Source organism: Pteropus vampyrus, unplaced genomic scaffold (genome assembly GCF_000151845.1).
Source record: "Pteropus vampyrus isolate Shadow unplaced genomic scaffold, Pvam_2.0 Scaffold436, whole genome shotgun sequence".
Taxonomy (NCBI): Eukaryota; Metazoa; Chordata; class Mammalia; order Chiroptera; family Pteropodidae; genus Pteropus; species Pteropus vampyrus.
The window spans coordinates 1612343-1678534 of NW_011889217.1; the positions used below are offsets into that span (position 1 = coordinate 1612343).

The 66192-nt window shown below is 42.7% G+C and overlaps 3 protein-coding genes, 1 long non-coding RNA gene and 2 pseudogenes across 12 annotated transcripts; 2 read left to right on the forward strand and 4 right to left on the reverse strand.

Moving 5' to 3' along the window:
* Positions 1-1783: 1783 nt before the first annotated feature.
* On the reverse strand, positions 1784-9419 carry PIGO (phosphatidylinositol glycan anchor biosynthesis class O). Of its 2 annotated transcripts, none has more exons than XM_011381456.2 (11): positions 9313-9419; positions 8047-8666; positions 7307-7450; positions 6993-7116; positions 6515-6674; positions 6127-6306; positions 4341-5865; positions 3436-3642; positions 3006-3220; positions 2332-2402; positions 1784-2171 (listed from the first exon to the last, which is right to left on the reverse strand). In XM_011381456.2, the coding sequence occupies exons 2-11, from the start codon at positions 8555-8557 to the stop codon at positions 2042-2044; spliced, it is 3267 nt and encodes a 1088-aa protein (XP_011379758.1). In that variant the 5' UTR covers positions 8558-8666; positions 9313-9419; the 3' UTR covers positions 1784-2041. The 2 variants fall into 2 exon arrangements, with proteins under 2 accessions (XP_011379758.1, XP_011379759.1); XM_011381457.2 differs by lacking the exon at positions 9313-9419 and adding an exon at positions 8766-9306.
* Positions 9420-13768: 4349 nt separating this feature from the next.
* STOML2 (stomatin like 2) lies at positions 13769-17096 on the reverse strand. Of its 2 annotated transcripts, none has more exons than XM_011381459.2 (10): positions 16936-17096; positions 16562-16699; positions 15996-16095; positions 15807-15865; positions 15613-15714; positions 15326-15460; positions 15045-15189; positions 14866-14945; positions 14497-14625; positions 13769-14069 (listed from the first exon to the last, which is right to left on the reverse strand). In XM_011381459.2, the coding sequence occupies exons 1-10, from the start codon at positions 16978-16980 to the stop codon at positions 13932-13934; spliced, it is 1071 nt and encodes a 356-aa protein (XP_011379761.1). In that variant the 5' UTR covers positions 16981-17096; the 3' UTR covers positions 13769-13931. The 2 variants fall into 2 exon arrangements, with proteins under 2 accessions (XP_011379761.1, XP_011379762.1); XM_011381460.2 differs by having other exon boundaries at positions 16822-16963.
* Positions 17097-18158: 1062 nt separating this feature from the next.
* On the reverse strand, positions 18159-30030 carry FAM214B (family with sequence similarity 214 member B). 7 transcript variants are annotated; one of them, XM_023524037.1, is made up of 10 exons: positions 29467-29575; positions 22310-22453; positions 21401-22068; positions 21099-21286; positions 20607-20665; positions 20308-20413; positions 20032-20190; positions 19766-19834; positions 19507-19682; positions 18159-19374 (listed from the first exon to the last, which is right to left on the reverse strand). In XM_023524037.1, exons 3-10 carry the CDS (start codon positions 21990-21992, stop codon positions 19221-19223), a joined length of 1503 nt encoding a protein of 500 aa, XP_023379805.1. In that variant the 5' UTR covers positions 21993-22068; positions 22310-22453; positions 29467-29575; the 3' UTR covers positions 18159-19220. The 7 variants fall into 7 exon arrangements, with proteins under 7 accessions (XP_023379805.1, XP_023379803.1, XP_011379764.1 ...); XM_023524035.1 differs by lacking the exon at positions 29467-29575 and adding an exon at positions 29925-30030 and having other exon boundaries at positions 21099-22068; XM_011381462.1 differs by having other exon boundaries at positions 21099-22068.
* Positions 30031-30040: 10 nt separating this feature from the next.
* On the forward strand, positions 30041-40105 carry LOC111732240. Its single transcript, XR_002777466.1, has 2 exons — positions 30041-30188; positions 39366-40105. It is a non-coding gene; the product is annotated as an uncharacterized LOC111732240 (long non-coding RNA).
* Positions 40106-42785: 2680 nt separating this feature from the next.
* LOC111732279 lies at positions 42786-42903 on the reverse strand (annotated as a pseudogene).
* A 1261-nt stretch (positions 42904-44164) lies between these two features.
* LOC111732272 lies at positions 44165-44283 on the forward strand (annotated as a pseudogene).
* The last annotated feature ends 21909 nt before the right edge of the window (positions 44284-66192 follow it).

Consider the following 66192-nt stretch of genomic DNA (forward strand, 5'->3'; position numbering starts at 1 on the left):
GTGAATTTTATGGTAAGTTGTAACTCAATAAAGCTGTTTTTTTAGAAAGGAAACCACAAGTTAGCGTGGAATGGGCTCTGTGATGTCAAGTTAAAGGCAGGAATAAAATTTTTTAATAGTATAAATCAATGTGCTAACATATCTTTCTCTAAAAGAACCTTGTAGATCAGTAGTCCCCAATCTTTTTGGCACTAGGGACTGGTGCTCCTGTAAGAATCTGATGCCTCATGATCTAAGGTAAAACTGAGGCAATGATGCTAGTGCTGGGGAATAGCTGCAAATAAAGATGAAGCTTCGCTAACTCTTCTGCTACTCACCTGCTATGTGGCCTGATTCCTAAAAGACCACGGACCAGTACCGGTCCTCATCCCGTGGGTCGGGGACCCCTGTTGTAGATCAGGAGAAAAGGAAACAGTGGTTGGCAGATCAGATTATCCCTAGGCTCCAGGGAAGAGGGTTCCCTGAAAAGAAAAAGGGGGGAAGGCTGAACACAGGGTGAGGGACCGGGGTCTGAAATCCTTCCTATGGGTGATAAGGATAGAGAAGGGGTCTTTATTTCTTCTCACAAAGGCACTGGCTACTCACTAAATGATGCTTGGGAATTGTGTCCACTAGTTTGAGGGAGAGGAAGGGGTTTTTTCCTAATTCATCTTACAGGCTAGCTGGGCCTTGCATTATTAAACCTATTCCTTCCAAGTAACCAATGTCCTATCCTCTAATTGCCTGAAACAGTACACACTTTCACCACTGTAGCACTAGGGACTGTTGGCCATTAATAATTAGAACTCTTCCTTTACAGCAGTGAATGCCTTTACCTTACAATCGCTGCTACTCAGCCTCTCTTCTTCCTCCTGCCAAGTAAAGGTAGGTGCTGTCCTGCAATTTTAACATCTGTTCTCTTTCAGTAGTCTCATGTCCTCTTGTCCTGGGTATGCTCAAACCCTAGTCCTGATCCTTCTTCTCAGAGCCTCTTCCCCACTCCTTTGATGGACATTTCCACAAGGATTTCATGCCAGCACTTCCACATGAAATAGCGAGGTGCATGGAGGGAACAGGAGACATGCATGAGGAGCATTAGATTCATAGTTTTGGCCTCAAGTCAGGAATCATCAATGGGACAAGGTGGAATGCTTTACGTTGTGGAAGTAGGTCTCATAAAAGACAACATGGAGTGGGAAACTAGTGAGGGCTCCATAGAAGTGAAGGGCAAAGGGTGTTCTGGAGTGAAAGGACACAGTACAGGAGAGATAGCACTATAGAGGCTTTAGACAGTGAAAGTCTGTGTGCTCCAAGATGTCTGGGCTTGTCTTTTCATGCATCTGTTAACAGTCAAAGTGCAAAAATAAAATAAAATATGCTGCATGGAAAAGGAAAATGGCAGGTGGGATAATAGCAGTGCTTTGGGAAGAGCTGGGGTAAGTAAATTCACACAATTCTCATCATTTCCCAAAGGTTTTCAGGTGTAGCCAGGTCTGCAGAAGATAGCTGATCCCATCTGTGCCTGGTGGGAAGGGAGAATGACCCTCCTCAAGCCCCTATACCAGTGGTCCCCAACCTTTTTGGCACCTGGGACCAGTGCTCCTATAAGAATCTAATGTCCAATGATCTGAGGTGGAGCTGAGGCAGTGATGCTACCACTAGGGAGCAGCAGCACATACAGATGAAGCTTACCTGCTGTGTGGTCTGGTTCCTAACAGGCCACAGACCAGAACCAGTCCACGGCCCAGGGTTTGGGGACCCGTCTTATACGACAGTGGGGGCTCTCCCACATCTCAAACACACATATTTACATCATTACTTTATTCCATTTGGGAGACCACCCCCAGTCATTCAGATGCATCCAAAGCAGGAGTTAGGGATCAGGCCACACTATGATTTTTAATTATAAAATAATGAAGTCCCAGATGCCAGTAGCTCCTGGCTGCATAGTGGTAAGAGGTGTGGCTGAACCTCTCTTGAAGATGATCCAGCACCCATGTAGTCCAGACTAGACTGTTCTCCAGTTCTCCCTGTGGCCAAGAGCCAGCATCCACAGCCTAGGCTACCTCTGCTGGGCCAGAACTAGCTGCCGGAACCAGGAGCTCACTGCACCATCCACTCGCATCACCAAAGCTAGGCCCAGGCAAAGTCCCACGCTGCTCACAATGAAGCCCATGGCTTCAAAAATGAACCTGCAAAGAATGGTGGAGAACATCAGGGGACCCTAGACCCCTTTTCCCTGCTGAGGTAAAACCCTGTCCACCCTGGATGTTCATTTTTTTTCTCCACACTTCACCACCGCCGCCCTCCCCCCCACCCCAACACCTCTAGTTCTCAAGCATATTCACTCACTTAGGGGCAAACACCTTCCAGACCATGAGATGCCTGCGGAGGATGGAGGCTGACAAGGCACAGGCCAGAATCTAAGGGAGGAAAGGAGGAGTTAAGTTACTTGGAAAGGTAAAGAGAAAGCAGGTCAAAGAGAGTTGCTGTAAGACCTTGTGAAGAATGGGGAGTAGGAATGTAGTGCATACCAGAGGAAAAAACCCTGGGCTGGGGCAACCACTTAGGAGTCCTAATTCTTTTTCTGGCCTCCCCATGACCCACTGTGTGACCTTGGGCAAACACTATTCATCTGGGCTGCTAACACTTAGGCTCTGCCTCCCAGGGTGAAGGAAGATGTCATAGTCACACCTTCTGCCTCCACAGGAAAGGAGGAGGATTCATGACCACAGCTCGGGAAAGAATCCTGACCATCACCTCAGTTTTTCCAGTCTGAACACGAATGGAATAATTCCTAAATGCAACCAGCAGGTTCCAGACCTAGCTTGTAGGGAGGAAACAATCTAAGACAAGGATTAAAGAGACCAAGGTTCAAGTTTCAATACTGCCATTTGAGGCCACAGTCTTTGGGCAACCACTTCACTTATCTGTAGCTCAGTCAAGGCTCGCTCCCAGGGTTTTGGCTCAGTATGAAAGAATGTGATGTATGCACATGAGAATGCATGCACTTCCTCTGCACCCACCTGAATACCAAGGACAAAGAGGTACTTGAGGCCCAGCTGCAGCAGTGCTACATTGAAGTGGTGAGGCGAATGTCGGAGCCTCATCTCCATCAGTGGCTCCTCCTCCTCCTCAGGCCTGACTCTGGCCTCAGCTTCATTCCCTGCAGGTTGCCGCCTCTTCCCAGACCCTTGACTCTCACACAGGAAGGGCCAGAGCAGGAGCAATGGGCAACCTACTGCCTCAGAGGAAGGAAAGGCTATAATTAATGAAGGACCTAGGGACCAGGCCACCTTGGCCCCCAACCACCCTAGTTGGCTCAGCCTCCAATTAGCACACACCAAGGGATGCCAAAGATCCAAGAAAATCATATCTCCCCACTCAAATCCAGGGGGTTCCTTTCCTTCTACAAAGTGAGTAAACAATGGAAGCAAAGGAGGAATGAGAAGGTACCTGCAAAGAGGAGGTGGGAAGCAAATGTGTTGGCTCCCACCAGCAAAGCAGGCAGCCAGGTGGAGGAGCCATGACCCTCTGGGAATCCCACAAAGGCTGCATTCCAATGGATGGCTGGAAAGACAGGCTGGTGACCCGTGGCATAGAAGGTCTGTGTGGCCATGAGGGCCCAAGCAGAGACTGCTTGCCATGGCACAGTAAAAGGACCTGGGAGAAGAGATATACCTCTTTACAGTCATATTCCATTCCCTAATCCATGGCCTACTGCCCCATGATCATATACTACTACTTCAATGATTATTCTCATACACACACACACACATGGCCTACTGCCCTATGATCATATACTACTACTTCAATGATTAGTCTCTCTCTCTCTCTCTCTCTCTCTCTCTCTCTCTCTCTCACACACACACACACACACACACACACACACACACACACACACACACCCATCACTCGTCTCCTATAGTCAGCACTCTGTTATTCTAATTCCCTCTCTGGCACGAAGTCCCATTACTCTAATCTGAACCCCACTGCTGTCACTCTCTTTCTCATATGTACACAGCTCACTATGACATTATATATTCATAATTCAACACTCCCATGACTGGAAAATCAGAATATGCACTCATGAAGATGCAGCATTTCTTTAAGAAATGAGTCTTGGAGTACTCGTCTCCCTCCTTCATGAACCTTGTTGGTCTTGGGAGCCAAGAAGAGGGTTCAATTACCTTGGCTACAAGCTAAATGAAGAGAGAGGACATCAGAAAGATCCTCCCAACTGTGTGGGGAATGAGACCCTGGGTCAAAGTGAAGAACCTGAAGAGCAACACTCCCTGAAAACAGAAGGGGCCAAACTCATATCCCTACTGTCCTTGGATGAATCAGGGCTAAGTATTTACCAGGGATGGTGATGGGTATCCCAGCAGCAAGCAGATGCAGGAGAAGGAAGCTCTGCAGAAACAGAAGCAGGAACACAAGGCTAATGCGCTCTGCATGCAATAGCAGAAGTGGGAAGGCCAAGAAGGTGAGGGCTGTGACCATAGCAGCTGAGTAGACACTCCCCAACTTATAGGCGGCCACAGTCAGGGGGCCCTGAGATTTGCTTCTCTCCAGCCGATCCCGGAACTCCTCCTGCATATGTCGGTAGATTTGAGGAACTACATAATCCAGGTCAGCCTGAGAAGTGGGAGGGCCTGAGAAGGGGGTGAGGACAGTCCTGGTCCTTGGAGCACCCATCGTAGCTTTCACCAGCACTGTTACAGGCCTCCAGAGCAACAGCATGAGCCCTGAAGCGGCCAACCCTGCCACAGCCCTAGGCAGCACAACTGACGCACCAGCAACCAAGGCCCGGAGACGTGGGGGTGCTTCATCAGCCCCTGATGCCAATGCCCAGTAGGCAGCAGTGCCCAGCACCATTAGTGGCAGCCCCCACCGCACAAAGAGCACAGGGGGCTCAGGGCTTTTGAGATTACCATAGCGGCGAAGCCACAGGCGCACAACAACTAACAGGGCCACCAGCGCTCCCACACAAGCTCCATACCACAAATTCTTGGCTCGACCACCCACAGTGGATGCCAGGGGGCTCAGCCAGGGAGAGGAGTGGCAAACAGGTGTCTCTTCAGGGCAGCGATGAAAAAACTCAGCTAGCCTTATACACAAAAGCAATGTAACTCCAAGCCCCAGGGCTTGCATGCTATTGTGCCGTGGCGGGGCTGTTGGGGTTGAAAAGCCAAGGCGGGGTATTGTGAGTAGCTTAGGCGGTAGCAGTTTGCCCTCCCAGTGAAGCTGGGCAACCAGGAGCAAGATGAATGAGCCCAAAAGGAAGCGGGTGGCCCTGGCCTCAGCTACAACAAAGCTATCAGAGAATAAAGCAGCAAAGCGAATGAGTAGGAATAATAGGACAGGCCCAGGGATGGGAAGCAAGGCTACCAAGGGCCTCTTTGACCCCCAACCAGCCCAAGCTTTCCACAGAAACGGCACAAGGGAGCCCACTGCAGCCATAGCCCCTAGAACTACTGGATCTAGCTTCAGCCCAGTAATTGCTAGGAGTCCAGCACACAATATGACCCCAGCCAGACCCCAGGCCACAAGTACTAGGAGAGGGCAAAGGTAGAAGCCAGGGGATGTTGCCCACTGGGATACAAGTAGGCAGAGAAAGCAGGCAGCAGCCAAGAGAGCAGCACCCCCTGCCATGCGGACCAGAGAGAAACGAGCCCAAGACTCAATGCACAAGGCCCGAACTCCTCGCAGGAATTGCTGCAGCTCAGTAATCACAGTCTGTAGTGCTGCCTCGGCCCCCTGGGGGCTCTGCAAAAGTCGCTGATAGTCAGCAGAGGCCTTGGAGAAGAGATTATGTAGCCGACGAAGTTCCGTAACTTGGAGGTCTTGAGTAGCAGCTGAATAGGTGTGAAGAAATCGGGACACCTGGCAGAAAAAGTCAGAGGCCAAGGGGAACAGGTCAGATATAAATTGGAACAGAGTCAAGGATAGGTATTACCAAAGGGAATACTTAGAATCTGTCCAGAAGATCCAAACTTTCCAGGACAGGGGAGAAGGAAGGGATAATGGAAGGACATGGCTACGGAGGGTGGGATTAAGACTGAACAAAGGACAATACAGTATGTCACTATGCTTCTCCCATGCCCACCCCAGCTCTGTTCCCTGGAAGCCCAGACCATTATCTACCTGCTGGGCATTGAGATGAAGAGCTGAGGCTTGGGCCAGAGCAGAGGAGTGAGGCTGGGAGTCTTCGACCTCTGCAAACAGCTCAACTATCACTTCCCCGATGTTCCCAAATGGGATGGGCAGGCCCAGCAGCAGGGCCAGTGTAGGCACAAGGCTGACTTGAGGAATTACCTCTGGCTCCTATAAAACAAGGACAGGGATTAATAGGTTAACCAAAGAGCTGAAGTCAGTGTTTGGGATAGAAGACATAAGGGCGTAGGTAGGAAATGAGAGTGGGGGATGACGAGGGGGTCATGAATTTGGGGGCGTAAAACAGAGGCATCCACAAAGATGCTGTCATCATGATGCAAGCTGAATACCTGGAGGCAAAGCACACCTCAGGCCTCACCTCTGGAGGTGCCCTGTGGAAGAGGGCTGTGGGACTGTACAGAAAAAGTGCAGCCGAGATCTCCAGTTCACTGTCTCCTCCATGGTCCCCATTCTTGGTCATCCCATGGTCCCCAATCACCACTAGCAATGTGTCATTCTCTAGACGCTCCACGACTCCCCTGGGGGCCAAAGAATGTGTCAGGGGGTAGGGACAAATAAAGGTTTTTCTCAGGTGCCCATTCACTCCCAGCTATAACTTCCATTAGTAGGGCCTAGACCACTGGCAGAGAGATATCTCTTCAGTAACAACCCTACTACCCAAAGCCACACACTGAGCTACTCAAGATGGATTAGGCCCCTAGCTTCAGAAAAAGCCCTAGAGACGACAGACTTCAGCCAGGAAAGAGGCTCCAAGGTAAGGAGTTTTTCTCTTGGGACCATGTAACCTGAGATTCTCAGACACAAACCAGATCTCCCAGCCAATATCCCACACTCACTGGATCACTTGGTCCATTTGGCTAAGTTTCTTGGCCATTTCAGGGTGGTGAGGGCCATGCTTGTGGCCACAGTGATCCACACCCAGGAAGTGAGCAATCAGCACGTCCCATCCACCACTGTCCACTGTGAAGGGGAGAACACTGAGCACGGGGGACTAAGGCCCACTCCTCAAACCCAGCCAGGCTCTGATGCTCCTAGGTCTAGGGACACAAGCCCAGGCCATCGCACCCATGGGAAGCTTAGAATTTGTGGACTAAAATAGCCCTCCCCAGCTCCCAGTCTTAGTCAGGTCTGCCTCTGGTCCTGTGCTCACTGGTTGGGTAGAGGTGTTCCAGAATGCCATTGTCCACTGTGTGTAGGTCTCTGACATTGAAGGATGGGAAGAAGAAAGCTTGTGAGAAAGCTCCAGGAAAAAGATCTTTCCAGGTATCATCTCCCATGAAGACCACACGCCTTCCTGCAGGGACATGAGAGTGGGTCAGAGACTGAGCACGAGTCAGGACAGGAGAAAAGGAGAGGAGGCCCTTTAAACACTCATCGGAAATCTCAACTATGCACCCTAAGGCACAGAAATCCCATCCAGCAATTCTTTATCCTTCAAGGTCTAAAATTTTCTGCCAGGAAGCTTTCCTTTATAACCATACTCTACTCCTTGTTTCTACAAATGACTCTGCTAGTTCTGTCTCTGGCTATCTCTGCTGCTCAGTATTTCCTGGGTGTATATTGTGTTTTCCAAGTCAGTGAAAGAACAGGGCCTGACCCTCTGCTCTCTCCTCCACACTTTTGAGGGTATCCAGGCCCACATTGTCTCTTCTCTCCTGCCCCTTTACTGAGAGTGCCTCAAAAGGAAAACCAACACCCCATGCAGATTAGAAACTCCAGAAGGACAAAGCCTGGACCTGTGTTTCCTGCATGCAGGGGCCTGGTCTCTTTCTCCTCCCCTGTCCTCTCACAGCGTAGTCAAGCATGCAGCTGGACACCCTAAGTTCTGGCTCTCTGACTTCTAAAGAATTTGCCAAAGTACTTCTGGCCTCCAAGGAGGCCCAGACTGACCTGCACTGATGAGTTGCTTAATGAGATTGTCTTCCACTATGGCGTAGCTGGCAAAGTTACTGCCGGCATCAATAAAGGTAGGCAGTGAGCCAGTGGTGAGGGCCTTGAGGCGCTGCATGGTGGTGGTTGGGGGATCAGCCTTAGATTGGTAGAGCCTGGCGTGGTGGGGCTGAATCTCAAGGATTCTCTGCAAGGAGCCCAGTTTGCCCAAGAAGGGCAGGGAGACAGAAGTCTCCCCAGGAACGTTTGAGCGCTGTGGCTGGACGAAGTCAAATCTCAGAGCATCTATCAGCACCAACACAAGCCGGGAGAATCGGGAATCCATCCAGCAGGCCCTGGGCTCCCTTTGGCTCCCCCATGGCAGGGACCCAGGGCCTGGGGGCTCTTGGCAGCTGCTATGGTTGGTGAGCTCCAAACGGGTGAGTAGGAAGCCACTGGTGAAGAGGGCAATGCCGGCGTAGAAGAGGAAGCAGATCCAGACCAGGAAGAGCAGCACTGAGATTTTCTGCATCCTGGTGGTGGCAGGGGAGTGAATTCATCACTGTGGGGCAAAGAACCAGTGGATATTCTGGTGCTTCAACACAAAGCCCAGCTAGAATCACTTCCTTTTGGAAGCCTTCCTGAAAATAAACAGTTCCATGCTCAACCCAATGCAATGTTCCTCTCCACCAGTTTTACCATTTTTCTGAAGGAGAGATCCGTAGACTATGGACACCAACCTGGAGTGGCTTTTTAAAATGCTGATTTCCAAGCCCCACCCCAGATCTACTGAATCAGGATTTCTGAACTGGAGCATAGACATTTACAAGTGGACTCCAGGAGATCCCAATGATGAAAAATACAGTCCGTGAGGGAAACTTATTCCAAGTCGTAGACTGCTCTCTGACAGCCTGTTTCTCCTCCTCTCTCTTTCCCAGTCTCAACACCCCTGCGGTGGCCAAGGCTCGCGGCTACTGGAGAACCCTGCGGACCAGACTGACGGTGCCGCCAGACGGAGACGGAGAGGAGGAGTCACACTCCGCTTCCGGACAGCTGGGATCGCCAGGAGACCAGAGGCACGACTTCCCCAGCGTAGCACGTCAGAGGCGCGGGGTCTAAAGTCGGTTTGGCCTCGATGGGACCTAGTCGTACAGATAGCTCTGCCTCCTCCCGGGGCTTCCTGCCCCCGCCTGGGCACCCTGACCCCGGTACTGGACACGCTAAGCTGTGAACTGGCGGGGGAGGTGGGGGACAGGAATCCCTTACTTCGGGGAGACCCTGGCTCACCTTGAACAGCGGCCCGGAAGTGCAGCCGAGGCGCTCGCTGCCTGGCACCACAGACGCGCGCGCTCTGGACAGAGCGGCCTGTTGGGGCCCCATCGCCATCTGCCGGCACCTCCGAGGAAGTTCGGCAAGGAGCGCAGTGCAGGCAAGAGGTAGAGTTTAATGGAAGATAATAATAATTTAGAATTCGGGTCAAGAGACTAAGCTAGAAGATGAGTTCAGGGAACCACTGTCCGTTCATGGTTAAGACTAAGAACTAGGCCTCTGGAATAAAAGTGTTTAAACCTAGCTCCTCCACACACTGTCATTATTGGGCAATATCTCTTCTGTAAATTAGGGATAATATTTATTTCCCCCTTTTCGCTTAGCTGACTCCAACTGATAGATTTTATTATTCTTCCTCTCCAAATCTCTCACTGAATCTTACAACTCAATAATAAAAAAAGCAAAAACTCCAATTTAAAAATGGGCAAAGGATTTGAATAGACGTTTCTCCAAAGAAGCTATGTGAATAACAATAAACACATGAAAAGATGCGCAACATTAGAAATACTAGAGATACCATTTTAAACCCACTAGGATGGTTATAATCAAGAAGACAAATAACAAGTATTGGCACGGATGTGGAGAAATTTTAACCCTCGTACACTGCTGTTGGGATTGTAAAATGGTGCAGCAGCTTTGGAAAACGGTCTGGCAGTTCTGCAAAAGGTTAAACATAGAGTTATTATATGATCCAGCAGTTCCACTCCCAGGTATATACCTAAGAGAATTGAAAACATATCCACACAAAAACTCAAATGTTCATAGTAGCATCATCCATAATAATCAAAAGGTGGAACCAGTGATGAATGGATAAACAAATGGTTTGTCTATAAAATGGAATATTGTTCAGCCATAAAAAGTGATGCTACTACATGGATGAACTTTAAAAACATGCTGAATGAAAGAAGCCAATCACAAAATGGCACATATTATATTATTCCATTTATATGAATATGTAAATCTACAGAGACAAAGTAAATTAGTAGTTGCCTACAGCTGGGAGTGACTAATAGATACAGGGTTTTTGTGATGGGTTGGAGATGGGGGAGTGGTGATGAAAATGTTCTAAAATTGTGATGGCTGTAATATAAGAGAACTAAAATGTTAAATCAAGCTATATTTAGAGAATGTAATATGCTAATCAGCCCTGCAGCCAGACCAGGAGGAAACCTGCAGTACAAAGGAAGATTTCTGCTGGGATTGCTAACAAACCATTTCCCCACACTGTGAAGGGAAAACAGAAAAAGTCTTTAAGTGGGGCTCTTCACAAAATAAAATCATTCATTCCCTATGGCTAAAAACATGGGGAACCTATGGATCAAAGGCTCGGAATTGCCAGCAGCTACATATTCTTACCTTTTCTTGCTATATAATCTTAATCTTTTCTCACTGTATGTATATCAAAGAAAAATGGGTAAACAAAGCTTTTAAACTATAATTCACAGAAACTGAAGAAAGATATATAATCTGAATTCCCCAAACACACTCAGGTTCTCTCTGTGCCTTTGCTCTTGTCTCTGTCCCTGTCTCTATTGTCTCTGTCCCTCTAAGTCTCTCTTACTTTTTGCCTCTGAGAGGAGACCATGCTCTGTCTACGGAGTGTTATCCCTTCTCTAATAAACTTTCCTTTTGACTCTAACTTGGGCATGTGTTTGAATTCTTATGCTCAGCCAAAGACGCTTTCTCAGTTCAGGGCTTGAGTTCCCCCAGTTGGGGTAATTTGCCCTGTCCTGCATCAGTTGCACAACTCTGAACATACTACAAATTAAGTTACACTTTAAATGGGTGAATTGTATGTGAACTACATCTCAGCAAAGCTACTATTAAAAACAAAGAAAAAACCTCTCCAGTGGTTTCTCATCTCAGAGTAAAGCCTAAGTTCTTATAGTGGTACTATATATATAACCCTGTAAGTCTACACACCAGCTCCCCACCTCCATCTGATTCATCTAGCTGCCACTTACTTCCTTAACTGTTCCATCCACTCAGCTTCTTTGTTCTTCCAGTTATGAAAGGCTTGCTCTGCCTCAGGGCCTTTACATTTGCCATTTCCTCTATCAGCTTTACTCCCAGATGTCCAAATTTACTCCCAGATTCCCCCGATCTCCATATCTAAGCTCAAATGTAACATCAGTGAGGCTTCCTGAAATCCTCTAATTAATATTACCCCACCTCCAAATTCCCCACCTTCCTTCCTTTCTTTAATTTCTTCTTAGCACAACTCATCAGCATCTTAAATACTATACATCTTATTAATGGTTTGTCCCTTCCAAATAGAATGGAAGCTCATTGAGGGCAGGGAATTTTGTTTTCTTCATTACTGTATCTTTGGTGTCTGGCACATAGTTGGGGTTCAATAAATAGTTATTGAATGGACAAATGAATAAGTTCTAATTCAGAAATATGTTGAATCATTCCTCTACCTCCATCCCGATGGCTCCTTACCTCTTAGTTCGGGCCTCCTCTCCCTCTCTGGGATCAATGAGGCAGCTTTGTCCTTCCAGCCTCTCATCTTTCCTTCAAATACCTTGTCTACATTGTAACAGAACAGCTCTATCTTAAGTAATGTGATTACCTTAATCTTAAAATTCTTCAATAGAAGGGGGTAAAAACCCTTATGAATCACCCCCTACCTTAAGGATAAAGTCCAAATTCTTCAAGACTCTTATCTCCCTGTGACTTGCCCCTTGCCATATAGTCACAACCCTTTAACACCCCCTACTCCATCCAGCCCCAGCATATAACTCTGAATGTTCCAACTTCTCCTGAGCTATGGGCTTTTGCATATTCTAGCCTCAAACCCTAGTTTGGTGAATGCATTAATTTTTCCAGCCTGACAACCATTTAAATAGGAAAATATATTTGCAAGCAATGCCTCCAATAAGGGGCTAATATCCAAAATATACAAAGAATGCATACAATTCAATAACAAAAAAACAAATAATCTAATTAAAAAATGGGCAGAGGACCTGAACAGACAATTCTCCCAAGAAGACATAAATATGGCCAACAAACATATGAAAGGATGCTCAACCTCACTAGCTACTAGGGAAATGCAAATCGAAACCACAATGAAATACCATCTCACACCTGTTAGAATGGCTGTTATCAACAGGGCAAGTGATGGAGAGGATGTGGAGAAAAAGGAACCTTCATACACTGCTGGTGGGACTGCAAATTGATACAGCCACTATGGAAAACAGTATGGAGGTTCCTCAAAAAACTAAGACTTGATCTACCATATGATCCAGCAATCCCTCTACTGGGTATTTACCCCAAAGACTTGAAAATATTTATCTGAAAAAGATAACATGCACACCAATGTTCATAGCAGCATTATTCACAGTGGCCAGGACATGGAAACAATCGAAGTGTCCCACAATAGATAATTGGATTAAGAAGATGTGGTACATATGTACAATGGAATATTACTCAACTATAAGAAGAGATGAAATACTGCCATTTTCAACAACATGTATAGATCTTGAGATAATCATGCTAAGTGAAATAAGTCAGATAGAAAAAGCTGAAAACCACCTATCACTTATATATATGTGGGATATAAATCTAACAGCAATAAACATGACAAAGATTCATGGACATGAACAGTAGACTAGTGTTACTGGAGTGTGGAGCGGGGAGGGAGAGTGGATGGGGTAAAATGGATCAAATATGTGGTGACAAAAATAAATCTAACTATAGGCAGTGAACATACAATGCATTATATGACTTATTATTTTGTTGTACACTTGGAACTTATTGGATTTTGTTAACCAATGTTACCATAATAAAAAAAAAAAAAATTTTAATAAAAAAAGAAAAAAAATTTTTCCAGCCTGAGCTCAATGGCAGAGTTGGCAACTTTGCTGCCTTCAGGCTGACATGCTTCTGCCCCAAGAATCCCTAGCCAGAATTTTCCTCTATCACAGCCCTTATCACTTTGTATCTGTCTGCTTCCTTGTTTGTCTTCCCTCCTTGACCTGGTATTCTGTGAAAGCAGAGACTGCTGCATCTCAGTTGCTTTTGTAACCCATGTCTAACACTGAGGTTGGCATACTGTAGACATCATTAAATATTTTTGAATAAACGAATGAGTATCAGTCCCTGAAGACCCTTTAAGGATTCAGCAGCACTACCCTGCCAGGACAGTCTTTTTCATGAAAAATCCCCAAACGCCTGCTCAAATTTACAGCCCCACACTTAGCAGGAAGAGGACTATACTCCCCAGCTGGCAGTTCAGTAGATATATGCCTTAATCCTTCTACCCTAACCCATAGCTTTTCCTGAAGACAGAAAAGATTATTTCACATTATATCAGGTTCATTCTTGCTCACAGAGAAACTGATTCCCAAGACCTGACAGGACTAGAGGGTGGGAGTGGACACCCAAGGAAAACACTGGAGACTTACTCAACTTCGTTCAGGGAGGACAGTTTCTGGTTTTCCACTGGTGAGTTTATTACATGATTAAATTCAAATAAAAAAATAATAACCAAAATCTCTCAACAGAGAGGCTAGAGTCAGAGTTTGGGAGTGCTGCTTCCCTGTCCCCAGCCTCTCCAGCCAAGCCCAGCTCCATTAACTCAGCTTGACTCGATCAAGTTCCTCATCAAGACTTCCATTTGTGCCCTGGACATCTCTGCTGTTCCTGCTGGAGACTGAGTCCTGGGCCCCTGGTACTGGGGCTTTGGTGAGGGCCCCATACACACCCATCGCCTAAAGAGAGGAACAGAGAGAGCCATGAGGACATACAGCAGAAGGTATAACACAATCTATCAATAGCTAAAAAGAAGATGGGGCTGTAGTCAGTCAGCTTGTTTTTAATTTCTCTCTCTCTCAAACATCAGTCTTATAAGTTTTGGAGTTGGTTTTAGGAATCGTACAAACTACTAGAGTAGGGCCACTCTCAGAATACTAGCATAGATATCTTTAAAAAAAAAAAAAAAAAAAGATGTTTCAAGAGCTTCCTTATCTTCAGGGATGTGTGGGATATCTCATTCTCAGAGATTTGTTCTCTACAAGGAATGAAAAGAGGTCTAGGTCTCAAGGCGCTCTGAAGACCTCTCTGGTATATAAATGGTGGTGGTGGTAGTGGTCGTAGGGTGGGGTCTCAGTCTCTGCCAGGTTCTCAGGGCACTCTAACCTGAGCCACCATACTGGTGACATCACCGGCGTTGGAAGGCAGCAGGATAGTATTGGAGTCCTTGGCGAGTTTGGAGAACGCGCTGACGTACTGCTCAGCCACGGTCAGTGAGGCTGCTGCATCTCCATTCTGTGGCCACAGTAGGGATAAAATCAGAGATTACAGACTTAAGAGAAGGGGGTATGGTAGAGTGGGAGAGTACAGATGAAAAGTCAAGTTTCTGAAAAGATGATATGCAGATCATAATAAAAGCTATCATGTAATCCTGCTCAAGGGAACCCACAAAGGCAGGAACTTCTCCCGAGGGTAGATAAAAGAACCTCTTCCACTGTCAATTCCTGCCTCCCATTCCCACCAGGGGCCTCTCACATGTTGTGTCAGAGCTGCAGCCAGGATCCGAATAGCTTCGGCTTTAGCCTTGGCCTTGGCCAGAACTGCACTAGCTTCTCCTGGAAAAGAAGAGACAGAGATTGACCCCTGAGGTCAAAGTACCCCAAAGTTCCTGTCCCAGTACCAATCTCCTCTCTTAGGCTCTACCCTCTGCTGACCTGCAGCCTGATTTATTTGTTCAGCCTTTTCTGCCTCAGAGGCCAGGATCTGTGCCTGCTTCTTCCCTTCGGCCACGTTGATGGCCGACTCTCGAGTCCCCTCTGACTCCAGAACTGTGGCCCGTTTCCGCCGTTCTGCCTCCACCTGGAAGCCCCCAGCAACCCCAATCGACAAGTCAGAGTAAACTCTCATAGACATTGGCAACTGTACCTATCACAAGAGGGAAGGGAGTCTAGGTCCCCATGCAACTAGAGCAACCAGAAGTCTTCCCTGGCCCCACCTGCATCTGCATGGACTCTTTCACCCGGGGTGGTACATGGATATCCTTGATTTCATAACGGAGGCAGCGGATGCCCCAGCAGTCAGCAGCCTGGTTGATGGCATCCACAATATTAGCATTCAGGGACTCCCGCTCCTGGAGGAAGAGAGATGTAAGAGCGGTGTAAGCTTCAACACACTCATGAGTCTAAGCTGAGAAGAGCCTCAGACTGATCTTAACCCCCAGAAAGGACTGACGCATGGCAAGCATGAATCTTCAAACCCTAACTCTGGCTCAGATCCCCTTACCCGGAAGACTTTGTCCAGAGAGAGTTTGCCAAGCTCTGATCTCATGGTTGTCTGAGCTAGCTGGGTGACAGCATACTCAGGGTCCTCCACACCATAGCTTGCCTGAAAGGAGCATAGATAGTGTAAGATGCTTAGATGTAAGATTTTAGTGAAGAGAGTTAACTCAGGAGCTGAATAAAGCAGAAGGCAGGTACCTTGTAAGGATCCATGATGCGCAAGTAAAGGACTCCATCAATTTGCAGAGTTACGTTGTCTGCAGATGCAGGAGAGAAAAGGAGGAAAGTGAGGCCTCAGGTCCCAATCAGCTCTTTCTCCTAAGCTCTGGATTTCCAGCAACTACATTCTAATGGCCTCAGAGCTCCCATGTCACCCGCACCCCTCACCAAGAGTCACAGCCGATTGCTCAGGCACGTTGATGACAATTTCCTTGAGACTCTGCACATATCGGATCCGGTCTAACACAGGAATGAGGATGTTCAAGCCCTAAGAAGAAGAGTCATAGGTCTTCAGAAGGATGGGGGTTGGGATCCAAGCTAGGCCTCAAGTGAGCAGGGAATCAACATATAACACGTCCAGAAAAGTAAAGGTTGAGGGTGTCAATGGTAGGGAAACCTGAAAAAATAGGAATGTTAGGCTGGGCGCCTGAATGGATGGGAGAGTCAAGGGAATGGGAGCCAGCAGAGTAGCTTTCTCCATGCAGAGAAGTGGAGCTGAGAGGATAGGTAGGAGAGATTCCCAAGAATGGGACTTGTGGGATGCTAGGGCAATAGGAAAAGGCAGGAACATGGCTATGACAGTCAGAAGCCTAGGCCCTGCCTGGTTTGGCCTCGCCTGGGGACTTGCAAGCCAATGGTGAGGGCAAGCCCCAAGGAGGTCCCACTCCCATCCCCCAATGTCGTGAGGGAACTGGGCATCAGGCTGCCTAGGGGTGGGCAGTAGAGGTTCTTACAGGCTCCAGGATCCGATGGAATCTGCCCATTCGCTCCACCACCCAGGCTTCCTGCTGTGGCACAAACAGTACTACGGTGTTTCGGGGCAGTCCGGAGGAGGCGCGGCGCGAAGCACGGCCAGAAGTCTGCACGGAGCCCTAACGGGTAGACGAAGGTTGACAGAGATCCCAGCCAGCTGGGTACCCCACCCCTCTAGGAGCCTGTTCCAAAGGAATCTCCCTAAACCGCCACCCCAAAGGATCCTCTGAGAGGAACTCACGTGAGAACCATGACCTCTGACCTCAGTTCTCCAAATTTAGAATCCCTCTCCTTCTTAGCTGAGCACCAAGGTGATCTCTGGCCCAACCTTTGAAGAAGGTTGCCTCGTTCTTACCCTGAGCAAAAGGGCCCCAGTTCCCCGCGCTGCGCGTGCCAGCATTTCCCACAGCCGCAGCGACCTCCGGAACCAACGAGACGCGGAGCAGAGCGGTCATTCGAGAAGCCCGGATCTGAACTTTCTACCTCCTGTTTTCACTCCGCCGGATGTACTTCCGGCCGTCTTTTCTCTTTCTCTCTCCCTCCACCCCCATTCCACACTCAGCCAATCAGCGTTACTTGGCGAAACGGTGCATCAAGTTGTTCCTTGGGAAACTCAGACCTAGAGAGTGCTGAAGGCTGGAGTTCTTTCTTGTTCTTGCTGATCAAGGCCAAGATCCCGGACATGGTGTCTTAAATGAAAGCTATTTTCCATATGCAGATGGCCCCATACCACCACCTACTGAGTTGTTTACCCCCTCTCGAGACTCAGTTTACTCTTCTGAGCGTATAACCGCCCCATTCTGTCACCATAGCGACCAGGGGATTGGAGCTGACTCTTAGCCATGGTTGCCATAGTGACATTCTCTGGAAGTCCTTCTGTGTTATAAGCAGCCCTCCCACAGGGGACTGACCCCATTCCTGTTGCCATAGTGACTGGACCTAACATTACCCGGTCATTGGACTGAGATTTTCCCCTTCCCTCATTTCCCAGGGCATCATAGCTTTTTCTACCTCTTCCCAGGGCCTGATAGTCCCTGGTCCCCTTGCATAAAGTGTCCAGCACAAGCCCCAACATTAAGCCTTGTTCGGCGCATGCTACACTACAGACATCCCGGGTCCTGTGGCATATCCTTTAACAGACTTGCATGGTCAACTTGCATTTTACATACCAGGGCACTGAAGCTCAGAGGAGCTAAAATCATTAACAACAGAACCAGTATAAGAATCCATATCCACATTCAGAGAGTTCAGCTTTTATGGCTGAATTTTCCCTACCACACAACTCCATTATCTGAAAAGAGCAAGACTAGGTCCTAAGAATCAGCAGAGTCTTACAGAAAACCTCATGGCCTCAGGCCCCTTATCTGGGAGAAAGGGCAGAGTCCCAGCTCCAGTTAAGATCCCCATTCCCATTCTCATTCCCATGCTCTCCCCAACAGAAAAAGTAGGGCTTAGCTCAAGTTTCCAAAAAAGAATTTATTCTTTTCTTTCTTTTCTTTTTCTTCTTTCTTTCTCTTTCTTTTCTTTCTTTCTTTCCTCTTTTTTTTCTTAAAAAAAAAAAAAGTACCAGGTACAATATTTTTCTTTTTCTTTTTTCAAGTTTCAACAAATGCTTGTTCCCCTCAGCCCAGCCCCAGGAGTCAGGGCTAAGGCTGGGTCAGAGTCTGGAGTGGGGAATAGAGTAATCGGGAACCACATGACTGAGTCTGAGGGGTGTCCCTCACCCCAGCTGAGGTAGGTGGGTCAGAGTCTGGCCAGGTGAGAGGAGGCACCCCAATCCTTGGCCCTGACTCTGCCCCTTAAACACCTTCCTCAGTCAGGACCCCAAGCAAGGAGACACAAGCAGGAAAGGGGCAACTGCAGTCTGGAGCCCTAGATGAGGGGCAGTTAACCCCCATGTGTGTGTGTATGGATGCACACTCTCTTTCTCACACACATACCACACACACACAAGCATGTGCGTGCGCACACACACACACACACACACACACACACACACACACACACACACACATATAAGTTGTCTTTCAGAGAGGGGTCAGAGGGTAGGGGAAGTGAAGAAAATAGGAAAGGGCAGGAGAAGCTGAGTCTTTGGCTAGTGACTCAGTCCTTCTGGGATAACCTCTCTGCCCTTAGCTGAGGAGAGCAGTTCTCCCTCAGCCCCTACATCAGCCTCTTCAACTCTTGAAGCTAGAGCAGTATCTGAGAGTGGGAAAAAAGGAGGGGCAATGCCAATTGTCAGGTTTGGGAGGTTACCAAGGCAATCCAATTTGAATAAATTATAAATTAAAAATAAATAAAATAATAAGTGGCCCCTGCCCAGGACAGGGAGGCAACGCTGGCATGACTTGCCTGGGAACTTGGGACAACCTCCAGGTAGCTCTGGTTCCTCCCCACTACCTAAGCTGAACTGGGAATTCCAAAGGGGGGGCGGGCAGGCACGTGGAGAACCCAGAGTAGGGCAAATTGTGGTAATGATCAGAAGCTTTAAACACCCAAATAATCAATTTGGGCATGAGTATGGTGAGGGCTTTAATTCAAGCCTGAAAGTTCTCTTGCCACCTCTCCACATGTTTGCTCTGTCGAGGATGGAGCAGGATGGGCTGGTATGTGGCCCACGTGGGTGCAGGGCACTGGCAATCAGGGCAAAGGTGAATAACGTGGATTGTGAGGGGCCTCAGTCACAGCCTGCAATTCATAGGGGAGCCCTGTGTCCAGTTCCAGGCTCCGACGGGAAAAAAGCAGACGGATGTCTCCATGCAGGCTTAAGCGGCCTGAGCGGGAGCTCCGGAACCTAGAGAACAGGGTGATCAAAGTAAGGAGCCAGACAGTAGAGAAGCAAGATGAGATCCTATTCAGGGAAGGGATACCTGAATTGGGGAAAGATACCTGGGCCTTCCCAGCTGTCCCTAGGCCCTGTTCTCACCTGAGGTGCAGCAAGTAGCAGAGGAGGCGGCGGGTGGGACTAGCATTTCCCTCCTCACCCACAGGCACCAAAAAGAGGCGATGGCGCAAGAAGGTCATGTGGGCAGCAGGCATGTCCGAGAAGTCAAAGGTCACAAGGAACATCTTCACCACAGTCTGGTTGGGGTTAAATAAGGTCTGGGGACAGGATAGGCAAGGTTGGTAAGGTTTAGGTGCTGTTTTCCTTTCCCCACTCCCATTCTCCCTCGGGGAAAACTCACCACTTGGATGGTGCCCACCTTGGGCACGCTGTAACCCTTCCTCCCCAGGGTGTTCAGGTCCACGACGCCCTGGGAAGGCCATGGAGCCATCAGCCAAGGTGGGCACGGAGAGAGCCCTACTCATCCATCTCCACAATCTCACTCTGGGAGCTGGCCCCTGCCCCACACTAGAGTTCTCCCTACCGCCCTGACTCTCTCCTAGGTGAGGAACACCTAAAGAATACTTCCTCTTCAAGAGCTGATTTTGGGTTGAAATTAGATCATACCAGGAAGGGAGCCGGGGCATTTTGCTCAGAAACATCGAAGAAGGTGACAGTGACAGGCAGCGTGACATGCTGGGGGCAGTAGGATCCACTAGCTCCAATCTCTGCTGTGAAGCCCTCTATGTGGCCAGATGGTGCAAAGCGTCCTCGCAGCAATGATTCCTGGGGTGGGAAGACAATATGAGAGAGACGCCAACTCTTTTCATTATCCATCCAAGCCACACTCCACCATCCCACTTCCCCCAACGTCCCCCAATCACAGAATCCAAGGGAAACTACCTCAAAGTTGCCCAACAGGGTACGGCTGACGGTGGGGGTAGGAACAGGGGAGGCACTGGGGGGGCTCAGCAGGCCTGGCCCCTTCCGGAGGCTTCGAAGGGAGCTCCTGGTAGGGGAGGGGACACACAGCAGGTTGGCTTGAGGTTTTCTGGGATGCCTGTTCATGTCCTTAGGCCCCACACTTTACCATTACCTAGGGTTCTTGCCCTGGGGTCCCTTACCCAGGGATAAGAAAGAGAATTACAGACCTCTGTCCCCATTTTCCAGAGACAGGGCAGAGGTAGAAGCTGTTCACTTACAGCTTCAGGCGACGGGCACCTTTTAGCCTCCGCCCCATGGGACTGCAGTCTGTTGGGTCCTGTGGAGAGGAAAGATTAGGTAAAGAGATTGGGTGAAGGCCAGATGTGTTTGGGAGCAGGGGCTCATCACAAGCTCTCATAGGAACATCTACTCAGGCCTTCACTTTTTCTCACACTTAAGAGTAGAACAACCCCAAAGGTAGAGGGTTGGGGTTAGGCAGAAAACGGGAAGGGATTTAAGAAGTCCAAACTTCCAGTTATAAAATAAGTCACAGGGATGTAGAGTACAGACAGCATAGGGAATAGAGTCAATAATCTAATAACTATGTACAGTGACAGACGGTTACTACTAGACTTACTGTGGTGATCACTTTATAAAGTACATAAATGTCGAATCACTATATTGTATATCTGAAGCTAATATAATATTGTATGTCAACTATAATTATAAATAAATTTTAAAAAAGTAGACTACCTCCTCTCCTGGCTTACCAGCACAGGCTCCTTGGGCCCAGGCAGCAGGTGGCTCCAGAAGGGTGTGGCTTTGGCATCAGAACTGTTGGCAGCAGGAGGGTGACCCAGGGTTCCCCGGCGCCTCCGAGGGGCTGGCCCCTCATCCTCAGAGCTGACATCCAGGGCTTCTCCAGCAGGAAGCAGCCTTCGCTTGGTGGCGCAGGGGCCTGGAGGTCCAGGGCCAGGGGGTGTGTGCTCGGGACTGTGCCCATTGGCAGTGCCAGGGGACTCCCTAGGCCAGGGGCTGCCCCCATTGCCCACCCCAGCCACTGGGCTCTTACCCCTTATTTGTGCAAGACTGTGCAAATCAGTGTCAAGTGTGTGCAGCTGGCCTGGAGGGGCTTGCCCTGGGGACTCCCCCAGGGACCTCTGTCCCCCTAGATCTGGGGAAGCCCAGTCTCTGGTGTGCAAAGTATTGCAGGAAGCATTTGATGGGGACCAGGGGGGACTCTGGGCCACTGAAGTCCAAGGTGAGGTGGAGCTACCTTCTTGTTCTACAACACAGAGGCCATGATGGCAGAAATGCTGGCTGGCCACACCCAGTCCCAGCCCCAGCCCCTCTGGGCCCAAAAGCCCCACTGTAGATGGTTCTTCAGGAGGCAGTCCCTCTCTGGCCCCCAGCCCAGGGCCTCTCTTCAGCTCCCTGGGACCCTCAATGGGCGGGGCTGGCCGTTTCAGGGCCCTATGCAGCTCAGAGGTACCAGCTGGAGTGGAAAAGATGGATACCTGGTAGACCCCGGGGGATGTTGCCCCCCCTGCTGGGCTATAGCCCATGAGCAGGCCACCCTGGAGGGCCCCCTGCCTGACTGCAGGCTGCGAGGGGCCAGCCTCTGTCTCTGAGGATGGAGATGGCTCCGCCTGCACGTGGCGCATGAAGCCCCCACTTGGGTCAGGGGGGCCCCCCCCCACAGCCTTTATGCTGGGCCTGGGCTGGGGGGCCTGGGAACATCTGTGCAAGAGAAGAGAAGAAAAGGTGGTCAGAGGAATCAGTGAATCTTCTTCCCCCAGCTGAGTTTCAGATCCTCCCCTGGCCTGAAGAGGTGATCTTGCAGAGTCCTAAGGGTAAAGGTGTCCAAATCTCCAGATGGATTAATGGAATACAGAGGCCACCTCAGAACTTCTGAAAGGGTGACATGTTTAGCTTAGGTTTCTTACTGGACCTGCTCCCCCTCCCTCTCCCTGGCACTCACCCCGATGAAGAGGTCTTAAGCCTAGTTGTGTGTTCCCTCTTCCTGACTGATGCCTTGCTCTCCTAGCTTGCAGTCTGGTCCATGCCCGCTGCACTGGCAAGGTGACTGCCACCATTCCGTGCAGCTCCTGGGCTCAGCCGGACCCTAAGGAGTGAAAAACAGACATAAGCCAGGATCCCTGCAGTCAGTGGTAAGTCTCCTCTCCTATTGTGGACCAATAGGATACACCACAGGACATTTTCCTCCCATATGAGGAGCTCTTCAGAAACAGAAGGGGCAGTTTTGAGATCCAGGGCCCAGAGGGTAAAGCTGGGCTACCTAAGGAGTCATAGAGAGGCAGGTCTTGGCTCAATGTAGTAAGGATCTGATAAGTTGAGGCAGGATGACTACTTGCCATCTTGGGGACTCCTGTCCTGAATGGGAGGGGGAATAAGATACCCCAAGAACCAAGAGAACATGCCAGCTGAGAGATGGCCAGGGCAAGAATTCAGCCCTCTAGTCAAGGCCACCAAATTGCACAACTCTTCCCATATGTCTCTTTCCAAAGGGACAAGTACCACCCCAGAGCCCTAAGGGCAGAGATCTTGCAGAAACTCATCCCCCCCCACCCCAGCACTCCTTAGAGGTACAAACCTTAAGTCACCTCAAAGTAGGCCATTCAGCCTTAAACTCCCAATAGCCGCAGGCAGGCAGTCTGTCCCTTTAACTAGAGGCAACAAATCTAACCAAAAACAACTCTGAAGTGTTGGGGGGAGGCACTGCCAGAAGGCACTTTTCAGGGTCTACCCCTCCCCCTAGGCCCTGCAAACTATAGATAAGGCAGTGGCAGTCAGACAGCTGGAAGCAACTAGGGGTACCTTTCTACTCCTCCCAACATGACCAACACATATCCAACACCCAAAACCCCAAACCACTGTTTTTTTTGCCAGGGCACAAGAGGTCTTCACCGACTAGTCCACCTTCAGTAGCCCATGCTGGGTGAGGGGAATGTCAAGTTAAAGACTATTTTCCTTCATGGGAGGAAATACTGCTCCCAGAATCAAGTTTCTCCTCTGGGCAGGAGCCTGTGCTGCCTGACATCCACAATGCCCTTTCCCCTTCGAGAAATGCCCTCTGTTTGCCTCCCCAAGCCCTACCCTTCCTCCTTGGCTAGACCAAATGCCATCCCCTTCAGAAAGCCTACTCTGGCCACCCCAGACCACAAATCTCTCTCTCCTCTGAGACCTCACCTATGGCAGTATCACTATCTCTTGTAACCCAGTGACAGTTCTGCCTGCTCTGTAAGACATTTTATAAACTGACCGTAGGTTTCTTGAGGATAGGTCTGTGTCACACTCCACCCAACTTTAAGCACAGGAATAAGCACATACCAGCACTCAAAAAAGTAGAATGCAAGTCCCAGAGATCTGGGCAGCAGTCCTGACAATGCAGAGAAAAACTCCCAGAATGAGAGAAACAGAGATTAATTAATACAGGGAGAATCAGCAATAACAGAGGCAGGAGAGGAGGGCAGGGAGGGAAAGAAGATTTGCACCCAGGGATTGAAAAGCTCTTCTACACTAAGTTCCCATTATTGTGTCCCACACTAACCTAGTTCACCAAGTTCTCATTAGAACTGGGATCCCTAAGAAAATTCTGGTTCCCTGTGGGTGGGGTGGCTGGAAAGGGCAGAATGCCAATGGCAGTGTTGTCAGAGGGTACAAACTGTACTCTCTCTACCCCTCCTTTCCTCTACCCAAGCCATACAGATTCAGGAAGGGCCTTTTCCTTAGTATTCCCACCTCCAGGTCATTCCAGTTGGCCTCTTGAGTCCTTACCCTGGGGAAGCCAGGTGATGACATGATGCCCTACTTGACCCCAGCATGCCTGGCATCTGCTCATTACCCCAAAGCTCTCTCAGTTCCTGCCCTGTCAATGAAAAGCTCTAAGACTCACTTCCTTGCCACCTAGCCAGTCTGGCTCTAGACCATGGCTTCAAGCTGACTCATGGGGCAGGACTTTGGGGGAAGGGTAGGCCAAACCGCCTCTCTGTGCAAGGGGTAGGCAGTAGCTAGCGTCAGACAGTTGTGCCAGGCTTTGACTGGCAGACTACAGCTCCCAACATGCCAAAGGAGCAAAGCCAGCAAAAACAACAAGTCCCAGAATACCATGGGGTCTGTACCCTCAGACACCTGCTAGGCCTGGGAGGTGGGGTGGGTACTGGTATAGTTACAAGTTCCCAGGCTCACTCTCCCCTTCCCTTCAATATTAAAGATATCTATTTCTACACTGATTAAGGAGGATGGAAGGAAAACTCCTCTCCATGTGCTTTCTACCCTCATCCAGTTCAGAGAGAACTGCTGCCAGGGGCTCTATATTTTGTCCCTACACACATTCACACAAGCTAGGGGGCTTGTTTCCATGAACCACCACTGTGGGTAGGAAGGTCAACCTCTGCTCACTGCCCCCTTGGCCACTGGCCTAGAGCTCTCCACCCTCAGTAGAGAGGGAGCAGATCTTAGCACCAACTCCAAATTGAACCCGTCAGACTCACCCCGGTTTCTGGACTACTTATTCTGGACGATCCCCCACCCCCACTAGGATTTTCTCACCCTTCTCTCCTCCCCACAGCCTGGGACAGGCCCCATTCCCTACTGGAGCTTCGTAGATTTGCTTTTTTCCCCCTAGTACACACTCACCCCGCTCCCAAATTGGCTCCGCCACGGCGGTCGCTGCTCCGGGCCCCTCCGTCCCGACCCTCCCCTCGAATCCCGGGTCCACCCCGCCACGGGCCCCCAACCCAGACAAAGGGTGGCTCAGGCTGAGCCCTGATCTGCTAGGCTCTTTTCTGTTCAGCTTCGTGTGCAACACTAGCGGGCCCTGGCGCCCGCAGCCCTCCAGCCGCTGTTGCGCCCCTCCCCGCGGCTGTCCCTCCCCGTGGCCGCCCCGGCTCCGCGCTGCCGACTCTGCTGCCCCTCTGACTCACAGGCCATTTCCTACCAGCTGATGGGTCCGCCCGCCCCGCCCAGCGTCCTAACACCCCCGCCGCTGCCGCCGCTGCCGCCACGCCCCCCTCAGACCACGCCCTCCACGGCAGCGACCATGGTCATTGGCCCATCGGAGGCCAGCCTCCCCACGACCTCAAGTGTGAGGTACGCCCCCTCCAAGAGATGCACGCCCATTGGTCTGCCAGGGGGCAGGCCTACCCAGAGTCGCCCCGCCCATCTCCTTAACCCCACATCTGCCGGAATACAAAGCAGCTCCCCGCCCAGCCATTTAACACTTTCAAAGGCATAGGCCTCACACTTCTCACCCCCTGCCCTTCCTCTAATGAGGCTGGTTAATAAGACGTCCTAGGGCTTTCATAGACACAGCTGGACAACCGCCCAAATCAGCCTGCTTTTCCTACACAGTCCCCAAATATCCCCACTCTCATTCATCTCTCCTTGCTTTGCAAACCAGAGCTCCAGAGACCAGAGAACTGGTGGAGCCTAGGAAGCTTCCTTCATGCCAGAGCGGATGGAAAAGTCCTGAAATGGGATCCTACCTCCTTCCATCGAGAAATGGTATTCTTTTCTTCTCTTACTCTATATTGATGTTCTTTTGCCTTCATTAGAGGGACTCCAAGGGCTCTTGAGATAGGGATACATTTTAATTCAGAGATCTAAACACCATTCTTTGTGTCTCTGAACTCTGTCTGAGATCAGGCTGCTTCATCCCTTCTACCAGTATTCTCTATTCATAGGCTCCTGTTTAAGGAGGTCGAACACCCAGGGGAAGTGGGATAGGAAGAGTTCTGCCCAGAGTGGGGGAAATATGCTCAACTCTTGTGATGGTGCTCACCCCCATGACTCACAGCTCCCTTGAAACGCCCCATCCTCCCCCTGAGTCACTAGGCCCCAGGCCCAGCCCAGACCCAGCCAAATTAAGTGGCAGCAGAACCGGCATTCCTAATTCTTGTCCTATTCTTTAAATGACCAGGATGGAAACCTCTGTAAAGATTAGGCATTAAAAGACACTTTTCAGAGGGGCCGCTCTAGAGGCAAGCTAAGAACATAGCACTGTCTACCTTTCCCTCAGGACGTGTCGGCAAGTCACACAGTTTAGAACTTAGGAGGATTTTTCTCTCAGTCTTCCACAGAAGCAGGAGGTAAACACCAGAGCCAAAAGAGGGAAAACAAACTGAGACCTTAGAGCAGCGGTCCCCAACCTTTTTGGCACCAGGGACCAGTACTCCAATGAGAATCCAATGTCTGATGATCTGAGGTGGAGCTGAGTCAATGATTCTAGTGCTAGGGAGTGGCTGCAAATACAGATGAAGTTTCGCTTGCTTATCCACCACTCACCTCCTGCTGTGTGGCCCAGTTCCTAAAAGGCCACCAGACCAGTACTGGTCCACAGCCCAGGGGTTGGGGACCCCTGCCCTGGCTGTGCCTCCAGAAGAGTTGGGCGGGGGGGGATCTGTTCATAGTTCAGAGGCCACATAAGTCTAAGGTCCTTGTTTCTACCTTGCCTGTGCTATGGGCCTCAAGGGCCCTGAGGTTGTGACTGGACACTAAAAAGAGGTTCCCCTTCCCTTACTCCTCCCTTGTGCTGTAGACTTAGGAAGGACAAGCAAGTAAATTAGTTCCTCTAGGCAACCTTCTCCTCACCTCAGACCAGGGGAAAAACCCTGAAAAAGAACCAAGTTACCATGGACTGATTTCCTTGCTGGTTCCCTAATGGTAAGGAACAGGATTAAAAAAAATTTCAACACCCTGGATAAATTTGCAGAGTACCAGTTTAAGAGTCTACTTGCTTTTTAAGCTTACTGGGTAGACAGGTAGACACAGAACACTGTAGGGAAGGAATAATCCCTTGGCGATCCCACTTTATTCTTTCTTACTGCCACAACCATAGGTCCAGGACTTAGTTACCTGCAAAGGTTAGGGGGCAATAGTTCAGAGGGAAAGATCAAAGATGTTTTAGGCCTCAGTGTGCCTTAAAAAAGCAGCATGGTATAATTAAGAGGCCTTATCCACCTGCCCTAACTCTCACTCTGCTTTATTTTTTTCTAGCAGTTATCGGCAGCTAGCCATTCTCTCTTTCTCTCTCCCCCCACATTAGAATGGAAGCTCCATAAGAGCAGCAACTTTGTTTTGTTCATGCTGGTATTCCCAGAATCAACATCAGTGCCTGGCATATACTATGTGCTCAACAAACATTAGCTGAAAGAACAGTGAGCCCTGGGCTGAGTGAACAGTAATCAGGAGACGTGGATCCTAATTCCTGCTCTTTCACTGTGAAACCTGGAGAAAATCGATCTTTTTGGCCATAAATTTCCAAATCTGTAAAATGAGATGTTTGCATAAACGATGACCACTTAGGGCCTCTGCAACTCTGGCCTTATATCGCTACAATTCTAATGGCTATTGTTCACTCATATCCATTTTCAGAACATGAGTCCAAGCGTCTGAATGCCCTGCTGCTTGTACCAAAGTAGAAAAGCTATCTGCTCCAGCTTCAGCACAGCAAACTAATGCCCTTTTTCTTCACGCCCCACCCACTCACACAAATGCCTCAATCCTGAGGAAGCTGGAGTGAGTCTGCCCTAGGCCTGCCTCTCTGACAGACGGTCTGGGAAGCTGTGTTGCCATAGCAATCAGCTCCTCCTCAAAAGGCATCAGCCTGCCCTCTTTTACCCCACCCTACCCCATGGCTTTGTCTGGCCTCAGCACCCCCTCCCTCTCTAGCCAGTGTCTCAGCTAGAGGAGGCTGGCTTGGGGCCCCTTTCAGCAGCACTGTCACACTCATTCAGCCACAGTGTGGAAGGCAGGCCTTTCCCACCCTCTCCCAGTCAGCCAAGGGGCAAAAAGAACTCTGGCATTACATCAAGTCCCCTCAGGGAATCAGAGGAGCCCCCAAGAGGACAAGGCTCTAGTCTCAGTTCTGAGAGTCAGCTTCTAAGCCAGGACTGTGGGAAGCCATTCCCTCTTCCTCCCCCATTTGAGGCTGGAACCACAACCTTTCCCTAGGTCAGCCTACAGTGATGGCCCACCTCTTAAAACAGATCAAAGACCCTCAATACTCCTCACTATTCCCACCTCCCACAGAAGCCCAGAATTTTTGAGGGCCTTATGCTTCCCCACCCAGTAGAAGAAAAAAGGTGGGGAAAATCAGTTTGTGGCAAGTGGTAAAAATATGGCTACCAGTCACTTGGGGGCTGTTGGGAGAGACCTCGATAGTAGTGCGGGGTGGGGTCTGGGCCTTGTTGCTGGTTACAAGGGTCTGGCTTTTGAGTGCAAACTTGAGGGCAGGGCACACACAGCTCCTAGATGGGCAAGGACCAGACCAGGCCCCAGGGCGAGGAAGGAAGTGGGAAATGAGCACACCCAGAGCATAAGGGCAGGGCAAAGGGGGAGGGGAGGGGGAAGATAGGGACCAAGGCAGGCTTCTGGGAGGAACAGGAACTAGAGTGGGGGTTAACAGGAACCGACTGGGGGAAGGGTCCCCAGGGACATCAGCTAGGGGAAGAAACCTCCAGTCTCAGCCAGACAGATCCAAAGCAGATTGAGCACAAGCCCTGGTGGCAAGCAGGGCCTGGCTCCTCTAAGCGTGCTCAGGCCAGAAGGTGGAGTTAGAAGCTGAGGAGTCACCCTATTAATTCCACCACTCTCACTCCTGGAACACAGTACACAAACATCTTTCTGGAATCTCAACAATGCCCCCAGACTATTACTTTCTCAAAACACTAGAGGTTCTGCCCCCTCAATTGAGGCCAACAACCCCTTCCTCTCACACAGTGCCCACAGCCCCATAACGTCTTTCTCCACACAGCCCCTCCGTGATCCTACACTCTGGACCACCAGCCCTTCATTACACAGCACTTCCTTCCCCCAGAGTGCCTTCAGATCCCCTCCCCCTCAAGTATCGCCTTCAACCCTGCACATCAAACAGCAACCTCACTCCCTCACCTAGTACTTTCCACTCCCACAAAGCACTCCCACCCCTCCCCCACGAGAGTCCCTAAAGAATGCACCTCTTTGCCCACACATTGAGCCCAATTCCTCCCCAACTGTTTTCCTCCCCCTAGCAGTCAATCTACAGATCCTCTCCTTCCCTAACATATCCTCCACCTCCTCACATCTGCCCAAGCGCACTCTCGTGCTTGTCCCTTCTTCCCGCATTCCGCCCCACACCTGTAAGTTCCGTGAGTCCCGTTGCACCTGGGGAGATAGTGGACTGGTGCAATTACCAAGCGGTTCTAGTTGCAGCTTCGGTCTGCAAACCTCGCCCCTTAGGTCCGAGCCCCGCCCCCGCAACGCCCGGGCCCACCCTCTCCCTTCTCCCACCTCCCACCTTCCCGGGTTCGTCCCCTTTTCTAGTTTCTTGAATTCCTTGGGCTCCTCCTCTGTAGCCCAGACCACGCCCCTCTATGGTCCTACCCCTTCTTATCTTCTCCGCGTCTCCCCAGGATCCTCAGCTTGTCCCTGGCCCCACCCCCGATCCCCGCCCACTTTTGGTCTCTTCGCCTTTCACTAGGACCTACCCCGTAGAATTCCAGCCTGGCAGAACCAGTGCTAGGCCCCCTTCCACCACTAGCCCCCTCCCAACTCAGAGCCTCTTCCCTCTCCGCCCCTTCTCCCGGCAGCCTCACCCGGACGCTAGTTCTCCAGCCCGGATCCGCCGGCTCTGATTGGCGGCGGTGGCCCCAATGGATGGCAGGGGAGACAAAGTGATGGCTGCAGGTCGCCTGAGGTCCCACCCCGGCCACGTGCGGCTTCTGTGATGACAGGTCTAGAGGGGCGGGGCCTCGGCCCGCAGGCTGTGGGCCTAGACTGACTTGACCTGGGCTCTCCTCAAGCTTTCGCGCTGTTGTGAGCTGCTTGCGGAATTTGAACTTCTTTGTGGGGAGGTGTGGGTAAGTGCGCGCGTTTGCCCTAATGGAGAGGTATGTGGTGTTTGCAAAGTAGTGTGCAAGGAGTCTCAGGAGTGTGTGAAAATTGGGCAATCTGGACGACGTGTTTCTGCAGCCTACGCTGTTCGGGAGAGTCTGAGTTCTGGGAGATGGACAATCTGTACCTGTGGAGGTGGGTCAGCGAGGATGTCTGTGAATTTTGGGAGCCTAAGTGTTAATATGGAGATAAGAGAGCCTGAAATCTCCAGGGAAAAGTAGGACCTTTGCTTTGTACAAGTGTCGAGTGAACTATGTAACAGTTACACATGTTCTATAATTGAAACTGTTCATGGGTTTCCTTCTCAACTCCCCCGCCTCCCCGCCACCCCCGCAACTGGTTCCCGAGGTAGAGCAGGGGAAGTCGATGCCTACTAATTACCGGTAGATGGCACCACAGGACCCTTGCAGAACTGAATGGCCCTAAGCTCAGAGCCTATGGGACCTCTGAGAGCAGGTGGTATATAGACAACTGTAAGGCAGGTCTGACCCGATCAAGTTCTCTGAAAGTCTCAGATTCTTTAGGTCTCTGTGACTTTCTATCTGTGAATAGTTAACTTAAGCTGGTATACTGAACACTGATGGTGTGCTAGGGGAATTTTTTTTTCCTCTACCCTTAAGGAACTTGTTTTAGATAGTCATACAAATACCTCTATAATCCTAGAAAAATTTGGAAGGGTTTGGTGAAATGAAAAAAAAGGGTTTGAAGTCATTTGGGTTGGTCTTAAACTTTGAGTATTAGGTATTTACTAGCTTCATGAATTTGGGTAAATTACATGACTTTAAAAACTAAACTTTTAATTTTAGAACAATTTTAGATTTACAGAAATTTTGTAAAGATAGCACATATACTCCATATACCACACACCTAATTTCCCCTATTATTAACATCTTACATTAATATGGTCCATTTCTTAAAATTAATGAACCAATATTGATACATTAACTAAAGCCCATACTTTATTCAGATTTCCTTCGTTTTTACCTTATGTCTTTTTTCTGTTCCAAGATCTTATCAAGGATAGAACATTACGTTTTGTTGTCATGTATCCTTAAGCTCTTCTTGACTGTGACAATTCTTCAGCTTCCTTGTTTTTGATGACCTTGACAGTTTTGTGGAGCACTAGTCAGGTATTTTGTACAGTGTCTTTCAGTTAGGATTTGTCTGATGTTTCTCTCATGATTAGACTGGAGTTATGGCACAGAGATAAAGTGCCAGTTTCATCAACCATATCAGTCTATGTGTGTTTATGTGGTATATTTACATATACAATATTGGTATTGCACTGTATATTTGTATTACAATCTTTTTAAAAATCAATGGCTCTTATTCCGAGTCTTTATTCTTTTATAATAGTTAAAATTTTTGTTTATGAAATATTTTATATTCGCTTCAAATTCTCTTTTGAGGAAATTAATATTTCAGATAAAGTCGAATATTTTATATACTTCTTAATCTCATTTCCTTCTATCCCTTGCTCTTCATCTTCTCTCCCCAGAAGTAACCACTATCTTGAAGTGGTACTTATCTTTCCTTTGCATTTTTAAAATAAATTTATTGATTGATGTACATGTATTTCTAGTGGGTATATACCTAACAGTAGAATTGCTGAGTCATAGGCCATGTATATGTTCATCTTTAGTAGATATTGCCAGAATTTTTTCCAAAGAGATTGTAACAGTTCACAATTCCCACAACAATATATGAGAGATCTAGTTTCTCCACTTCCTTTGGCCAGCTTTTGATGTCAGTCTTTAATTTCAGCTATTCTAGTGTGTATGTATTGGTATCTCATGATGGCTTTAGATTGCATGTCCCTGATAACTAGTAATGTCTAGGTACTTTTCATATGTCTACTGGTTATCTTCTTTTGTGACTTGACTTGTTCAAGTCCTTGGTCCACCTTTTCATATGGTCATTTTGCTGTCTATTTGTAGGAGATCTTTGTGCATTCTGGATATGATTCTTTTGTTAGAGAAATCTAGTGTAAATATTTTTTCCCACTCTGTAGCTTGCCCTTTTATTTTCTTAATGGTGTCCTTCAATAAACAGAAGTTCTTAACTTTAAGATAGTACAAGTTATCTTTTGTAATGTTGACCTTCAAAATAAAACAGCTAGTTATTTTTACTAGCAAAAATGAGTTTATTCAGGAATAGCAGAGAATTGTAATTCAGGTCAAGCATGCTATAGCAAAAAATATAGGCAAGTCCAGCAAACAAAAGGGAGGAACATTACTTTATAGAGGAAAAGGAAAAAGTTAGGAGGGCATACTTTGAAAGAAAGTCCAGTGGAGCAAAGTGAGAGTTCAAGGTGGTAATGTCTTCTCTTTGGCTGAGTGTAACAGTTCCTGGTTGGCTTGCCTAGTTGCTGAGCAAGGAGAAATCTTCCTTCCTCCCACTGTGATAGTAAAATAGAGATACTTCTTGTTGAGAATGCTAGGTACACTTTTCTTTTTGGAATGTGTAATTGACATCAAGTGGTAGTATGTGAGAGCTCTACCTTTTGGCCTCTGGATTCTATTTTAAATGGGTTTGTGGTTAATGTATTTTATGCCTTGTTTAAGAGGTTTTTCCTACCCCGAGGTAATAAAAATATTCTTTTATGTTAGTTTCTAAAAGCTTTATTATTTTACCTTTTGTAAGTCATCTGGAATAGATTTCGTATATGGTGTGAGGTGTAAGAGTCAAGATTAATTTTTTTTTTCTGTATGGTTATCCAATTGACCCAGCAACTTTTGTTGAAAACACTGTCCAAGTACAATTTCAAAAAAAATTAAAAGCAAGATTGTTATAAGAATATAGAATTAAAATGTCAAATATTTATTTAACTCATTAATAAGGGAATGAGCAGGATGGTAAAGCATGTTCAATGAGCATTTGAGGAAATTAGGTATTGTATTATTTAGAGTTGGGAGGGATATATAGAGACATAGATATAGAGAGATTATATTATAAGCAATTGGCACAGATGATTATGGAAGCTGACTGTAGCTGGCAAGCTAGAGACTCAGAAGAACTGATAGTATAGTTCTAGTCTCAGTCCAAAAGACTGAGACCCAGGAGAGCTTATGGTGTAGTTCCAGCCTAAAAGCCAGCAAGCTTACGACCCAGGAAAAGCTGATGTTTCAGTTCCAATGCCCCAGCTCAAAGGCAGTTAGAGAGAAATTCTCTCTTACTCAGCCTTCCTGTTCTATTCAGGTCTTCAATTGATTGGATGAGGCCCACCCACATTAGGGAGGGCAATCTGCTTTCATAGTTTGCCTATTCAAATGTTACTCTCATCCAGAAACATCTTTACAGACACCCTGAATAATGTTAGATCAAATATTTGGACACCCTGTGGCTCAGTCAAATCGACACATAAAACTATCACAGGTATTTATAGGCATTTGAAAAAAGAATATTAGTATAAGATTGTTACGTTAGATATAAAACTGATTGATGCTACAGGACATATAACCTTTTCTACTAACCAGAAATTCTTTGCATCATTATCAGACAAAAAATCTATAGGTTAACAAGTGACTTCACAGAGTTTTAGGCTTTAATCAATAATAGATAATGAATTAAGCAAAAGTATGTTGCCTGGGTAATTAATCTTTGGCTGGCCCTGCTGCCTTCTCTTTGCAGCATTTTTAAGTTTTAGGTGATTTTTATTAACAAAACAGTCCTTTCCCCTGCTGCTCTGCAGTGTCTACTTTTTCATTAAAAAAGTGTTCACAATATGTGGGTCTGTTTCTGGACCCTCTGGTTCTATGGGTTTGTCCATCAGTATCTCACTGTCTCAATTACTGTAATTTTGTAATAAATCTTGATATCCGGTAGTATATATCCTCCAACTTTAAGTTTGTAAGATTATATTTACTATTCTTGGCCCATTCCATTTCCATATAAATTTTAAGATCAGCTTATCAGTTTTCATACACATGCACACCCTTACCTTCTAGGATTCTCATTAGGATTACCTTAAATCTACAGATGAAACATTTAGGTTGTTCCTAGTTTTTTTTGCTGTCACAATGTTAACATGCTTTTTTTTCAGTCAAGGAATTGTAGAACTTTATAGGACTCTTTTCACTTTAGGCCCAAAGAAATTAGTAATTTGGTAACTCTAAGCACACTGATCTTTTAAAACAAAACATTGAGGAAGATTTTATTTTGCCAAGTGGAATTCTGGGTAGACAAGTAGAATTTATATTTTTAAGGCATTTTAATGGTTTTAACTTTTTACATGCTGAGTTTGAGGTACCAGAGTGATATTCAAGTAAAGAGTCTAGCAAGTTATTGGATATATGGGTCTGCAGCTGAGGAGAGTAGTCTGAACTAAAGATATAGATTTGGAAACTTTGATATGTATAGATAGCAGATATCTGTGGGCAAGGTTTAGAGTTTGTGGAGGAAGAAAAAGAGGCTGTACACAGAGACTTGGGACTCTACTTCACATCTATTTTAAATAGTTTGGGGAGGAAAATGAACCTTAGGAAAAGAAGATTAAGGAGGAAGGGGTCCCTTGATCTTGCGTGTATTTGTGTTGGAAGTAGCGGGGCAGGGCTTGGTTTGTGCCAGAGAGCTTTTCCTGGTGCCTTGACCACAGGACAGGGCTATGTCAGTCCTGAGTTCCTTCTCCCTACCACCCTCCACCCCCACCCCACCTCCATCTCAACTGAGCCTCCCCCAGGTTCTTTTCTCACCTGGAATTCTTTATTTTCCCTCAAAACCTTTCTCTGGAGGCATTTACGAGTGGCAGGCTTTACTGAAACTTTGGGGGTAATGTAAGCAGTAGAAATGTAGCTACACAAACCAATTAAAATTGAATATTTGGACATCCCATGTCCTTAAATATTCTTAAAAGTTTTTCAACCATCCCACAATATTTATTTGACCTTGATGATTCCCACCCACATCTCTCCATTCCCAAAGCCTTATCAGGCCAAGCAATTTATCCACACCCATCTCTTCTAGGAGTTTATATTCGCATATCAAAAGGATTATTGTTATAGAAGACAAAACACTTAAAGAAAATTAAAGAGCCTATAGTTCCCTAGGCTCTCTGACCATAATCCTGAAGGGATGTGTCTTTTTATTGGTAAGGAAAATAAATTAGCTTATCATTAGAGCATTATTTTCTGTTTTAAAACCAGTGACTTCTAAGATCTGTGTGCCTCATTTCCCAGAAGATAGGCTATATAATGAAAAATAACATTTAATATTTACAAACTAATTGTTTAAAGTATCTTGTTTTGAGATAATGCTAACTTTTTATCTTGCTGTTAAAGAACAGTATCTCCAATGAAGAGAATTATAAGACCTCATTTTGCCTCAGGAAAAACTGTAAAAAGCATGAAAACACCTGACATCTGCCCTGCTGTCCCCTCCCTGGATTTGGAATTGCAGGCACTTGCCTACAAGGACCAGGCTGCAGGCATGTTCTTTTGGAGATCATTTGCTTTCAGATCCTGGGAAACACCAATTTAGAACCCAGAATGGTTTAGGCAATTAAAGAATTCCTTAGTGTTCCCTGGTGCCCCCAGCTACAAAGAAATATTTGATTGTAGCAGCCAAAGAAATATGTCTAAAGAAAATAAATTTGCAAAAGACTATTCACCTATTAGTAAGCATATTTGCTTGGAAAATTGAGGACGTTGAGAGTTTACAGATAAATGAAAATGATTTCTCCTTTTATAAAGGGCAGAGACCATTTACCTTTTCCCCTTTTCTTAGAATGTTTTCTTAGAGACATACTAAATCTCAGCCCTTACTCTAACCTTTGGAAGAAAGATAAATCTCTCGAGGGTTTAAACCCAGCCTCCAGTTTTTACAGTGTAGAGATATCTCCAAGGTTTGTGGGTCAAATAACATCTAGATAAACAAGGGTCTCTTTGGAGATATACTGGAGATTATCAACAGGTGCAGCCTTTTATCTCTTGAGGAAATATTGTTTTTTCTTTTGCTTTGCTGTGTAAATCGTGAGATTTTGTCCTAATTTGGCGGTAGTTTTTAGGCTGCCTTCATCTGCATGTAATCTGTTAGTGCTTACTCAATAACAAAGTATCTTTTCTTACTCTTCCATATTGGCAGGGAGGGGCCTTCTTGCTAGGAAGATTGTTTTTATTTTATTGTTTTTATTTCCTCAATAAGAGTGATACATAGCCAATTAAAAAACAAAGCAAATGATTTCAAGTGGTTTTCCTTGGGTCTTAATGAGTCCATGTCGCCAATATTGTTCAGTTGTTGTTTGTCAAATGCTGAATTTGAAGCGAAGAATTAGCCTCTATGAATAGACTGCAAGAAACAATTACAGGAAAAATGTTTTCGTGGAAGTTGAGAAAACACTAATTCATACAACTTGAAGTAGAATCCCCTAGGCTGTGTTACAACTAATGGTGGCAAAAATACATGTGGAACAGAAGAAAGGCTTAGTTCAACAATTTATAAGGCTTATGAAAATGTAATGGGTTTAAAGTGAATAGTTATTATCTATTGCAGAAAGTACTTTGCAGAAAATATTAGAATTTATCATGTGTCATTAAACTAATAGTGTGAACAGTTGACTTCATTCACTCTTATAAACTTAGCCATTATTAGTTCTGTTTCCTTTTTCTTTTCTTTCTTTCTTTTTTTTTTTGGTAAGCTAAGTATCTTGATTTGCCCTACCACACAGCAAGCAATCTGATAACTTAGCAGTGGTAAAGTTTTATGGTTTTTGAGTAAGTAACTAAAGGAGAATCTAGTAGAATTTTATAAATGCTTTCTAAGCAATGAATATGTGGGCTTACTATGGAAAACAGTATGGAAGTTCCTCAGAAAACCAAGAATTGTACTACCATATGATCCAGTAATCCCTCTCCTGGATATTTATCCCAAAGACTTGAAAACTCATATCCGAAAAGATATTTGCACACCAGTATACATAGCAGCATTATTCACAGTGGCCAAGACATGGAAGCAACCGAAGTGTCCTATGTTAGATGATTGGCTAAAGAAGCTGTGATACATATATACAGTGGAATATTACTCAGACATAAGAAGAGATGAAATACTACCATTTGCAACAACGTGGATGGACCTCGAGATAATCATGTTAAGTGAAATAAGCTAAACAGAAAAAGTTGAAAATCATATGATATCACTCATATGTGGGATATAAACTTAAAAGCAACAAATGAACAGGACAAACAAACAGAGACTCATGGACATGAACAATAGACTAGTGGTTATCAGAGGGTAGGGAATGGGGAGAGGCGGAGTTAGACAGGATAAAGGGAGTCAAATATGTGGTGACAGAAAGAAATCTTACTATGGGAAGTGAACACCCAGTGTAAATATATATATATGCCTTACTGTTAAAGTATACAGCTGAAACTTATTAATTAATGTCACCATAAAAAATAAAAAATAATTTTTTAAAAAGAATATGCGGGCTTGAATCACATGCTCAGGGACTGACATCAATATTTGGCAGTACCTATTGATGTAGAAAGATTCATCAAATCTCATTATAGATCAGCATTAACAGGTGAACATTTGCAATTGAAATTGATTTTGATGACACTTGGAACCCCAACTAAGCAAAATGTACTCCTAAAAAGAATTTCCTTCTCATTAGTAGACTCATATTACCAAATATTGTATTCAATTATTGTTTTTATTTTGAATGTTATCAATTAAAAATGGTGGAAATTTGTTTTCTTGTTATAGAAGTTCCTACATAATAGCCTCAATCTTTTTTTTTTTTTTAATCCACAAAGCCTAATATTTACTGTATGGTCCTTTACAGAAAAAGAAAGTTTGCTGGTCTCTGCTCTAGACAGTGCTCAGTATTACAGCCTAAGGCACCCCCAGAATTTCTTTTGCTTGTGTCTGATGCAGGACAGGGCAAATTTTCCCTGCGGGGGCCCACACCATGAGAGAAAAAGAGAGAGAGAGAGAGAGTTCTTTGTTGAGTGCAAGAAAGAATTCAAAGGCCCTCCAAAGTCAAAAGGAAAGTTTATGAGATAAGGGGAAAAGGAAAGACAAGAGAAAACAAGACAAAAAGCCAAGACAAAAAAATTTAAAAAGTCCTAATATCCACTCTTAGTTTCTGTGAATTACAGTTTAAAGGCTTTGTTTACCAATTTTCTTTTGATATGGGCCTACAGTGAGAAAGGATAAGAATATGTAGCAAGAAAAGGTAAGAATTTGTAGTGTGAAAGACCTACTGGCAATTCTCAGCCTTTGATCCATAGGTTCCCCATGTTTTTAGCCATAAGGAACGAATGATTTTATTTTGTGTAGGGCACCTGCTTAAAGACTGTTTTTCTATTTTCCCTTCACAGGGTGGAGAAATGATTTGTTAGCAATCTCAGCAGAAATCTTCCTTTGTTCTGCAGGTTTTCTTCTGTTTTGGCTATAGAGCTGATCAGCATATTGCAGTCTCTGCATATAACTTGACTTAACATTTTAATTCTCTTGCCTCCTCTCTACATTATTTCTAAGTCTTAGATAATTTTTTCCAATAGAGAGAAACACATCCCTTCCCTTATATAAGTTATACTCTATAAAGGGAAGCCAGGCAATAAATAAAAATGGATAATAGGTAATTAAGGGGGTTTATGATGAAAATAAGAGGATGTGATAGAGAGTGATGGGGGTGCAATTACATTAGGTGGCCAGGGAAGGCAATACTAAGGAGGTATTTGTTGAGTTAAGCCTAAATGACAAGAAGGGGACAAACGGGCAAAAATCTTGGGGCAGATGGTACCAGCAGATTGGTGATACGGGACATCATTCATTTACAAAATGTACTTACAGAATTTTAATTTTTTTTTTAAGAATACACAGTTAAGTCTTTTTCCTTTCTTCTTTTCTTTGGGGAAAAAGGCCCTTTCTCTCAAATCCAGATAATTACCCTGAAAATGGAGACTCAGGTTCTCTGGCTATTTATAAGGATCATTGGTTCATAGTAAGCAGAAATGGCTTTAGGCCAGGCAAGGCCCTCAGAGTCCAAGATGGGAGGGGACCTTTAGCAAAATTTTTTTATTCTTTAAGAAATATATTAACCAAGACTGTTTTCCTTTACTCAGTTAATAGGCAAATCAATAATAGAAAATTAATAAATATATGATTTAAATAACAAGTTTGTATCTTCTTTTTTCCTTATCTAGGGACAGAGGCGGCATTTTGGCAGAATACCCAAGACCCATCCTGACTGAGGCAGAGAGGGAAAGAGCTCCACGAAATCCCAATAGGCAGGGACAACTACCCTCCTCAGCATGAAGCAGATACAGAAGAAGAGACCTCCCATCCCTCAACATCCATACTAATAAGAAAGGATTCATAGATCTTAGAAAAGAGTTAGGCAGGAAAGTTAGATAGGGAGTGCCAGGTCCCTTGCAAAACACTGATGTCATCCTATTCTAGAAAGAGTCCACCCCAGTCCACCCACAAATAAGCAAGCCAAAAGACATTTTGGGGCTAAAATTAACTCATACAAGGAAACAAATAAGCAGAAAATTAGGCACTAGTTTAAGCCAGTCCCTTGCACCTGTGCAATGAAGACCCTAACAACCTTCAACTCACCTGAGCCTCATTGTATCATCATTATAATATAATGCATATGCCCAGAAGTTCATTAATATCATTATAACAGACTGAATTCTGGGACCAAACATGTGCAGAAAGCAAAAGATGAATCACTGAGTTCTGTCAATCTTAGCTGTCCATCAAGAAAGCCCACTCCTCTAAGAAAAGTAACCACTCAAAGCAAATAGGGATTAAAAACCCCAAAGACTTTGTTACTGTGCCCTTGCCCATGAGCCACCCTTCTCTTGCTTGGCTGCTTCCACGTTTGGAAGTGTACTGTTGCTTTACTTTCCCTTCCAATAAAGCTATTCTTTTCTGCTTACTTCAGTGTCTTGCTCAATTCTTTGTTCCAGACATCAAGAGCCTGGACAACGCATCGGGAGGGAACCCTACTCTCCAGTAACATCTGGAATATTAAATACAGAAATCTTAAGGCAAGAATGTATTTGGTGCTTTTGAGGGAAATAAAGAAGCCAGTATGGCTAGACCAAGATAAGAAGTGAGCTGTAGGGAGAGGTCTGATAGCACCTAGGCTAGGTATCATGTCTGCCTCCTGCATCAATCAGAGGCCTTGCCCCAGGTTTCGAGGATAATACATCTTTTCTTGCAAAAGGTTTTACTATTTATACTCTCATATCTGCTGTCTTTTTTGACTCACAATGGCCCTGTAATGGAGACTATGTAACTAAGGTAATTGAAACTCCTACTTACCTTGCAGTTGATCCTATTCTAGTTACTTGTACTCTTTATATCTTATTTTCCTGTTTGATGTTGCACTAGATTGTCTCTGAAGTTCAGCCCAGCTCTGATGTCTGGCACACCGTAGTTAGCATGTAATAGTAGAACTGGGAAGTCTGGTTCTGTGTTTATTCTGCTATTTCATTCTGTTCCTTTTTTACGACATCCTAAGGGAGAGTGGGATAGGTACAGAGGTTTGAAAACTTGGCTAAAGTGAGTTTTAGGGATCATCTGTGATTCCAGTTATCCAAACTATTTCGTTCTTACTAGACTTAGACTCATGAAGAGAGGTATATATTTCTCTTCTTTTTTTTTTTTTTTTTTTTTAGTTTCAAGTATACAGTACATTGGTTAGACATTTATATAGTTTATGAAATGATCTCCCTGATTACCTTTTCTCTCCTCTGGCTCTCCATCTAGCCGTTACATTGCTGCTGACTGCATTCGCTATGTTGTGCACCCCATCCTCGTGACCATCTATCAACTACTAATTTGTACTTCTTTAACCTTTCACCATATTCTCCAAGCCCCCCCAAAACCCCCCTCCTCTCTGACTGTCTCCAGATTGTCCTCTATATTTGTGAGTCTGTTTTCATTTAGTTTGTTCTTTTCGTTCCTTAGATTCCGCATATAAGTGAAATCATATGGTATTTATCTTTCTCTGACTTATTCCACTCAGCGTAATAACCTCTAGGTCCATCCATGTCATTACAAATGGTAGAATTTCAGTATTTTTTAATGGCTGAGTAATATTTCATCGTATATATGAACCATGACTTCTTTATCCAATCATCTGTTGATAGACATTTAGATTGCTTCCATATCTTGGCTATTGTAAATTGTGCTGCCATGAACCTAGGAGTGCATAGAACTCTATGAATTATTGGTTTAGTTTTCTTTGGATAATTACCCAGACGTGCAATTTTTGGGTCAAAAGGTATATCCATTTTTAATTTTTTGAGAAACCTCCAGACAGTTTTCCACAGTGGCTGTACCAATTTGCAATCCCACCAACAGTGTATGAGGGGTCCCTTTTCTCTGCCTCCTTGCCAATGCTTGCTGTTCTTTGATTTATTGATGATAGCCATCTGATAGGCATGAGGCGATATCTCATTATAGTTTTAATGTGCATTTCTCTGATGATTAGTGACCTTGAGCATCTTTTCATATGTCTATTGGCCATTCGTATTTCCTCTTTGGATAAATATCTGTTTAGGTCTTCTGTCCATTTTTTAATTGGATTATTTGTTTTGTTGTTGTTGTTGTTGAGTTGTATGGGTTCTTTATATATTTTGGGCATTAACCTCTTATCCGATGTATCATAAGCAAATACCTTCTCCCATTTGGTTGATTGTCTTTTTGTTTTGCTGATGATTTCCTTTGCTGTACAAAACCTTTTAGTTTGCTATAGTCCCATTTATTTTTTCTTTTGTTTCTCTTGCCCGTGGAGATATATCCAAAAAGAAATTACTGTCAGCAATATCAGAGAATTTACTGCCTATGTTTTCTTCTAGAAGTTTTATGGTTTCAGGTCTTACATTTAAGTTTTTAATCCATTTTGAGTCTATTCTTGTATACAGTGTAAGAAGGTGGTCCATTTCCTTTTTTGCATATATCTGTCTAATTTTCCCAGCACCATTTATTAAAGAGACTATCTTTACCCCATTGTATATTCTTGCCTCTTTTGTCCTATATTAAGTGAGCTTGTAGGTGTGGATTTATTTCTGGGCTCTATTCTTTTCCATTGAGCAATATGCCTGTTTTTATGCCAGTATCATGCTGTTTTGATTACTGTAGTCATGTAGTATAGCTTGGTATCAGGTAGTGTGATACCTCCAACTTTATTCTTCTTTCTCAATATTGCCATGGCTATTTAGGGTCCCTTATGGTTCCATATAAATTTTAGGATTATTTGTTCTAACTCTCTGAAAAGTGCCAGTATAGATTGCTTTGGGTAGTATGGCCATTTTAATGATGTTGATTCTTCCTACCCTATATCTCTATTCTTTAATGTAATAGTGAGTCTGTGTGTATTTGCTAAGTTAAAATAAAAACCTACTTCTTAAATATTTAAACAATTCTAAAAAAAATTCTAAAACTTTTAAGTACATATGTACAAACTCTTTTTTCATCTTAACCATGATTATTGCACTTTTCACAGTCCTTTTATCCTCAGACTGTGTCTCTTTGAAGGAATGTCTTGTTACCTTTTGTATCTGTATTGCTATGTGTAGTACCTAGTAGATGCTCAATAATTTTTTTTAAGCCTACAGCACCTAGTATTCCTAGGTGATCTCCCATTCAAGTACTAACCAGGCCCGACCCTACTTAGCTTCCGAGATCAGACAATTTCGGGCGTGTTCAGGTGGCATGGCCGTAGACAATAAATTTTTTTTGAAAGTGTGGACCCTTACATCTCTTGTATGGCCAACTGATATTTATCTATTTGTATAAGAGTGCAGTGTTACTCATAAATAGGTATTCAATAAATACTTGACAGGAATGAATAAATTAGAATTCATTGAATTGTTGGGTGGGCATTTTGATTTTCGAATTTCACTATTTAGATAATCCTTGTACAAAATTTTTTTGTACAGAGTTTCCTCCATTTATTTGAATTATTTTCATGGACTATATTCCCACAAGTGGAATTTATTCATTTGAGTTCCAAATATGCCAGTCAAGGACATGAATTTTAAGTATGGAAGTAACATTTCTATTCTACTTTTACTACTTTTTAGATTTATAATTTTTCTTTAATTTTGCTAATTTAATAAGTTTAAGACTTCTTCTTGGCTGTTTTAGTTGCAATTTCTTTTGTATTTATTATAGGTTAATGAATCTTCTCCTAAATATCAGATATTTTAAAGGAGTATCTATAACCCGTTACTTTTACTTTCTTTGCTTCCTCTCCTTACTCAGTATGGATTCAGGCTCTGCCTTTGAAATCCTTCAAACTTTGAAACTGGAATCTTGTTTTATCAGGCAAGATCTTACTTGGAAATAGTAGAATTCACTCTAGCTAGTTTAAGCAGAAAAAGAATCGGAATATTGGGAAATTCACATAATCTCTAGGAGGCTTGGAGGCTAAGCAGTCAAGAAAAAGAAGTACCTAAATTATACTACAGAACTGCACCAGCAAAGACCCCACTGCCATTGCACTGGGCATAGACTTTACAACAAATGTCACAGAGATCAATTATTTACACCAGACCATTCCATCACTACTGACTGAAAGTTGGAGGCCCCAAACACTGCCTTCTCCAGAAAATGTATTCCACAGGGCACCTGCCTCCTCATACTGGCTTCTTCTGTTTTGAAGCCTAAGAATGGTAGAAGGAAGGCAGTGGGAAACTGGGAAAATGAATTTCTAGATTCTAGAAAAGTGTGAATCATAATATGTTTAAAAGATGTTGGGAAGCTCCCAAAATCACAGTTGTCTATCACAGCAGTGATCTCAAATTGCCAAATTCAGAGGCCTTTGTTCAGTGCTCAAAATCTCTGTAGAATAAAAAGACAAATAACCTAATTTAAAAATGGGCAAAATACTTGAATAGGAGATATTTCACCAAAGAAGACATATAAATGGCTAAGAAATATATGAAAGGGTGCTCAACATTCACCACTAAGAAAGTGCAAATTAGTCTACTGCCATGCCACCCTGAACATGCCTGATCCTGTCTGATCTGGGAAGCTAAGCACGGTCAGGCCTGGTTAGTACTTGGATGGGAGACCACCTAGGAAGACCAGGTGCTGTAGGCATAAAAAAAAGTACAAATTAAAATTATGAGATACTATTTATACATACACATGTAGAATGGCTACAATCAAAAACACAGATAATACCAAGTGTTTGGTAAGGATGTGGAGAAACTGGAATCCTTGTACATTGCTGGTGGGAAAGAAAGATGGTATAGCTACTTTGAAAAACATTTTGCCAGTTTCTTATGTCCACACACAGACCTATATGTGATTATTCATTGCAGCATTATTAATAGTCCCAAACTGGAAACAACTAAAATATCCATCAACTGATGAACAAAGAAAATTCTACCCATGCAATGGAATACTATTCACCAATAAAAAGTCATGAAGTGTTGATAAATGTTGTAGCACGGATGTACCTCAAAAACATGCTAAGCAAATGAAGCCAGGCACAGAAGACATATCTTTGTGTCACTGCGTAGTTCTATTCATATGAATGGTACAGAAAAGCAAATCTATAGAGATAGAAAGTAGATTAGTGATTGCCTACGGCTAGAGATGGCAACAGAAAGTGACTGCACATGGTCACAATAAAACTTTTTTTGAGGGCAATGGATATGTTCCAAAATTGAATTGTGACGATGGTTGCATAACTCTGAAAATTTGCTAAAAATCATTGAAATGTGTACTTAAAACACGTGAATTAAAAAAAAAAAGGCGAATTTTATGATATATAAATTATACCTCAGTAAAGCTGTTAAAAGGAAATCTCTGCAGCATTAAGCAATAATTAGTAATGACAAAGATACTCTCATTGACCAAACTCTAGCCACACTCCTCTGAGCCCTCTTCTTGACTCCTTCTCAACCTTGTCCTATAAAGACTTGAACAAACACTAACATAGTTTCTAACAGCTTGTCAGCTCCAAGCTGATCGAGAAGGGAAGATTTCCATGGCGAAATGCCCAGTTGAAAGAATGCGCAAGAGGCCGACATGCGAATGAACCAGCAGGCACCAACTTTATTGTGGGGAGCACACTTCTGTTGCAGGTAGTGCATGGGCTCCATATATATCAGAGTACAATAATGGTATTCAGCCTCACATGTGTGATACAATAAGCTGAATTATGTTCACATATTTTAGGCACAGGCACCCTATTACATTAATGTAATATTGTAAATCTGGGATCCTATTCCTAGCCACGAGCCTGGATCACAGCCAAACCTGGGACCAGCCAGGTCTGGGACTCACGCAGCTCAGGGTTGCATGCCTAGTATGACTGTTCATTGCATCCAACACTTGAAGATAGATAGGATTTCTATCTCCTAGTCTTTGTAGGAGAGTAGAAGCCTTACTTTAATAAGTACCAATTAGCAAACTCAGATGGGTTTTGCATGAACCAATCCTTTCCCTTCCCGTTTTTTGAAATTTTTCGTATCTCTGACTCTACTGAGCTCTCCCCGCTCAACACCTCCCTATTCTTTTTCTTTCTCCCTTTAAAACCACCCAATTACTTCTGTACAAATCAAAGTTGAATTCAGTTCATGCTAGACTATTTTCCCTAATGCAATAGAATATTACTGACTGAAATCTGTTCTTACGACTTCGACTAGTGACCAGCTTTGTTTATATCTGACAACAACCAATTCTTAAAACGTTCTCTTTCGTTCATTCATTCATTCATTCATTCATTTATTCAATTAGTCAACAGATCTTTTTGGGGCACCTTTGCTAGGTGTTGTGCTTATGTGTTAGGGATAAAGATAGAGAAAACATGTCCTTTGCTGTTGAGGAGCTCTGAGTCTAAAGAAAAGATGTACAATTACTCTTCAATAAGATAAGATTTATAATGGAAGAATGTACAAGTAGTTTGCTTATTTTCCTCTTTTTTCTCTCAGACCATTCCTTTTCAGTCAGTTTTTCCTACTCCTTATAAGTGGCTGTTCTCTGTTAACTGACTTTTGTACCCTTCTCATTATATAGACTCCTGGCAACCAACCATCAAAGTCTTTGCAAACTTACTTTTAAATACCTATATACGTTTAATATTTTCATATCCTAAATTGTTTGTGCTACTTATTCTCTGTGTATGGAATACCATTTCTTCTATCTTTGCATGTCCAGTCCCATACATACTTTGAGATCCATCTCTTACACATGCTACTTCCCTTGTGAAGCCTATCTTGATTCTTTCCACAGCTTTTGCTGAATTCCTTTAGTACTTGAGAGGCATTATAACATTATGGCTAACTGCTTGAGCTCTGGTGAAAAATATGGTTGGGTTTGCATTCTGGCTTTGCCTCATTTTCTTTATTGACAAAATGGAGATTAAAATAGTTACACCTTTATTGAAATTTCTATCTTTAGCCTGTACTGCTCACTCAGGGTCCAGTTTTACATCATGCATTATATAATGGGTATATATCTGCAAGGATTTTCCACATAATCTCAAACAATGTATACCTCCAAAAGGAAACGAATTCTTCTCCCAAAACCTATTCCTCCTGGATTTTCTATCTATCAGTTAACTGTAGCATTATCCTAGCCAACTTGACTTTAAAACTCTTTCTCTCTCTTGCCTTCTTACCCAATCTTTTGCTACAAAAGAAAGAATATTCTCTACTATGTTCCTAGTCATTGTATGCCAAGTTCTATCACTCTTAGCTCCTTCACATTGTGGGAAACGTTAAGGATTTGTTCCTCTCCCCCACCCCGTCCTTATTTACTGTCCTAGTTTAGTTCCTCCTCGTTATCTCTTACAGATCTTTCCTATCACCTTAGAAACTATTTAAGGATAGGAACTGTGCTTTGTTTACTTTTGTATCCTCTCACTATGCCTGATCTAAAAAATAGATAATAAATATTTGTCGAACTGAGTTATTTATATTAAGTTTCTCTGTGGAGGGATTTGGAGACATTTTCCAAAAAATGAAGAACTTGTGGGATGAGTAAACTTTTAATGGCCTTAGAGCATGTCTTAAAGAGTCATAAAGTTGGTAGGGAGTTCCCCTGCAACAGGGTTCTTACCCCCAGTCCTCTTCTCCTGCCTGAGGGCTCCCAGAAAGGCAGCAACTGAGTTCCAACCCTGAGTACTTTGGTCTTATCCTCTTCAGATTCTTGGGTTCCCTTCATTACTGACTTTTTTTGATCTCTCTTTCCTTCTTCATTTCTTGGATCTCAGAGTACTAACTTTCAGCAACCTGTACACTAAGTCTAAGTGTGAACTCCATTTGATCGCTGAAGAACTTTCAAATACTATACTGGAAAAACTAATGAAGACAATGGGGACATGGAGGTTCTGGCTTTCTATTAAAGTTTGAGTTGCTTCTGAAGATACACTTACCTTGCTGATGAGTATAACTGGTCCTGGTCAAGTGCCTAGAGGGCAGAGGACCTTAATGCTTTCTTCTTAACTTTTAACTGGGAAACTGAGATGCTTCAGAGCCTACATCACAACCTTCAGACTCTTGTTCTGCTTAGCTTATCTTCACTTCCTAGCCACATTCCCCTCCCTAGTGTCCATGATCTAAGTAATAACAAACAAGTACTGGGCATTTGGTATGTAGCAGGTAAGTTAAATGCATTTCCTCATTTAAACCTCAAATCCATCTTACAAAGTATACTACTATTATTCCCTGAGAAATCGAGGTCACGTAGCTTGCTGAAGGTCACAAGTACCAGAGCTAGAACTCAAATAGAGGTGTGGTAGGCAGATTTCTAAGATGGCCCCCCAGCAATGATCATGGTGGTATCCATGTTCTTGTGTAATTAATCCCCTTCCCTTGAGTGTGACTTGCTTCTGATGAATAGAATACAGCAAAAATGAAGAGATATCACTTCTGTGATTAGGTTTCAAAAGATTATGACTTTTGTCTTGCTAGCAGACTCTATTGCCTTCTCAGCTTGCATGCTTTGATGAAACAAACTGCCTTGTTGAAGAGGCCCACATGACAAGGAACTGAGATTAGCCAATAGCCAATAAGGAAATGAGGCTCTCAGTCCAACAGCCCAGGAAGAATTGAGTCTTGCCAATGATCACATGAGTGAAGTTGGAAGTAGATCCTTTTGCAGTCAGACTGTTACTTTGATTGCAATCTGTAAAAAATCTTGAACCAGAGGATCCAATTAAGCCATACCCAGATTCCTGACCCATAGAAACTATGAGATACTAAATTTGTTTTTTAGAGTCAAAAGGAAAGTTTATTAGAAAAGGGATAACATTCCACAGACAGAGAATATGGTCTCCTCTCAGAGGCAGTGAGAGGGACCAAGGGAGATGTGGAAAGGCGGTGGTGTGATGGGGGAGGCGTAATAATAAATGTTTTAAGCCACTAAATTTTGGAGGAATTTGTTATGTGACAATAGATAATAGGCCAGATGAATAGGATTGGCTCCAAAGTTCATGCGCTTTACAATTTTATTAGGTCATTTCTCACTACTTTACACTGTTTCCAAGTGCAAATTGATTTTCCATTCTTTGTTGGATGGCCTCTGCATCCCCTAGGAGAATCCCTGCTTCAAAAAGAGATTTGTCTTTTGTTTTCTGTATTCTCAGTCAGTTCCAGAATCCAGAAGTTTAATACTTTTTTAGTTTCTTGCTCTTGCAGTTTAGGAGAGTTGGGCTAGATATTCCAACCTCCAGCAGCCCAGAGACTGACCGTTGTCTTTAGGGTCAGGCATCTCTTTTGATTAGGCTAAGTTGCCCTGCTTAAAAGCTTCCTCAGTGTACTGATCTAAATTTGGATAAACACTGGAAAGATCAAGTCTTCTCCTTCCTTTCTCCAGGCTCCTAGCTACAGCATTTGCAGTGTTACTCACTCTCATAGCACCTACCCCAGTAAAAGGAATCATATGGTAGCTAGGTTTGCTTTTGGAGGGCAAAGACCCTGTTAGATTGACAGGCCTTCCCTGGATCTGGCAGGAAGAATCCAATGGGGCCAAGAGCTTGCAAATGCTGAAGCCTGAGCTGGGCTAATGAAAGCTTAGAAAGAACCAATCTAATGGTGCTCAATACTGGCATCGCATTAAAATCATCTGGGGAGCTTTTTAAAAATAGGATGCCTCAGCTCTACTCCAAATTAAATCAGAATTTTGGGGTGGAAGGGGTGTTGGACCTATGTATCATACTATGTGTCTTCTGTTTTCTACTCTGGTTTTTTCATTTCTTCACATGTGCACACATCATCTTGCCAGAAGTCCTTAGCTTAAAAAGCCTATCTTTCCTGCATCCTTCAATCAGTAAATACTTACGGACTGATTATACTAGGCACTGTTACAGACATTGAACAAAGGTCTAGATAAGAACTGAGGTCTCCAGACATTTTACTTTATACTCATTCAGGTTTTTTTTTCTGTCATTGCTAATTAAAACTTGCTTTGTGGTATGATCCTGTCAAATTATTGCTATTACAGGTAAGTACTCCGTCAGCTCTAAGAGATAGACCCTTTAAGGAAGTCCAGTGGAAATAAATTCTTCAATGAAAAGAACCGGTTCTGGGGTGGAAGCCCGCCTACATGGGAGGAGCAGAGGGCTTCAATTCCCATCACATACAGGTGAGGGGAAACCCCGCCCCTCTCTGCTTTAAGCCTTGTTAGTGGGCGGAGCTGACTTCATTCTTGCACGTAAGGACAGAGGAGGGGGACCCGGCCTTCTACATCTTGTGAGGGGCGGGGTCGGTGGACTCGGCGTGAGTTGATTGGCTGGGAGGCGGGGCGCCGCGCGGGTCGGCTCTGTCCAGGCGCTCGCGCGGATCCCGGGTGGAGTGGAGGGAGGGAGTCCGGGTCGCTCCTGCCTCTCAGCGATGGCGCCGCGCTGCCGCGCCCAGTGTTCTGCCTGCGGGCGGATACTCACAGCTATCGGGAACTCCCTGAGACGGTGAGAACTGGAGTTGGTCCGAGGGAGCGGCAGAACGCTGCTTGCAACGGGGACCATGAGGAGCGGCCAGACCCGTGGGGCTGATAGCGGGAGCAGCCGCGGCACCTGCTGAAAGGAAAGAAGGAGCGGCCGGGTGCGGCGGCGCGGCGGAGGCGCGGCAGAAGCTCGCCTGCTCCTCGGCCATGTCGCTGCTCTGCGTGCGTGGTGAGTGCACGGACTGGGCGGTGGGTTGGGCCGGGGTCGCTGACGGGTCCCTACACGCTTCCAGTGGGCAACTGGTTACCACCTTTTCTAAGCTTCCCTTCCCGTCCGTGCCTCGGGGGACAATTATGTTAACTTATTTAAAAACATTTGAAGAGTTCTTTCCACTCATGTTTTTCCTTACGCTCCTGTGAGGGACTGTTACCTCTCCAGTGGCCATGTGACAGTGTTGTTGGCTGGCAGGCCCAGATCCTGTTAAACAAACAGTGACGGGAGCTCTCTAGTGAGAGTAGACGAGCCAGGAAACCACGGATAGTTGGTATGTCTCAGTAGACACCAAAAGAATGGGCAGTCTCCCATTCTTTTCTTTCTCCTCCCAGCGCCGTAAAACTAAAGTGGGCTTAGTAGCAGGTTCCTTTTATCATTCTTTGAACGCATATTGGTACAGCTGTCACATCCCTTCGTCCAGTGTATTTCTTGGCTTACACCCCGCAATTGCTTGTCTTGTGCCCTGCTCCTTACCTGTCGTCTAGGTTAAGGTTATTCTCATATCCGACTTGCACAGGTGTGTTGCCTTCTCTCCTTTTGTAGTGTAAGAAATATGATTGATTGATTTACTTAGCTTCTATCACAATAACTAAAGGCGAAGTGCCTATACTGCTTTTTCACCGAGGACACTTGATCCACCTAAGAAGATATTTTAAGGCAAGAGCTTTGGGGTTTAAGATGAAGCAAGGTGCATGGACTAAGTAAGCTCCAAGAGGGTAGAGATTATTTCTTACTGTTTTTTGTATTCTTCATGACTGACATGGTAGAAACTGAATGCAGGTTTTGAATGAATGCAAGGACAGTGATTTTAGAGATTATCTGATCAAAAAAACGCAGGGTTTGGAATACCCATTGAATTTGATCTTGAGAATTTCAAGTTACAGCCTGTCATATTTGTGTTGAAGGATAGGGTAAGGTGGCTTGATTGTGAGTGAGAAAGAGAATTTATCCCTAAGAGCCTTTTCCTGGCACTTTTTACTGAGTAGTTGAGTTCATGTTTCTTTTGATTCTGTGGATTAGAAGCATTGTTTGTGATCTCTCTGATAAGCGTTTTCCCCAGCTGCTGGCAAACGGAACTGCTTTTCCCTGTTCTCTTCCACTGTCTTGTTAAATCTGCATTAACCCAAAATGGATTTGGCTATTTCCGGGGATAATGAGACACACAAAATTTTTCTTTTTTCATGGTTCATTTTTCATTAATGACAATTTTGCTTTGCTTTTAGTAAGACATATCTCTCAGCAGCTGGGAATCTATTTATTCCTTTAGATCCCTGCTGTTGAGTAGCAGGATTTGGGGGAGGTTGGATTTTGCAATGACTCTTGGACAGTTTAAATCTCAACTGCTATATCGAATTTATGAAATACTCTTTAGGCAGGAGCACTGTTAAACCAGAAATTTCTACTTAATTGAATTTAAATCACTTCAGAGAAGGAGCTGCTGCTGTTTTTATGTGTTGGGCAGCTTTCATTGTCTAGAAATTTTGCTGTTTAGCAAACCTCTTAACCTTTTAATATTCAGTAGTCAAATTTCTCTTGAACCTGGAGATTAGTTTTCTAAGTGGAGATACTGAAGATTATTGATTTCTGAAACAAGCAGCTACCTTGTGTAGAAATATTCATATTCAATGGCAAATTATTAATCTTGGGGAAACTTACAGAAATAGATCAAAATAAATCTAAAATGACATTCCTTGCATTATATTTTGGCAGTTAGGAATGTTGTTCATGTTCTGAAAGAAGCCTGTGTAATGATATTGTAGAACAACTCAATTTTTGTTTGTCTTGGGGTAGAATTGAATTAGAAACTTTTTCCTTGTCAAAATTCAAACGGTGGTTACTTGATGTAGAAATGGGCAACTGGCATTGATTTAATCATCCTGTATATGTCATTCAAGAAGTCAGTTTCTTGATCTAACCCTTTAATCATGCCTTATTGCCTGCAGGTTAAGGACTCTCAGTATAAGTCTGATCCAGCCCTCCTTTTTGGCCCTCTATTCTTGCCTATCTTTATACAGATACTTAGCACTAACTTAATTTATTCCTGCCTCTGCACTGTTCTGCATTTGTACCCCCTGAAATAGTTTTCTTTTTGTGTTTTCTGCTTCTCAAAAATGTATTCTTCTTTTCCCAGTTTATATTCTACATTTTTTGTTGAAAACTTCCTAAGTTCCTAAGTCCACAGTGATCTTTTTTACATTTCTTAAACTCTTAAAACAAATTATTTATGATCTGAACAGTACTATTAATTTGGCAATTAATTGTGTACTGCCTGGTGACTAGTCTTGTGCTGTTATGCTCATGGTGACCCAGACAAAGGTGACAATAGCACTGTGTTCAGGTATTTGAGTCTAAGTGGCACAGTGAGAAACTAGAATTTCTTCAGAGGAGAATTTGAATAATGAAGGGTGTAGAAACCATTTGAGGAATTGAAAGGTTTAGTTTTGAGAAGATTTAAGAGGGAGAGGACCATAATAGTAGATGAAAATTGTTTTAAAAACTCGCTCCAGAGGACATAACTGGGACAAGTTGACCAATGATTGAAAATTATAGAATATTAGGTATTAGCTTAATACAAGGAGGAACTTTAACAACTAGGATTGTTCTTAACCAATGAAATGGGCTATTTGTGAGCATTTTTTTGACATAGGACTTTTTAAGCAGAAATTCAGTGAGTGGTAGAAGTGTTCTAAAAGGGGTGTCAACGTTGAGTGGGAGGTTACACTTGAATTTTAAGAAACCACCCTTTTATAGAACTCACTCAGTCTTTCTGCAAATATTTGGCACAGCTTTCCTCAGAATACTGATATGTTTTTGCTTTCATAGGAATCAGTGCCACATGAGCAACTACAGTAAACTAAATCAGGGATTTTCTTTAGCTTTCATTGTCTTGGTGTTCATGACTAGTTTCTACAAATTATGAGCGTTTTGAGAATTGAGTCTTTCTATATTTCTCTGTAATGACACAGTATTTATTATTGAGTTATGGATTTCCCTCCCCTATTGTAAACCAGAAGTGATCACACTGGTTTAAAAAAAAATCAAAAACAAAATATAGTTTAGTTATGGGGATTTAAAAAGCTAATATATGCTAATATATTGTTAATCATAGAAAATTGAGAAAATGCAGAAAAATATGAAAAAGAAAATAAAAATCATCATAGTTCTACCACGCCCTCAACACCACTGTTAACTTTTTTGTTGCTTACTTTCACTGTTTTGTTTTTATAATAAAGGTTAATATATGATAAATTCAAACAGTTTAGGACATGAACTGAGAAGAAAAAGTTCTTGTCTCCATTTCCTATTCTCATTCCCTGGAGGTAACTACTGTTTACTGTTTCTCAAATATCTTAGAAATTTTCATTACATCTGTGTGTATAGATTCTACAATTAGATATGTACAGTATTATTCAACTTTTTAAACAACTTGATATCTTTCCTATCAGCCTCTGTGAGGCTAAATCATTCTTTTTAATGGCTGTGGAGTATTCCATTATATGAGCGTACATAATTTAACCAATTTCATAATGATGGACATTCAAAATTTTTTCATTTTCTGTTATAAACAGTGGTACAAAAAATATACTTACACAGATGGTTTTATTATGTTTGGAGATCTCCAGTCAGCTCTCCCCATGGACTTTCTGTGTGATTTGCTCATTGCTCTTAGCATAATATTTACACTCACCTGGACCCATTGGCAAACCAAATGCCTCAGTGTATCTCAGATCAGCATTTTCTATTAGAGGCAGGTCCTTCACCAGTAGGTAACATTTTATGCCTATCAAAAAGACCAAAGACCTCAACTCTTGGTAAGTTTGACCTGTGATTTCCATGTACTTTTCTTTTTTATCTTCATTGTATTATTTAAAAATTGTTTTCCATATTGAACATTTATTAATTGTGTTTTTAAAATAGAACAAAACAAAGTCTGATGAGAAGTATACCAAGTTGGTTTATGTTGTGACTTGCCCTTAAAAAAGCTTATAATTTATTGTCACTTAGCCATCTAACTATCTGAAAGGATACTATTTGGAAGCTATTAGAAGGTGAACTGTGAACACTTGATACATATTGATCGTATGTCAATTCTAGCCTAGGGAGACCCCAAAGATAAATAGTTCACCTTTGAATACCACAGGTTTGAACTGCACAGGTCTACTTATATGCAGATTTTTTTCAACAAACATATTGGAAAATTTTTTGGAGATTTGCGACGATTGGGAAGAACTCAGACGAATCTTATGGTTTTTTTTAAATGACATTTTCTTTTCTCTAGCATACTGTATTGTAAGAATACAGTATATAATACAAAATATGTGTTAATCGGACTGTTCGTTATGGGTAAGGCTTCCGATCAGTGTCTATTAGTTAAATTGCGGGGGAGTTAAGTTAAATTTGGATTTTTGACTGTGGGAGGGAAGTCTGGCACCCCTGACACCCTGAGTTGTTCAAAGGTCAACTATTTTGGTTTACTGTCACTGTGGAGAAAATAAGAATAGTAATTTTAGAGTTTTCAGGCATAAGAACAGATGGTTGGGTACTGCGCATTTTTTCCCCAACATTATTGTCATCTGCCTCAGCTAACTCCTTGCTGCTGGGTTTACATCACATTCTAGTCCCTGCCCTTACAAGCAGCTGCTGGGTTCCTTTCACTTAGCTATGGCATCAGGAAGTTGATTGTACCTTGTCTGAGCCAGGCAGCAGTGAAGGAGGAAAGGACCAATTTCCTTTGCCACAGATAGCTGTTGTCATAAATTGTTCTCTTCCTTATAAGCTGTACATTCTGTAATTGCTTAGTTTCTAAAAGTGGGGTTTCTAAAAGTTGCTCTCTTTAGGCTAGTAGGCTGAGTTTTTATCCTATTTTACTTGTGCTTTTATGTATTTCAGACTTTGCTATGTGAATGTTTAAAGTTTGGGCTGTGTATCATTAGCAAATATTTGTTGAGTACCTTCTCTGTGCCTGTTTATGAGACATATCTATATAGTAGATAAGAGCCCAAGGAATCTAGATAGGTTTTAAAAAATCTCCTTTCTCATATAAACCCAGAATCCATTAGGACTATTAGGTCTCACTTGGGGTAAGCAGAGTAAGTTAAGATCCTGCTGGTGTGAGAAAATACTGTAATTTTTTCTAACTTTTGAAGCAAGAATTTGAAAGTTTGGAGCATGTTTTATTACATATCTTGTAGTGGACTATTAAAGGTCAGAGAAGATTTGCTATTTGTATATTAAATTTTTTAAAATCGACTTATGACATGTACAAAAAAGTACACAAATCTTTAGTGAATGGCTCACTGAATTACCATTGTGAAAACACTCATGTGACTACTACCTAGGTCAAGGAATAGAACACTATTGACAACTCCAGAAGCCCACCTTATCCTTCCTTAGTCATTATTCCCTTCCACTTCCCCAAAGTAACATCTGACTCCAACACCGTATAGTTTATATTTTTTTTAACTAATAAACTTTATTTTTTTTAGAGCAGTTTTAGGTTCCTAGCAAAATCGAGCATGAAGTTTTGCCTGTTTTTGAACTTTTTAAAAATTGAGGTATAATTGACATAACAATAGTCTCCCCTTATCTGCCAGGGATAGGTTCCAAGACCTGCAGTGGATGCTTGAAATCACAGATAGTACCAGATCCTATATGTACTGTAAATCCTCACTTAATGTTGTTAATAGGTTTGAAAACTGCAACGTTAAGCAAAACAGTTATAATGGAACTAGTTTTACCATAGGATAATTGATATAAACAAGAGTTAAGTTCCTATGGCATGTTTCTGGTCACAGAAACATCACCAAACTTCTAAATAAATACCCCGAATTCATGTAATATAAACATTGAAATAAAAGTGAACTGTACATACATTTAAGAAAAATTAATAAAAACAAGAATTATTTTCCATCCAACTTATTCCAGTTCAGGGTTGTGGTGGCTGGAGCCTGTTCCGGCAGCTCAGGATGCAAAGTGGAACCCACCCTGGACCGGATATCTTTCCGTTACAGGGTGCATTCACACTCACATCCACACTCAGACTAAGAAAATTTAGACATGCCAGTTCACCTCACCTGCATAACTTTGGGATATGGGAGGAAACTGGAGTACCCGGAGAAAATCCACGCAGACATGGGGAGAATGTACAAACTCCACATAGACAGTGGGCTTGGCTGGAAATTGATTTTTTTGTTCTCAATGTTATAATGAAGCTATGTTGAATGAAATGACGTTATTTGAGGACCTGCTATAGTATGTTTTTTTTCCTATACATATATACCTATGATAAAGTTTAATTTATAAATTAGATTAACAGCAATCACTAATAGTAAAAAAGAACAATTATAACAATACTGTAACAAAAGTTGTATGAATATAGTCTTTCTCTTGAATAAATCTGATAACTGAGATGGTTATTAAGTGACTAATGGGCAGGTACTGTATACAGTGGTGGATATGCTGGACAAAGGAATGGTGCACGTCACAAGCAGGATGGAATGGGACAGTGCACGAAATTTCATCATGCCACTCAGAATGGCAGACAATTTAAAACTTATGAATTGTTTATTTCTGGAAGTTTTTATTTGATATTTGACCATGAGTAAGCAAAACCACGGTTAAAGGGGGCTACTGTTTTAACTTTTCATAAATGGAGTTATACAATAATTCTTTTGGGCTGGCTTCTTCTCTTTAACATTATATTTGTCACATGCTCCCAGTTGATGTATATAGCAGTAGTGTAGTTCATTGATTTTCATTGCCATATAGTATCTTGTATAAATATACCACAGTTTAAATACCTTTGCTGAACATTTGTTTTTTTTCCATCTTGGGCTATCATTTATAATAACACTCCAAATGTTCTTGTATCCTTTGGTCCTACCTCATACATATTTCTGATGGGTATATATATATCTGGGATTAAGATTTTCTAGGTCATTGGTTATGTAGTGGCTAATATAAATCAATGTTCCAGAATCTACCAATTTACTCTTATAGTACTGTATTTCTAATACATATATATTTTAAAAGGAATAAATGGCCCTTAGTTCTCAGCATTTGGCCAGATTATCAAACCACTTCACATGTTTTTACATGTTAATCCTGCAGGCTTGATAATGTCTTTTTAAATGACCTGAAGAGATCCATTATGTTCAAAATGATTTCTCACATTTAAGATTAAATCTGTGGCCATCATTTTATTGACAGAAATAGAGTTCATGTTTATGATGCTGAACAAAGATAACATCTCAGTTCCTCCCTGAACTTAGTGGCATTTACATATTTTTAAAAAGGAACACAGTTTTTCTAAAGAGTGAAGTTATTCATTCAACAATATTTATCAGCTTTGTATATGTCATACACCATTAGGTACACTGAGAGTATAGAGGTGAACAAGAGAGATATGGTTTCAGCCTTCACAGAGCTTATGGTCAGTAATATAGCCCTAATGAAGATGACTTGAAAATATAGGCAAGTGCTATGGTAAAACAAAGGACAAAAAGCAAAAGTCACTTAAAATCTCATCCCTCAATGCTACTGTTTATATTTTGTTTTTTAAACTTTATTGTGGAGAACTTAAAACATATAAAAGTAGATAAAACAATGACCTGTAGTTCTGTCATCCAGCTTCAACATTTATCAGCTCTTATTTCTTTAAAAACATTATCCAGTCTCCTTTCTGTATTATTTTGAAGTAGATTCATACATCATATCATTTTGTTTGTAAATATTTCAACATGTATCTCCAGAAGATAAGGATTAAAAAAAAATCCACAAAACCAATATCAAAATTTTGAAAATTCCTTAATTCCGTTAAATATCCAGTGTTTGGATTTCCAATTGGTTCATAAATGTTAGTCAGTCTGTCTGTTCTTTCTTTCTCTCCCCGTTCCCCGCCCCTCTGTCTCTCTCTCTCTCTCCCTCCCTCCCTTCCTTCCCTCTCTTTCTTTCCTTTCTCTCCAGTTTGAGTGTTTGAATCAGGACCACAATAAAGTGCACACATTTCTATTGGTTGATAGGTCTTTTATGTCTCTTTTAAAGTATAGGTTTCATCTCCATCTCCTTTACTCTTCGCAATTTATTTGTTCTTTACAATTTATTCGTTGAAGAAACTGGATCATTTGTTTTGTTTCCCAGTCTGGATTTTGCTGATCATATCCCTGTGTCATAGTTGTAACATGTTCTTGAGTCTTATATATATTTTCTATAATATTAATGTTAAATTTAGAAGCTCGATCAGATTGTTTTTTGTTTTGGTGAAGGCTACTACATGAGTGGTGGTGGGTTCTTTCTCAGAAGGTCTGGAATGTCTGGTTGTCTCTCTTTTATTATTATTTTTTTTGAGATGTTAGTCCCTGTCGATGCTTAATACCTAGTCAATTTATTAGGGGCTACAAAATGGTGATAACCTAATTTAATCATTTATTCTTCATTTATTAGCTGGAATAATTCAGTAAGGAGAAATGTCCCCGTATTTACTATTTAGCTACCAAGTGTGTTGGTTCTTAGAGGGAAGTCAGAATTAATGCTTGATTCTTTTTTTTTTTTTTACCAATTTTCAAAATAGTGATTTGATCCCTTAAGCATCCTCCAACAGTGACCAATTAATTGCTATTGTTTTCAGTATTATTATGATGTTATAGATTTAAGCATATTTGATGTGTTTCAATCCACAATTGTAGTTGTTATCCTTATCGATATGCAAATTGTCTATCTTTGGCCATTAAGATCCTTTCCCTGTGAATATTTCGATGTGCATTTTTTCAGCCTTTTCCTCCATGCAGTTACATACTGTTTGGACACTCTCTCCATCCCCTTTTTCTTTTTTCATGGAACACTATTTCCTCATGTCAGTAATTAAAAAATCTTTCATCTAGAAATAATTTCAGACTTACAGAAAAGTTGCAAAATACAAATACTACAAAGAACAATCATTTGAGAGTAAGTTACCGACATTATGGCTCTCTACCCGCTAAATGCTTCATAGTGTATTTCCTAAGAATAAAGACACTTTGGACATAACCACAGTACAGTTATCTCCTTTAGTAAATTTAGCAATTATATACATCTTTTATTCTACCACTTATATTGCAGTTTTGTCAATTGTCCCAATTGTCAAATGTGCATTTTATCATTTTCCCCTTCCAGTACAGGGTCCAGTATTACATTTAATTGTCATTATCTCTTAAGCGTCTTTTAATATGGAACATTTCTACAGCCTTAATAAAAACTTTTTTTTTTTTTATAACATTGGCTTATTTTGAAGAAGTCTCCTCTCTTTTATAGGAGAATGTTCTTCATTTTGTGTTGGTCTGATATTAAGCATTCTGAATTGGAGTACTGTATAGCTGATCTTGTATCCTTCTCAGGGTATCACATCAGAAAGCACACATTGTCTGTCTCATTCGTGATATTACTTTTGATGACCCAGTCAGATGTTGTTTGATTTCTCTACTGTTTTCTCTTCCATCCCCCTCCACTAATAAGCACCTTGTGGAAGACACTTAAAAACCATTCTAATATCCTGCCCGATAGGATTGTTGTAAAGATTAAATGGACTAATATTTCTTAAAGTGACAAGACAGTGTTACATGGATGTGTAAAATTCAAATCTACCTGACATACTACTTTGGTGTATTTATAAATCTGGTGACAATTTGTAGATTGAATTAAGTGGGGGAGGAATTGGAGGCACTTAAATTGGATTCTTAATTTAGATTGAATGTAAATTAAAATTTCTTGATGAGATTTGAACTCTTATAGAAAAGCAGTGAAACCCATTTTCCTAGGGCTACACAGTTTTTCTAAAGAGTGAAGTTATTCATTCAACAATATTTATCAGCTTTGTATATGTCATACACCATTAGGTACACTGAGAGTATAGAGGTGAACAAGAGAGATATGGTTTCAGCCTTCACAGAGCTTATGGTCAGTAATATAGCCCTAATGAAGATGACTTGAAAATATAGGCAAGTGCTATGGTAAAACAAAGGACAAAAAGCAAAAGTCACTTAAAATCTCATCCCTCAATGCTACTGTTTATATTTTGTTTTTTAAACTTTATTGTGGAGAACTTAAAACATATAAAAGTAGATAAAACAATGACCTGTAGTTCTGTCATCCAGCTTCAACATTTATCAGCTCTTATTTCTTTAAAAACATTATCCAGTCTCCTTTCTGTATTATTTTGAAGTAGATTCATACATCATATCATTTTGTTTGTAAATATTTCAACATGTATCTCCAGAAGATAAGGATTAAAAAAAAATCCACAAAACCAATATCAAAATTTCGAAAATTCCTTAATTCCGTTAAATATCCAGTGTTTGGATTTCCAATTGGTTCATAAATGTTAGTCAGTCTGTCTGTTCTTTCTTTCTCTCCCCGTTCCCCGCCCCTCTGTCTCTCTCTCTCTCTCCCTCCCTCCCTTCCTTCCCTCTCTTTCTTTCCTTTCTCTCCAGTTTGAGTGTTTGAATCAGGACCACAATAAAATGCACACATTTCTATTGGTTGATAGGTCTTTTATGTCTCTTTTAAAGTATAGGTTTCATCTCCATCTCCTTTACTCTTCGCAATTTATTTGTTCTTTACAATTTATTCGTTGAAGAAACTGGATCATTTGTTTTGTTTCCCAGTCTGGATTTTGCTGATCATATCCCTGTGTCATAGTTGTAACATGTTCTTGAGTCTTATATATATTTTCTATAATATTAATGTTAAATTTAGAAGCTCGATCAGATTGTTTTTTGTTTTGGTGAAGGCTACTACATGAGTGGTGGTGGGTTCTTTCTCAGAAGGTCTGGAATGTCTGGTTGTCTCTCTTTTATTATTATTTTTTTTGAGATGTTAGTCCCTGTCGATGCTTAATACCTAGTCAATTTATTAGGGGCTACAAAATGGTGATAACCTAATTTAATCATTTATTCTTCATTTATTAGCTGGAATAATTCAGTAAGGAGAAATGTCCCCGTATTTACTATTTAGCTACCAAGTGTGTTGGTTCTTAGAGGGAAGTCAGAATTAATGCTTGATTCTTTTTTTTTTTTTTACCAATTTTCAAAATAGTGATTTGATCCCTTAAGCATCCTCCAACAGTGACCAATTAATTGCTATTGTTTTCAGTATTATTATGATGTTATAGATTTAAGCATATTTGATGTGTTTCAATCCACAATTGTAGTTGTTATCCTTATCGATATGCAAATTGTCTATCTTTGGCCATTAAGATCCTTTCCCTGTGAATATTTCGATGTGCATTTTTTCAGCCTTTTCCTCCATGCAGTTACATACTGTTTGGACACTCTCTCCATCCCCTTTTTCTTTTTTCATGGAACACTATTTCCTCATGTCAGTAATTAAAAAATCTTTCATCTAGAAATAATTTCAGACTTACAGAAAAGTTGCAAAATACAAATACTACAAAGAACAATCATTTGAGAGTAAGTTACCGACATTATGGCTCTCTACCCGCTAAATGCTTCATAGTGTATTTCCTAAGAATAAAGACACTTTGGACATAACCACAGTACAGTTATCTCCTTTAGTAAATTTAGCAATTATATACATCTTTTATTCTACCACTTATATTGCAATTTTGTCAATTGTCCCAATTGTCAAATGTGCATTTTATCATTTTCCCCTTCCAGTACAGGGTCCAGTATTACATTTAATTGTCATTATCTCTTAAGCGTCTTTTAATATGGAACATTTCTACAGCCTTAATAAAAACTTTTTTTTTTTTTTATAACATTGGCTTATTTTGAAGAAGTCTCCTCTCTTTCATAGGAGAATGTTCTTCATTTTGTGTTGGTCTGATGTTAAGCATTCTGAATTGGAGTACTATATAGCTGATCTTGTATCCTTCTCAGGGTATCACATCAGAAAGCACACATTGTCTGTCTCATTCGTGATATTACTTTTGATGACCCAGTCAGATGTTGTTTGATTTCTCTACTGTTTTCTCTTCCATCCCCCTCCACTAATAAGCACCTTGTGGAAGACACTTAAAAACCATTCTAATATCCTGCCCGATAGGATTGTTGTAAAGATTAAATGGACTAATATTTCTTAAAGTGACAAGACAGTGTTACATGGATGTGTAAAATTCAAATCTACCTGACATACTACTTTGGTGTATTTATAAATCTGGTGACAATTTGTAGATTGAATTAAGTGGGGGAGGAATTGGAGGCACTTAAATTGGATTCTTAATTTAGATCGAATGTAAATTAAAATTTCTTGATGAGATTTGAACTCTTATAGAAAAGCAGTGAAACCCATTTTCCTAAGGCTCTTGATAAACAAGTCTTATTTCCTTCTGTATAGAATACTTTAAGGTGTAGGTGCTCTGGATGAGGGCATTTAGTTAACCAGCTTTTCATTTCTTGCTTTGTTGTGATCCGTTCTGTAATTACTGAGAAATGAAATAACAATTTAAGTATATGGTAGAATTTTGTGTTCAACTTCATAAAGGAAACTATTTCATTTTTCTATTCATCTTCAGTAAAAATGAAATATTCATTCTCAAATGTCATTTCCAAAAGCAGCAATCCACTGACCATATGAGAGAGGCCTATGGCATCAAAGGAAAAATGGTCATGAGGACTTTTTGTGCTAGTGAACCCCACAATCATAAAATATATAGTAAAAATATGACAGGAGAAAGTTTGTGCTAGGGTGTATGCATACAGACTGTTTTCTCCTGAAGAATCATATAAATAGGGAAAAGCAGTTCTTAGTCATTAGGAAATATAGATTTCCAAAAAGAAATTTTTTTTTTTCCTATTGTTGCTTCTGTTTCTTCTATTTCTGTTCATTAGGACTGTGGACAACAGATTGGCCTATGGTTTGTGTTGGGTTGTTAATTTTCTTTTGCATCTGTTTGCTTTATTAATTTCTATAATGTTTTATTGTGAGTGATGTTAAGAAGAAAGAGGTTGAGGGCAGTGAGTGAGGAAGATCTGCTTAGCAACTAAGGAGGGACTGGCAGGTGGACAGTGGGGAGATAATTGCTTTTATATGTGATTCAAAGTGGAATAAAGATGATTCAGTCAAAGGACTAGCTTACTTATATGATTTCTATTAGTTATGAGCCAAATTTGTAGCTTTCATCTGCAAAAAGATAAAGGAAATCTGCTTGTCAAGAAGAAGAGGATAAATGATACAGATATAAACATCTGTGTTTACTTCATTTCAGCCATTCATATCATAGAGCATGTTACTCCTTGGAATGGTGCTCTGCTTTTGTTATCTTAAACTTCATTATCTACCTGATCATAATCTCCAGTCTGTCTTACTAGCTTTAACTCTATGCTTTTACTATTGTGTTATAGAATAGATGTTAAAAGCTTTGATTTTAGACAGACCTGAGTTGGTAAATATATCAACTCCACCATTTTTATGTTATTTAACCTCCTTGAGCCTTAATTTACACATATTTATTATTTATACATTGATTCAAAAAGTTTATTAAGCTCCTATTCTTAATAGTTTCATTCTATTAAAGGAAGATATAGAAATAAAATAAATGAATAATTAAATTTCAGATAATGATAAGTACAGTGGAAAGAAGAAAGTAGGATAAAGAGATTGAGAGTGATCTGAGTGGGAGAACCATTTGAAATAGAATTGTTCAGGAAGGCCTCAGTGAGGATGTGACATTTGAGCTGAGACTTGAATGATGAGAAGGAACCATTAGTCAGAGATCCAAGGTAAATTTTTCAGGCAAAATGAATTGGAAGCAAATACTTTGAGGGGAAAGAGAAAAAGAAGGCTGTTGGAAGGAAGGGTGGTATACAGAGAGGTAGGCACTCTGTATAGACTAAATTATATAAGGTCCTCCAGTTTATACCAAAGAGTTTAGATGTTATTCTAAACAACATTGGAGTTCATTGAATGGTTCTAAGCAAGATTGATGTTTTGATTTATGTTTTACAAATAGCTAGTTTGTGGTGAATGGATGGGGGTGGGAAGCCATGGCTGGCAACACTGGGAGCAGGGGGTCCACTTGGAATGTCCAGGTAAGAGATGGACAGTGGCTAATGGAGTAGTCCAGCTGAAAGATGAATAATGACTTGCACAGAGATGGTAGTACTAGAGGTTGTGAAAATATCTTTAGCTAAGTGCTGCTGAGATAATTGTGAAAATGATTAGCACTATCCCAGGCTATTTTAATGTAAAAATAGTGTTAACAGTCCTCACCCAGCTCTGTGACATCTATTCATCTAAATCAGGAAGCTGGAAGTCATCCTAAGACTTCTCAGTTGAGGAAGAAAATACATAGAGAGAAAGGAAAGTTGTTAGGTTCAGTTGAGTTTATGGTGTCAGTAAGATGTATTACAAATAAGATTCGTTGAGTTGAAGGTAGCGATAATCTTGTAGATGACCATTGAAAATGGTACCTGAAAATGTAGATCTATAGCTTAGTAGAGAAGTCTGTGTTAGAGATAAATATTTGGGAATTGTAGGTATTTGGTAGTAAAGACATTAGCTTGAATAAATCGTCTATTGAGGATAAAAGAGGAGAAAAATGAGCTAATACTGTAGCTAAAGAATGAGCAGAAGAAGCATTGGTAGGTGTGGTCAGAGTTACAGGAAAATGGAGAATGCTGTGTCAGTGTCTAAAGTCTAGAGTAGAAGGAGTTTCAGGAAGGAATGATCAGATGATAGAGATGAATGATGCTGGTTGAGGATAAAAAAAACAAGAGTGTATTGGATTTGAAAACTAGAGTAGTTTCATTAGTATGAAAGTAGGCATCATTACAGTGGTTGAAGAGTATTTGGGAAGTGAAGTGGAATCAGCAAGTGTAGGCTACACATTCAGAAGTTTTGCAATAAAGAGAAGGGTTGAGAGTGGTCTTGTAAGAAGAAAGGAAATCTAAATGGACCTTGCAGGAAAGAAATCTGCAAAAAGAAAAGTCAAGATGAGATGAGAATAGAGAGAGTTGATAACTGATTTCTCTGAAAAGTAGGAGGCAAGATTTATCAGCTGAAAGGTGGTGGGGATGACTTAGCAAGCTTGAGGAGAGTGCTAAAGGTTTTGTTCATTCATTATTGCTTTTAAACCCCACTGATAAGTTTTATTTGTCACCCTGCCTTTTTTTGACCATTTTGTCGCAGATAAGATCCATGCCATGGAAACTGGTCAGGCAGTTTTTGCCCTGAACATCCTCAGTAATTAGCTTGAATTTTCTAAATGCAACCTCATCATTCTGCAGATCACCTAGGCACTCTTCAAAAACATGACTCTTGAGACTATCAAATGCAATTTTCGTTCCTTGAGTTCTCGTGACCAGTGTTTTCTCACTATTACATTAATCATAGCTGGTGCTTTCCCATCATAACAATCTTTCATAGAAAATGTGTCAGCCATTCTCCTCTCGGCTCCCTTTTTGCAACCTTTAGTAAGGCGCTTGTTCTTTCCGACCTCCGTGGTGCTGTTCAGAAAGCAAAAAGGGCTACTCGTTCATTCTTTCAACAGCTAATGTGCCAGGTATTGGGTTACAAATCATAACCAGAATTGTGATTTTTAAAAATCTTTTGCCTTCTTGGAAGTTATATATATTTGTGAGGGAGTTAGACATAAGCAAAGAGAAATTGTACAAATTAATATAAAGTTACAACTAGGAAAAAAAATACAACTGTGATTTGTGCTATAAAGGAGAGTACATGTTGTTATGGGAAAATGTGATAGGGAAAGTTACCTATTCAGGTCAAAGAAGCCTTACCTGATGATGTGAAGATTGAACTAGGATATGGAAGGAGACCTTAACCAGGTGAGGGAAGGAGAAGAATACTCTAGGCAGAGGAAATAGTACATGCGAAGGTCTTGCTGTGAAGAG

Coding starts and splice junctions, on each gene's coding strand:
- PIGO (XM_011381456.2), bottom strand. CDS start 8,557: ATGCAGAAAATCTCAGTGCTGCTCTTCCTGGTCTGGATCTGCTTCCTC. Junction 6,675..6,992: donor CAAATGGACCAAGTGATCCA/GTGAGTGTGGGA, acceptor TTTGGCCCCCAG/GGGAGTCGTGGAGCGTCTAG. Junction 2,172..2,331: donor TGGAAGGTGTTTGCCCCTAA/GTGAGTGAATAT, acceptor CATTCTTTGCAG/GTTCATTTTTGAAGCCATGG.
- STOML2 (XM_011381459.2), bottom strand. CDS start 16,980: ATGCTGGCACGCGCAGCGCGGGGAACTGGGGCCCTTTTGCTCAGG. Junction 15,715..15,806: donor GCATCATGGATCCTTACAAG/GTACCTGCCTTC, acceptor TGCTCCTTTCAG/GCAAGCTATGGTGTGGAGGA. Junction 14,626..14,865: donor CTGCAGCTCTGACACAACAT/GTGAGAGGCCCC, acceptor CTGTGGCCACAG/AATGGAGATGCAGCAGCCTC.
- FAM214B (XM_023524035.1), bottom strand. CDS start 21,992: ATGCGCCACGTGCAGGCGGAGCCATCTCCATCCTCAGAGACAGAGGCT. Junction 20,414..20,606: donor GGTGCCCGTCGCCTGAAGCT/GTAAGTGAACAG, acceptor CTCCCCTACCAG/GAGCTCCCTTCGAAGCCTCC. Junction 20,191..20,307: donor CCCTGTTGGGCAACTTTGAG/GTAGTTTCCCTT, acceptor TTCCCACCCCAG/GAATCATTGCTGCGAGGACG.